Source organism: Alternaria triticimaculans (genome assembly GCF_023758025.1).
Source record: "Alternaria triticimaculans strain BMP 0046 chromosome Unknown scaffold_15, whole genome shotgun sequence".
Classification (NCBI taxonomy): Eukaryota; Fungi; Ascomycota; class Dothideomycetes; order Pleosporales; family Pleosporaceae; genus Alternaria; species Alternaria triticimaculans.
In genome coordinates this window covers 534,911-603,051 of record NW_026055972.1, presented here as the reverse complement: position 1 = coordinate 603,051, position 68,141 = coordinate 534,911, and the positions used below count along the sequence as shown (strand labels likewise).

General features: G+C 49.9%; 20 protein-coding genes across 20 annotated transcripts; 9 read left to right on the top strand and 11 right to left on the bottom strand.

Annotated features, from left to right (window-relative positions):
• Positions 1-6,387: 6,387 nt before the first annotated feature.
• J4E78_008601 (uncharacterized protein) lies at positions 6,388-7,224 on the bottom strand (the record flags this gene model as incomplete). The annotated part of the gene is made up of 1 exon (XM_049369201.1): positions 6,388-7,224. The coding sequence occupies one exon, from the start codon at positions 7,222-7,224 to the stop codon at positions 6,388-6,390; it is 837 nt and encodes a 278-aa protein (XP_049219268.1).
• A 1,668-nt stretch (positions 7,225-8,892) lies between these two features.
• J4E78_008600 (uncharacterized protein) lies at positions 8,893-10,658 on the bottom strand (the record flags this gene model as incomplete). Its single annotated transcript, XM_049369200.1, has 4 exons — positions 8,893-9,102; positions 9,167-9,523; positions 9,573-10,211; positions 10,263-10,658. 4 exons carry the CDS (start codon positions 10,656-10,658, stop codon positions 8,893-8,895), a joined length of 1,602 nt encoding a protein of 533 aa, XP_049219267.1.
• A 1,427-nt stretch (positions 10,659-12,085) lies between these two features.
• On the top strand, positions 12,086-12,970 carry J4E78_008599 (uncharacterized protein; the record flags this gene model as incomplete). Its single annotated transcript, XM_049369199.1, has 1 exon — positions 12,086-12,970. The coding sequence occupies one exon, from the start codon at positions 12,086-12,088 to the stop codon at positions 12,968-12,970; it is 885 nt and encodes a 294-aa protein (XP_049219266.1).
• A 202-nt stretch (positions 12,971-13,172) lies between these two features.
• On the bottom strand, positions 13,173-14,759 carry J4E78_008598 (uncharacterized protein; the record flags this gene model as incomplete). The annotated part of the gene is made up of 2 exons (XM_049369198.1): positions 13,173-13,888; positions 13,937-14,759. 2 exons carry the CDS (start codon positions 14,757-14,759, stop codon positions 13,173-13,175), a joined length of 1,539 nt encoding a protein of 512 aa, XP_049219265.1.
• Positions 14,760-15,694: 935 nt separating this feature from the next.
• J4E78_008597 (uncharacterized protein) lies at positions 15,695-18,049 on the top strand (the record flags this gene model as incomplete). The annotated part of the gene is made up of 2 exons (XM_049369197.1): positions 15,695-15,700; positions 15,854-18,049. The coding sequence occupies 2 exons, from the start codon at positions 15,695-15,697 to the stop codon at positions 18,047-18,049; spliced, it is 2,202 nt and encodes a 733-aa protein (XP_049219264.1).
• A 2,980-nt stretch (positions 18,050-21,029) lies between these two features.
• J4E78_008596 (uncharacterized protein) lies at positions 21,030-21,810 on the bottom strand (the record flags this gene model as incomplete). Its single annotated transcript, XM_049369196.1, has 2 exons — positions 21,030-21,465; positions 21,524-21,810. 2 exons carry the CDS (start codon positions 21,808-21,810, stop codon positions 21,030-21,032), a joined length of 723 nt encoding a protein of 240 aa, XP_049219263.1.
• Positions 21,811-23,560: 1,750 nt separating this feature from the next.
• J4E78_008595 (uncharacterized protein) lies at positions 23,561-25,539 on the top strand (the record flags this gene model as incomplete). Its single annotated transcript, XM_049369195.1, has 3 exons — positions 23,561-23,614; positions 23,670-25,058; positions 25,114-25,539. 3 exons carry the CDS (start codon positions 23,561-23,563, stop codon positions 25,537-25,539), a joined length of 1,869 nt encoding a protein of 622 aa, XP_049219262.1.
• A 2,456-nt stretch (positions 25,540-27,995) lies between these two features.
• Positions 27,996-28,604, bottom strand: J4E78_008594 (uncharacterized protein; the record flags this gene model as incomplete). Its single annotated transcript, XM_049369194.1, has 2 exons — positions 27,996-28,425; positions 28,480-28,604. The coding sequence occupies 2 exons, from the start codon at positions 28,602-28,604 to the stop codon at positions 27,996-27,998; spliced, it is 555 nt and encodes a 184-aa protein (XP_049219261.1).
• A 3,762-nt stretch (positions 28,605-32,366) lies between these two features.
• Positions 32,367-33,715, bottom strand: J4E78_008593 (uncharacterized protein; the record flags this gene model as incomplete). Its single annotated transcript, XM_049369193.1, has 2 exons — positions 32,367-33,132; positions 33,183-33,715. 2 exons carry the CDS (start codon positions 33,713-33,715, stop codon positions 32,367-32,369), a joined length of 1,299 nt encoding a protein of 432 aa, XP_049219260.1.
• A 296-nt stretch (positions 33,716-34,011) lies between these two features.
• On the bottom strand, positions 34,012-34,396 carry J4E78_008592 (uncharacterized protein; the record flags this gene model as incomplete). The annotated part of the gene is made up of 2 exons (XM_049369192.1): positions 34,012-34,089; positions 34,142-34,396. 2 exons carry the CDS (start codon positions 34,394-34,396, stop codon positions 34,012-34,014), a joined length of 333 nt encoding a protein of 110 aa, XP_049219259.1.
• Positions 34,397-35,539: 1,143 nt separating this feature from the next.
• J4E78_008591 (uncharacterized protein) lies at positions 35,540-35,929 on the top strand (the record flags this gene model as incomplete). The annotated part of the gene is made up of 1 exon (XM_049369191.1): positions 35,540-35,929. The coding sequence occupies one exon, from the start codon at positions 35,540-35,542 to the stop codon at positions 35,927-35,929; it is 390 nt and encodes a 129-aa protein (XP_049219258.1).
• A 310-nt stretch (positions 35,930-36,239) lies between these two features.
• Positions 36,240-37,921, bottom strand: J4E78_008590 (uncharacterized protein; the record flags this gene model as incomplete). The annotated part of the gene is made up of 5 exons (XM_049369190.1): positions 36,240-36,302; positions 36,368-36,587; positions 36,638-37,245; positions 37,294-37,818; positions 37,868-37,921. 5 exons carry the CDS (start codon positions 37,919-37,921, stop codon positions 36,240-36,242), a joined length of 1,470 nt encoding a protein of 489 aa, XP_049219257.1.
• A 3,061-nt stretch (positions 37,922-40,982) lies between these two features.
• On the bottom strand, positions 40,983-42,460 carry J4E78_008589 (uncharacterized protein; the record flags this gene model as incomplete). Its single annotated transcript, XM_049369189.1, has 2 exons — positions 40,983-42,297; positions 42,345-42,460. 2 exons carry the CDS (start codon positions 42,458-42,460, stop codon positions 40,983-40,985), a joined length of 1,431 nt encoding a protein of 476 aa, XP_049219256.1.
• A 721-nt stretch (positions 42,461-43,181) lies between these two features.
• Positions 43,182-44,857, top strand: J4E78_008588 (uncharacterized protein; the record flags this gene model as incomplete). The annotated part of the gene is made up of 3 exons (XM_049369188.1): positions 43,182-43,462; positions 43,510-44,621; positions 44,667-44,857. 3 exons carry the CDS (start codon positions 43,182-43,184, stop codon positions 44,855-44,857), a joined length of 1,584 nt encoding a protein of 527 aa, XP_049219255.1.
• Positions 44,858-45,222: 365 nt separating this feature from the next.
• Positions 45,223-47,082, top strand: J4E78_008587 (uncharacterized protein; the record flags this gene model as incomplete). The annotated part of the gene is made up of 1 exon (XM_049369187.1): positions 45,223-47,082. One exon carries the CDS (start codon positions 45,223-45,225, stop codon positions 47,080-47,082), a length of 1,860 nt encoding a protein of 619 aa, XP_049219254.1.
• A 515-nt stretch (positions 47,083-47,597) lies between these two features.
• J4E78_008586 (uncharacterized protein) lies at positions 47,598-53,355 on the top strand (the record flags this gene model as incomplete). The annotated part of the gene is made up of 4 exons (XM_049369186.1): positions 47,598-47,602; positions 47,951-48,342; positions 48,392-49,393; positions 49,772-53,355. The coding sequence occupies 4 exons, from the start codon at positions 47,598-47,600 to the stop codon at positions 53,353-53,355; spliced, it is 4,983 nt and encodes a 1,660-aa protein (XP_049219253.1).
• Positions 53,356-54,323: 968 nt separating this feature from the next.
• On the top strand, positions 54,324-55,537 carry J4E78_008585 (uncharacterized protein; the record flags this gene model as incomplete). The annotated part of the gene is made up of 2 exons (XM_049369185.1): positions 54,324-54,327; positions 54,534-55,537. 2 exons carry the CDS (start codon positions 54,324-54,326, stop codon positions 55,535-55,537), a joined length of 1,008 nt encoding a protein of 335 aa, XP_049219252.1.
• Positions 55,538-56,502: 965 nt separating this feature from the next.
• On the top strand, positions 56,503-57,771 carry J4E78_008584 (uncharacterized protein; the record flags this gene model as incomplete). The annotated part of the gene is made up of 1 exon (XM_049369184.1): positions 56,503-57,771. The coding sequence occupies one exon, from the start codon at positions 56,503-56,505 to the stop codon at positions 57,769-57,771; it is 1,269 nt and encodes a 422-aa protein (XP_049219251.1).
• Positions 57,772-62,255: 4,484 nt separating this feature from the next.
• J4E78_008583 (uncharacterized protein) lies at positions 62,256-64,092 on the bottom strand (the record flags this gene model as incomplete). The annotated part of the gene is given in 3 exon segments (XM_049369183.1): positions 62,256-63,905; positions 63,968-64,066; positions 64,084-64,092. 3 exon segments carry the CDS (start codon positions 64,090-64,092, stop codon positions 62,256-62,258), a joined length of 1,758 nt encoding a protein of 585 aa, XP_049219250.1.
• A 1,753-nt stretch (positions 64,093-65,845) lies between these two features.
• J4E78_008582 (uncharacterized protein) lies at positions 65,846-67,120 on the bottom strand (the record flags this gene model as incomplete). The annotated part of the gene is made up of 2 exons (XM_049369182.1): positions 65,846-66,226; positions 66,683-67,120. 2 exons carry the CDS (start codon positions 67,118-67,120, stop codon positions 65,846-65,848), a joined length of 819 nt encoding a protein of 272 aa, XP_049219249.1.
• Positions 67,121-68,141: the final 1,021 nt, after the last annotated feature.

Here is a 68,141-nt window from a genome sequence, read left to right as displayed (position 1 = left end):
CTTTAATATACTCTTTACTTAGATTTATAAGAAAGTGTAAAAGCTTTAAGATAGTATATACTATATTAGACTATAGTATAATAGCTATGTAGAGTAGTAATCTAATATACTCTTAGTAGTCTTTAACTACTTTCTTATCTACTTTACCTATTAACTTTATAAGCTCTTAGCTTAGAAGTAGTATAGTAGAGCTTAAAGAAGTACTTTCTAAGTTAAACTTTTTAGTAAGCTTATCTAAATACTTATTATATATAAGTATTATAGTATAAGTAGCGTAATTATATAATACTCTTACTTCTAGAAACTATTTAACTAGGCTTTTTTCTTCTAGATTATATACTACTTTTATTATATTAGTAACTTATAAAGCTTCTTAATAAGTAGTATAGTAATATATAAGTAGTATATTATTAATATAAAAGAGTAGAAAAATTTTTTTTTATTTATTAAAGAAGAGATAAAGCTCTTCTTTAGAAGTAATAAGATCTACTTTCTTTACTATATATAAAAGCTTTTTATACTAGAGTAGTAGAAAGTTCTTTAGTCTATAGAGAGTACGCTTAAGCTTTATACACTTACTAAGCTTCTTAAAGCTATCTAGTATATTATATACTATAACTAGCTAGTGCTCTTAGTGTATATAAAGAAATACTTCTATAATATTAAACTAGAGAATCTCTAGATTAAACTTAGCTACTATTACTATTACTATTCTAAAAGAGTATAAGATAAGTGTTACTATATATATAGAGTATATAAAATTAATTACTTATAGATCTTCTCTTACTACTATATAAGCTTTATACTTAATAAAGTAGCTATTCTAATTAACCTTATATATAAATATCTACTTTAGTAGAAGTAGGCGCTGTTATACTAAGAAGCGCTTAATCTTTTTCTAGGTATCTACTTTATAAAGTGTATTAATTTCTTTCTTATAGACTTTATAAAAGAGCTTACTATATAAATAATTACTAAGATTCTTATACTTTTTTAAAAGCTATAGTAGTTAATTATAGTATATATATTTAGATAGCTTATACTTTTATAAAAGTATATTATCTAAGATTATAGCTACTATAATTAAGTAGACTATTATAAGCTCTTTTTAGTTTTCTTTTACTTTATATAAGTATTAGAGAAGACTATTTAGAAAGTTATTATTTTATATACTATTCTATAGATTATATAGCGTATAAACTCTTAGTTCTTCTACTTCTAGGCCTTTACATTACTTTCTAATTCTAGAGCTTAATTATATTAGTTCTCTATAATTACGCTTCTAGCGTATTAGTCTAGAAGTAGATAGTAGTTCTATTTTACTTTATTCTAGAGAAGTTCTAAATATAAAGCGTGCGTAGAAATATAGTATACTTAGAGATACTCTATTCTAATAAGCACTATATATCTTATTCTAATAAAAGCTTCTTATATTAGAAAGCTATTTATTACTTAGTACTAGTAAGCGCTCTTCTCTAGTTTAGTGCACTTTCTAGACGTTACTATTATACTTCTAACTAAACCTTATAGTCTAGTATACTCTAGACTCTAGTATTTACTCTAGAGTAAATAGGCTAGTATACTTTTAAAAGTCTATATAGATTTCTAGTAGTTAGCTAGCTAAGCTTTCTATCTATATAAAAGATATATTATATACTACTTATTAATTAGGCTAGCTAGTCTATTTAATAGTAAGCTATAATATACTACCTTTTAGCTTCTAGATAGAGTTTTTAAAAGCATGCTAGTTTTATATTTTATCTACTATAGCGTAGAGCTAGTTAAAGATATCTTTATACGCTTCTTCTACGTTATATAGCTTATTCTTATATAGAAAATTAATAATATATATAAGCTTTTCTACTAAGTACTTCTAGCTATCTTTAGCGCTACTTTTATAGAAAAGCTTCTTATTAAAGCTTATATTTCTTATTATAATTATTTAATTAAGCTTTAGAACTTATATTCTATAAATATTAGACGCCTTATATTCTACTAGGTATCTAATATAGCTTCTTAGTATAACTTTAAAGTTATACTTATCTTATCTAGCTACTTACTTTCTATTAAGTAGATAAGCTCTATAGCTATAGGCGTAGATAGTACTTTAATTTAGGTAAAAGTTAGCTATAATAGTATAGACTTTCTTACTATACTTTATACACTATATATTAAGTATAGTATTAGGTACTAAGAGATTATAAGTATATAATAGGCTTATATTATATAGCTAGATTACTACTTTTATAATATCTAGCTAGAGCTTTTTAGAGAAATTTACACTAACTCTTATCTTAATAGACTTAGTAATTATCTTCTAACCTACTCTCTTTACTTCTTTATTTAGTTTATAGATATAGATAGAAGTACGCTCTATAATAATACTCTACTCTTTAGCCTATATCTTAAAGCGTAACTTACCTCTCTAGAGTAGTATTACTATATTATTATCTTAGATAATAATATAGATATTAAGCTTATACTAAGCTATAAGAAAGCTTATAAAGTTATAAAAGACTTTTATAATCTCTATAAGCGTTTTAGCTTAGAGAGTATATTAATAGATCTTACTACTATAATTATCTTTAAGTACTATAATCTAGAGCTCTCTATTATAACTAGTAGAAAAGTTAAAAAGATTCTATAAAATCTTCTAATAAGGTCTTAAAGCTTTCTTATATAGTTATCTAGAGATATACTACTTTATATAAGTAATAGTGTAATACTTATACTTACTTTAGCTTATTCTTTTAATACGTATATTACGCATATTCTTAATAAGAGCTTAGAGCGCTTCTAGACCTAGGTAGCCTACTTTTATATACTAAAGCTTCTTTAAATTAAACTAAGAAAGGCTTCTTTAGAATTATTATAAGCGCTAGTTATTAGTTATACTTATTATAGTTAGGTAAAACTTTAAAGAATTATATTTAATAAATATAAGCTTATACTCTCTCTTAAGCTTTACTAGTATAAAGTTATTAGTAAGTATTTCTATACAAAGTATTAAGTCTAACTCTAGATACTATAGTCTAGCTTTATTAAGAGCTACTTCTAAGATAATATTAATATAGAAACTTTCTATAAGCGCTATACTTATTAGAATAAAGTTCTTTATATATAGTTTTTTTTTTCTAGTTAAAGCGTTTCTAATTCTTTATATACTATATCTAAGTATCTAGAAGAAGAAGCTTTCTACTTCTATAGTATAGAATTTATATACTTTTATAAAAGTCTTTAGCTTAAGTAGAAATATATTATTAATAAAATATACTACTACTCTATTATCTAAGATAGTACTTATAGAAAGTAGATAGACGTTAAAGTCTATAGTAAAGTATATACTACTAATACTTAGCTAACTTATAATAAGAGTAGAGTTAATAAGTATTATCTATATTAACTCTAGATAGATAAAGCTTAGACTTTTAATCTATACTTACTATAAAGTAGTTTATCTCTTTTTATTAAGAGCTCTCTATAAGCTATTATACTTTAAGTCTCTAAGCTTAGTAGTAATCTTAGCCTTAGCTTTATTAGAAAGCTTTAGAGGTTTACTTATAAGCGCTATTTCTAATTACTTATATATAGTAGTAGACTACTTATAGTACTATCTATATAGGTAATTCTTCTTAGACTTCTAAGATAAGTTATTATTATTAGAAGCTTATTATAGTACTTCTATAATAGTAAATATACTACCTCTACTAGTAGAGTAAGTAGTATACTCTTAGATTAGCGTAGTAAAAATCTTTAATACTTATTTAAAAGTAATTTAAGTTCTACTAATAGTAAGAGCTTTAATAAGGTTCTACTATATAAAGCGCTTCTATTCTAGAGTAAGCTTAACGCTAATTACTTCTAAATAGTTCTAAATAGTAAGTATATTATTAAATTTAGTAAGTTTATACGCTTTAGCTTAGACTAGAATATAGAGGTATTTCTATTACTAGCGCTTAGCATTAATACGTTCTTATTACACTTTCTAGAGGTATACTCTATACTATAAGCGTATAAAATTCTTAGTATAGTTCTTTTCTAAAGAAAGTATAGACTTAAGGTATTTAATAAGTACTTATAATATAGCCTCTTTTTCTATAAAGATAGAAAGTATAGTAGAAGCTAAAAGCTTTAGACTAATAGTCTAATTAATCTAGTTCTAAAGATACCTAATATAAGTACTCTTTAACTACTATTCTATTACTTATATCTTATACTTTATAATAGATAGATTATACTTATTAGCGTAGAGCTTATTAACTAAAGTATTCTATATAATTACTACTAGCTCTAAAGTAGTTAGAACGCTTATCTAGATAGAAGTAGCTATTTTAGTATTAGAGTTAACGTTAGTCTAAATTTCTCTACTTAGAGTATAAAATTTAAACTAGGTAAACTACTTAGGCTAATATACTAAGTTAGTAAGCGTAAAAGCTTCTATAGAGATTATTATAAAGTTACTTATTATAAGTAATAGAGTAGTGCTTCTATAGAAGCGTAAAGATTAGTAATAGAATTAGTATTACTATACTCTATTAAACGCCTTATATCTTAAGTATATAAATATAGAACTATATTATCTTCTTAAAGCGCTAGGCTTATAACTATTACGTTTAGAAGTATAGAAATAAATAAAAGATAAATTATTATATTATAAGCTTACTTAGAAAGCTCTCTTAAGTAGTAAAGCTCTTAAGAGCTTATCTTAATCTATACTAGTATAATTATATACTATACTCTTAAAAAGTATCTAAAGGTATATTCTATAATATAACTTAGTAATAAGCACTACTATAAACTTATCTCTATTTCTTACTATAAAGAGCTAGTAGCTAAAATCTAGACTAGAGTTTATATACTAACTCTACTCTCTTAGTAATATATCTACTATTATCTAATAATAGCGTAACACTAACGCGCTTACTAAATATATTAATACTATCTATAACTTTTTATAATAGTAAATACTATAGATATAAGATAAGATAAAAGTATTTATAAATACTAACTAATTACTAGTATCTAGGTTTACACTAGATAAGTAGATAATACTTAATATAAAGTATATTAAGATAGAGTATCTAGTTAAGTTTTTAGACTATAAGAATATAAAGCTATATTAGATTACTTATATTATTAATAATATAGCTTATAAATTAAATCTTTTACTATAACTTAAGACTATATTTTTTATATTCTATTCTTAGTTACTATAACTATATAAGAATAATACTTTCTTTAGCTAGATTTACTCTAGTAATACTACTTCTTCTAAAGTCTACCTAGCTAATAATAAAGTTACTAAGTTTATTATCTTCTAGATTAAAAACTTCTATATTTAATATAATATAGTTAATCTATATACTAGTAAATAAAAACTATTATAGTATAAGATAGTTTAGATTAGTAATAATTAGTTAGACTCTTAGTAGACTTATAGTAATCTAAAAGAATATAAGAAGTTTATATAGAACTTTTATAATTATAATTCTAGCTATCTAGAACTATATATTATATTCTATAACTATAATAATAATAAAAAGCTTACTATTACTCTACTCTAGCTATTAGACTTTAAGTACTTAGAAAGAACTAGCTAGTTATTTAAAAACTTCTCTAGCTATATTACTATTAAAGCCTACTAGGTTAATTATAATATATATCTCTATCTAACTTTAGCTTCTATAGCTATTAGTAGCTATAAAGTAGTTTACTACTCTACTTACTATCTATTAGCTTTAGCTAGAATAGTGTTTTCTATAGTACTCTAGTAGCTTAAAAGATAATAATACTTTATATATAAATTATATAATATACTTCTAGCCTATAGAGTAGTAATAGTCTTACTATCTATAATTATTTAGGTATTCTTATTAAGAGATACTTTTATTTTTTAAGTTTATACTTAGATAGAACTTTAAGCACTTTAGAGAGAGAATATATAATAGTTCTAGATCTAGAGCTCTATTAGTCTAATATTAGGCTAACGTTTCTACTATATATATTTACCTCTAATAGCTTCTTCTAAAGCTCTCTACTATAATAACTTTATTATCTTTATATACTTTAATTATCTAATCTCTATAAAACTCTTATATTAATAGCTTTATTAAATTACCTTTTTTATATAGAACTAGTTTTGTTAATTTACTATTAAAGTTACTATTACTACTTAGTTAGAACTTTAAGCGCTTTAGAGAGAGAATATATAATAGTTTTAAATTTAGGTTTTCTATATAACGTAAAGCCTATAGTCTACGTAGTCTCTACTTATATATATTTTCTGCTAAGCCTCTGCAAAGGCTCTCTACTATAATAACATTGTTATTCTACCTATATCTATTATCTAATATATCGTAAGACTCTAACACTTAGAGGTAGAATTATCTACAAGAAGGCGCAATCACAAAAGAGCCTCTGCGCGTTGCGAAAGAAGATGCCTGCTCGCTCGGAATCGTCCACGAAGCGCGACGTCTTAATACCTACCAGCGAAGGCGCATACGTGAAGATCGGCGCGTACGGGTAATCTGTGCCAAACAAGAGCTGCGATGCCGGTATGTTGTATGCGAGAAGACCACCGACCTGATGGAAGTACGTGGGGCCCGCGGAGTCCCAGTAGAAGCGCGTCTGCAAAGCGGCCAGGGTGCGGTCGTAGATCGCGGGGAACGACTTCAATAGGCGGTCCGCGACAGACGGGAATGCGCCGCCGACGTGCGGGATGATGTAGTTGATGTTGGTGAAGTTGAGGATAGTTTGCGTGACGGCGAGGTCTTGGAGAACGCGCGCGGTTTCGAAGTAGAACTCAATGTTGCCTGTTGGGTACGTCGTTGGGTTTGCTTCGATGAGTGAGCCGTTGACGCGCAGGTACGGTGTTGTGGGGTGGATGTAGATGATTTGGTCCGGTCCTCGCGCATTCATGGCTTGGAAGAAGGGCGTGAAGGCGGAGTGGCCAAGGTATCGACCTTCGAAGTTGGAGTAGAGCGCGATACCGGCGGCTCCAAGTGCGTCGAGAGCGTACATGGCTTCAGCGATAGCATCCGGGGTGTATGGGAGCGGCACGACGGCGTAGAACGAGAAGTGCTTGGGGTCGACTCGCGCGTACGCCGCGGACTGCTCGTTGATCAGCCGAGCAAGCGCGATGGTCGCTTCTCGATTATCAGGATACACATTTGCACCAGGCGAGGAGAATGCCAAGACTGCATGCGAGATGCCTTGGCTCGCCATGAAGTTGAGATGCCCGCTGACGTTCCAAAATGGTGTCGGGTTCCCGCCGGCCGTTGGAGCGATTGCGCGATACCAGTCGGGAACGCAATGCGCTATGAAGCTTCATCAGGTTTAGTACCGCATGATGGAAAAGGAAACGCGTACCATGAACATCGAGGATGGTGGTGGCATTCGAGCCATTGCGCTGTGGTAGCTCTTGCGCCTGGTCATCAAGATATGTCGACGCGATGCTGTCAAGAGCGAAACTGAGGTTGAAGCCAGGTATTGCGTCGAGGTTGATGGCGTCTGGACGCAAAGGGTCAGTTACGTCGCGACGTCGTATGCAGGTGCGTTGTGAATACCAGCGGTGGCGCGTTCCTGGATGGACTGGACTATCTCGTCATGCGATGGCCACCCGTGGACACATGCGGAGAAGGCAGTCGTCCACGTTAAGACGACGAGAAATCCCACGTACGTCTTCATATTCGCGCAGTGGGAGACGAGAGTGTCGTTGCGAAAGCAGGCATGCGTGGCACGCCTACTAATGTAATGCGCATCGCTACGACAGGCTATACGAGCAATACATCGAAAGAGGAAAGTCTTCAAAAGCCTCATAGTCCTTGACCCATTGGTGACACCGCGCAAGCGATGCGTAAGCAACGCCACTGCACGTCAGCACGGCAGCGGGTAAAGAGGCGGCTGAGGCCAGACCCAGATCCCAAGGTTGGGCCATGAGATCTATCAATCGGGATCCTGCTATGTGACTGAGATGCATACCTGGTCCATGGTTGAGTTGCGCATCCGAGCCTGTCGACATATGTATTTGTTACGATCAAATGGTGGCTGAGGCTCCCTCCAGCGAGATGCGCCTGCATAGTACGTAACGACGAGTCCAAAGTATAGCCTTCTGCTTTCCGTTCATCCCAACCGCTACTAGAAACCATGCGATATGCAGTTAAACTCAAGGCGGAGGTCGACGCCCACAGGATAATCGCGCCAAGTCTATGGGTTCATCCGCGGTGAAGACAACGCGACAAAGCCTCATGCGGTGTAGAGTTTCCCTATGCTGCCTTGCGCTTTGTAACCGCCTCCGTACAGCTCTTGCGCTCCGCGCTGATCCATTCCATCCCCCATTGTAATTCAGTGAGTCACGCATGTCCGTGTCGTGGAGAATCGTGTCCGCGCCACGACCTGCGAGGCTGCCGGATGCGAAGAGCTACGATGGGAACCATGTATCGATGGCTGACCCAAATGCGCGATGCTTCGCTGTGGCAAAGTCGCGTTGAGATCTGGGCTCGCGTTTGGCACTCGTTGGCTGTGTGGGTGGTTGAGGGATGCTGGCCAGGTGCCGCCCTCGCTCCCAGGGAGGCGAGCCTGCAGGGTTCTAGCGTTCTGCCCCCACATCCCGAACGCGACATAGTTTCCCACCTTACATGCGCAACGTCAGCTCGAGGCCATTGCGACATCTCCTGGAATGATCTTTGACGGAGAGCATATCGCGGACCTTCTTGCGATGACTACTGGGAAAAGAGTATTCGACGGCTGTCTGAAATCATATCTCGAATGCAAAGAACGGTTTATCGGAACGGAGTTCACATTGGCATCATCCATTCAGAACCCAGGCTTATCAGTGTAGTGTGAAAAAGTGTCCCATGGCAATTATGTATAGCGCGCAATACCATTGCACCGTCAAGTCCTCGCTGGGTTGTTTACAGCGTCCTCCATCGTCACTCTAGTCTCTCCATCGTAGGGTCTCAACGCCTCGCGCGCCTCTGCGGCCTCTTCCAAGAGTAGCTTTTTGATGGCGCCCGAGCGTGGAATGAATCTCACACGGAAAGGTTCTGGTCGCATGTTCTCGCTATCGGTATATGCAAAGATATCCAAATCGACCTCATTGTGCTGTCGCAATGTGTTAGCGGTCGTGACATCAACGGTCCAGGTGGACGTTTCAAAGGAGACTCACATTCTCGTGAAGGCCTGGCAAGATATCAAAAGCCCAGATCATCCGCGCAAGAGAGTAAAGCAGTCCTTGCTCGGCAAGCGGCTGGCCACTACATTGTCTGCGTCCCCATCCGAAAGGATTCATGCCATACTTGTTTGGATATGGCTGTTTCGCACTGCCTTCGCCTTCAAGAAACCGCTCAGGCATGAATCGATCGGGATCGGGAAAGTCGCGCGGATGTCTGTGGATGGCCCACATATTGCTGGTGAAGTTGGTGCCGGCCGGGAAGCGGTAGCCTTTGTAATCGAAGTCGATGGTGTTGGCGTGGGGGATACCTGCGAGAATAGTTACGGTCCTCCAGCGGAGGGTTTCTTTGACCTGTGGCATGTTAGATGTTGGAGCGCTATTCAGAATGTTCGCAATTTACCACTGCAGTCAAGTATGGAAGCGCATTCGAGTCGATGTCATCCCAGTTCGGAGAGCGACCATAACCGACGGCTGCATCAAACTCAGCATGTGCTTTCGCTTGTACTTCCGGGAAGCGCGCCATGGCCAGGATGCACGAAAGCATAGTGCTGCTGGTCGTGTCTACCCCACCACCAATCAAATTGCCCATAAGGCTCGCAACTTCGAGATCTGTCATATGGCTAGCTTGCTGCGACGCCATAACATGTTTCCCAAAGTTGTCCTTCTCCGCTTCGGCGCCTTCCTGTGTGAGCAGGTAGAAGTAGCGCGACAGTATACCAGCACCCAGTCGCATCTGGCTCGGTAACGCGTAGAGCCAAGCAGGCAAGTGCATCAGGAACGGAATCGCTTCCATCAGATAGATGCCAGGGACGATATAGTTAACAGCCTCCATCAGTTTGAGAGCTTGTTGGGCAACGTAGTCGTTCTTCCGGTCGATTCGTCGGCCCCAGCCGACAATCGAGGTGATGGATACGGAGTAGCGCTCGATAGAGAGCTCGAAGTCATGCGGTTCAAGGAGGAAGTCGCGGATCAAGATTGCGGATTCGTGTGCTTGGAATGTACGATACTTGCGCACGGCTTGAGAGCCGACGGCCATGTGCTACGCTATTAGCTCGTTGTGCAGCAAGCGAAGCAACTCAATGTAACATACCATCAGCTTTCGATGTTTCCTCCATCGGTCGCCATACGGCAACGTAGTTTGATTCGCGGTTGTCGCGTTGATCGCATCGCCCATTGCGATGATTCTTGGTCTGCTCGAGAAGATGTCTGATCTCTTCTCCAGCAAGTCGCTCGCGACCCACGCATCGCTCAATATGATGCGCGGTTGCCGTCCGATCCAGAGAGTCATCATGGGTGAATCGTAACGTTGAGCCCATTTCTCCCATGTAATCCATGGCTTGTGCGCAGGCGTTTGGAAGTGGTTGCCAACGATGGGGAATGGGAAGGGGCCTGGGGGAAGGTATCGGCGGCGCCATAGCATGTGGATGTAGTCAGCGATCAAGCCGATGGAGGCGAAGAAGAGAAGGATTAAAACAAGCTGAAGCATTGTGCCAGAGGCAAGTTCTGTATCGCACCTGAGCGTGATGTAACTGTAAGGGTATCGTTGTTACCACTATTTATACGCTACAAAGGCAGAAAGGCCAATTAGTCGAATCGACGACTCATCGCTCTGGGGAGCTCGAGAGTATCCCAATGATGCCAGGAACTCTGTGACATGTGTGCCAATCCCCCAGTACAACCTTGGATGCCGTCGTGTGCATGCGCGGGGGCAGCGAAAGGACGTGCGGGGAAGCGAGCATGTGGGGTCAGACCGATACCTGCATAGCCTGGAGACGGGCGCGTGGGATAGGCGCTGCTCCCCCAACACTCTCAACGCTCTCTATTTCACCTTATCCCCAACTTCGTTCGCCACTCTTCACGCCGGAGCTCTTGCGTCCGCTCCTTGCGCGCCTCATCGCGACGATGGACGGCTTCTTCTTCGGGATCCAAATAGCTGGCTGAGCGGAGGCGGTCGTAATTGGCACAATCTTTTTGACGTTGACATGCAAAGTCGCGAAGGCGCTCTACCCGGGATGTCCCTTTTCATGAACTTCCGCGGCTCACAGAAGCCCACATGCCGCTTCTGTATCTTCACTCCCCTGATTTTTCCGGCAGCGTCTGCTCTCGATGTCGGTGTATCTCGAACGAACTCAGGCAGCTCCGTTTCTCCCATTCGGCGAACGTCATAGCGCCGCAGTCCGGGCAGAGCGGTAGTGCGTTCGTTTGTCTCTTCCACGGTCTGCGCATTTGGTCTGGAAAGCTGGAACTCTTGCGTGTGGGCTTGGTGTCGCTGCGTGACAAGACTTTGGAGAGACAATTGTAGGTGGATATGAGTGACATGTGCAGGCTGCGCGTTAGGCGTGGGATGTGGTATCGCGACTGGGGAGTTAGTGCTGGGGTGGGGGGAAGGTGCAGTCGCGAGAACTCCTACATTTTGGGGCTTGGGCGGTTGCGGCCCAGCTTGGTCGGACTTTGAGTCGGGTAATGACGATGCAAAGCTTGTGGTCGACATGGTGGTATTGCGGGATCGGTTGTGCGTTGATGAGGCGGTTGGGAGGTAAGGATGCAAGTGCGGTGATGTAGGAGGAAGGAGCGCATCAGCATGGGGACCAAGCATCAGCACTACTTCAGACACCAGCATTACTTCATGACCCAGGAACGCGTCGATGAGCGTGTAATCGGGATACTGAAGTAGGGTAGTCGTCCTGTGGTTCATCTTGGCTGCTAGGCTGGGTGGACCACTCACAACTTAACACCAAACCTGAATGCGGAAATACCTAAGATGTGTTGGGTATGTCGCAAACTTCAAGAAGAAGCACACATCAAACCGCAGCTCGTGATCGGAGGAGCAAGCGATAGAGACACAAGCGACGCTTAAAGGCACGAAGTCGTCGGTAATGGTCGAACTACCAAAGTCAAAGCCGCGCATCAGCCATGACGACGGTGAACCCCGAGATCATCGATACGCCCCAAGCCATCGTTAAGCTCGTAGACCAGCTAATCTCTATCCACGAAGCCCGAAATGAGTCGCTTGACCCGCCCATCATGCACATCTCCCTCGAAGGCGTGAATCTTTGTCGCAACGGCTCTGTCTCCATCCTCACCCTCTTGCTCCACGAAAGTCCTTCGTCGCAGCAAATCTACATCATCGACGTCCACACGCTCGGCGCACAGACTTTCAGTACTGCAGGCGCAGACGGAAAGACGCTGAAGCATATACTCCAGGATGAAAAGACCCCCAAGGTATTCTTCGACGTGCGCATTGCCTCCGCCGCGCTGTTCGCGCATTACGGCATCGCCCTAGAAGGAGTGCAGGATGTACAACTCATGGATAGTGCGGCGATAGAGACGACAGAATCGAGGGAATATCTTAGCTGGCTGGCTGCGTGCGTGAAATACAACAGCATAATCTCGTACTACCATTATACGACATGGTCGAGGGACAGAGAGGCGGGCGAGCAGCTGTTCAGATCTGAACTCGGCGGATCGCCCGACGTCTTCAACAAGCGGCCCCTTCCCGACGACATCATCAAGTACTGTGTCGGTAATGTCGCATGCCTTCCGGCGTTACGCAACAACCTTTGGGGTGGGCGGAGGCAGGATTGGCGTGATCTGGTGCAAGATGAAACGGATAGGCGTGTTGCGTATTCTCATGCGGCCGATTATCAACCTGGTGGGACAGATTGGGTGTTGGCGCCGTGGACCGACGATCAGAACATGGTGCTTGACATGTTCAACCTCCCAAGTGATTTTGAAGATGATTTCTTCGACTGTCTCGAGAACGATGAGGTTGAGGATGACGTAGAGAGGACGACGTAGAGAGAGGACGACGTAGAGAGAGGACGACGTAGAGTGAGGATGAAGGCCCTCCTGCACAGGCGTACCGAAGTGGTGAGCACACAAGCTATGTCAGCAGAAACCATCATAGTCTAAACCCGTGGATATGAAGCAATCATCCGCAAGCGCAACAGAAGTGCGATATACAATACTGTACATATCTACATACCCCCTCCCCTTCCAATCACGCCGTCCTCTCACTATGCACCTCCTCCTCATCCTCCTTCTTCGTAGTCTCATACCTCTTGCCCCGGAAAGAGTACACACCCCAGTTACTGCACGTAACATCATGCGGGTCCAGGTCGTTGAGGTCCCATCTTAGACTCCTGAACAGGTTCTCGCCCGGCTCAAGCAACATATCCATCTCATTCCCGAACCTATTCTTGAGGAAGTCGACATCCTGCTGCATATCCCACGGGCTGTATCCAGTCGCGATGATAGGCACCTTCGTCTCGAGGAGGAGGGGTAGCGTCTCCTCCCACTCGTGCGCCGAGGCCGGATTGCCGAAACCGGGATGGAAAACGACGAAGCAGTCGAAGTAGGGGTCGTAAGGGTAGAAGTAACCCGTCTTGTGGATGTTATGGTAGTACTCGACGAAGGTACTAATCTTGAGAGAGTTGCTAATGCGGTCCTCAACAACGGCGCCGAATGGGTTCAGAGGCGTGCGCTCCGGGAGGGGCAGCTCTTTCTCGCGGTTCGCCATGCTCTCGGGCCCGATGAAGTTGAGCGAGAATTGTACGCGGTGGAAGAGGTAGGAGAGTTGCATCCAGGTTTCGCGGGGTAGCGAGGATTCTGCGCGTGCGCCGAGGATGAAGAGGCGGACGGATGGGGGTGCGAGGCGCGCGTTCTTCCAGGTGTCGCCGCCGCCGGTTCGGGGTGGGTGGAGGGTGTGTCGGAGGGCTGGGGGCGTGTTAGTATTATCTCATTTCCCAGATGGTTTGTACGTACCGCTGAAGCTCTTCAGTCCCTCCGGCGTCATGCGCCCGTTCTTCCGGATGTTGTAGGGACTCAGCTCGTTCAATACACTCGCAATGGTGATAGGGTATGTCAGCAGCTTTGTCGCCTGACGCATCTCGCGGTCCTCGTTCAGGGCGTCGAAATCTCGCGTGTACATGTACGTGTCCCAGCTCGTCATGTTGACCAGAATCTCCTCCATCTGGGGCTCCGCGAACTGGAACTCCTTGAAGAAGCGCCCACTTCGCAGATCGTGATCGTCCTCGTTAATCTGCTTCAGAACGTCGCAGACCTCCAAATGTGCCTCGTAATCATCCGCCCAATGCTCCTCGCAGCAGTACACCGGTATGCCACAGTCTGGGCACTCGAAGTCGACATGGGCGGGCGGGGCGCCCGTCTCAGAGGACTTGCGAGCTTCCAGATCCATGGGGTTGTTCGCCGGACGCGTCGGCTGATGCGAGGGATGTGGACAGTAAGCATGTTGGCGCATGAAAGCAGCACGCTTCCGTATTTCAGGTATTGGCGAGCCGGAAAAGGAATTGAAGAGGTTGTCCTCGGTCAGGACCAGCTTCCGCCGATGGCCCTCGGGATCGATGTATTCATAAGGCTCGAACGGCTTCTCGAAAGCCCGGGCCGGCGTCGTCGAGAGGCTGCGCTTGGGCAGGGCAAGCTTTGGCGGTGCTGCGCTTTTGGTCGAGTGACTGCGCTGCGACGACACCTTGGGCGCGAGCGGGCGGAGGCTTTGCGACGGCCGTAATTGGGAGCGCGGCGTCTTCAGGGCCGAGAGACACTGTCGGCAGGTGTACGGCGTCCTCATTTTGGGCTGTCAACTCGCAATTGGTGTTGGCGGGCTGCTGCCATATCGTGACATGAGGGTCCGCGAATGTTAGCGCGGTCCCGGCCAATCCCAACGCCGATTGGCCACCTGCCCTGACGAAGACATCATCACCCGCAACCGCCTGGTCGTACTCAACACCAATGTCACTTCATCGCAACACGACGGCGCTTTCATTTCGCTTGTCACGCGGATTCGACTACATCGAGAAGTCGCAGCGATACATGTCACACTCACTGCTGCCGTCAGCGACGCGTCATCCATTCGGCTTCGGGTCCATTTGTAACAGCATCCACGATAGTTGACGTCCTTTTATCACAAGAATGCTCGGCGAAGAAGACAAAAGACTGGACGTGTTGACCTTTCCTGCTTCTACGAGCCTCTAGCATATAGATGTCAAAGGTGCAGAATGTATCGACATTTTGTTGATTCCACCCTAGGCTCGTCTATCGTGTCTCTCGGTTGTGCCTGAGGCGGACTTAGATCCCGAAGTAGTCAACCTATCAGCGATGGGCGATCCTTGAAAGCTCGGCCTACTTCGCGCGAGAGTTGCTAGTTCTGAATATCCCAGATATGCCACCGGAAGAACAACTCCAAGAAAGTCGTTCACGGAGGATCTTTATAGCGATCGCCATCTGCATACTCCTCTTCCCCGCAACTAACCCCGGAAAAGAGTCAAGCCCGCTGCACAACGTCACATGGATCGCCGACGTACAACAAAACCACGGCGGAGCCCATATTGCAATCATGGTCATCTCAACTCACGGCCAGTTTGTCAATACCGGCAATGCGGTTGTCACGGTTCGAAACGCTTTTAGCGATCTGTGGTCTGATTGACTCCTCGGATGCGAAATCACTATGGTCGACAGTTCCTGCGAATGGTAGCGACATCATCCGTACCACCTATCCTCTTGGAAATGGACGTCTTGGTGCCATGCCTATCGGCCCACCCGGTGCTGAGACACTCACCCTGAACTTGGATACATTGTGGTCCGGAGGTCCCTTCAATGCATCTGTAAGCTCCGCTGACTCTGTGCTGGCAATTGACCATAAACCGACACTAACACATCCAAAAGAACTACACAGGCGGTAATCCGACCTCTTCCAAAGCAGCAGCATTACCGGGTATCCGGGACTGGATCTTCACTAATGGAACGGGAAACGTGACGGAACTGCTGGGCTTGGACGCTTCGTATGGCTCGTACCAAGTGCTAGGAAACTTGAGTGTGACCATGCCGTCACTGTCAGGCGCTGATGTGACCGACTATATGCGAACATTGAACCTGAGCAATAGCGTCCACACTACGGCATTCAGTGTAAACGGTAGCCTTATCGAGACTGAAGCGTTCTGCTCGTTCCCAGATCAAGTCTGCGTCTATTCGGTTCGCTCGTCAGGTCAGCTGCCAGCGCTGGAAGTGAGACTGGACAATACACTCATTGAGCCGGAGTTGCGCAACATTACATGCGTCGGTGGTGATGCGACGAGTTCATCGCATCTGAGAATGAGCGCCCTGACGCAGCTTGGCCCACCTGAAGGTATGCGATACGACGCGATGACACGAGTTGCATACAACACCGGCATCGAAGTTGTATGTGATGGTGAAGCCAAGTCTTTGATGGTCTCCTCGCGCAACGGTACGAACAGTGTCACGATAGTAGTCGGCGCTGAAACGAACTACGACGCAAAGAAGGGAACAGCGGAGTACGATTACTCCTTCCGTGGCGAAGATCCAGGCCCGGTCGTTGAGGCTACAACTGGCGCTGCCGCCGCGAGACTCTTGTCGGGTCTACAAGGGCGTCACATGGAGGACTTCACTTCTCTTACCGACCGCTTCACGCTATCTCTTCCCGATCCTTTCAACTCATCTCAAGTACCCACATCCGAGCTTGTCGCACGTTACAACGCCAACATCACAGCCGGCGACCCATACCTCGAGAGCCTGCTCTTCGACTATTCACGATATCTCTTCATCGCCAGCTCGCGACCGGGCTCCCTCCCCCCGAACCTTCAAGGGCGATGGGCCGAAAGCCTCGAACCCGCTTGGTCGGCAGATTACCATTCCAACATCAACATCCAGATGAACCACTGGACCGCCGACCAGACGGGTTTGACTGATCTCCAATCACCGCTATGGGATTACATGTCTGACAACTGGGTTCCGCGCGGCAGCGAGACCGCCGAGCTATTATATGGCGCACCCGGATGGGTGGTTCACAACGAGATGAACATCTTCGGCCACACGGGCATGAAGAGCGGAGCTGAGTGGGCGAACTATCCGCTCTCTGCAGCTTGGATGATGCAGCATGTCTTCGACCATTGGGATTACTCGCGCGACGAAGCCTGGTTGCGTGATCAGGGATACCCGCTGATGAAGGGTGTTGCGGAGTTCTGGCTCAGCCAGCTGCAACAAGATCTGTTCAACAACGACGGCTCGCTGGTCGTAAACCCATGCAACAGCCCTGAGCACGGTCCTACAACATTCGGATGCGCGCACTACCAGCAACTCATCCACCAGGTCTTCGATGCCGTGCTTTCCACTGCCCCCGCCGTCAACGAGACCGACACCGCGTTCGTCACCAACATCACCAATTCGCTCCAACGGCTCGACAAAGGTTTCGCAATCGGTACCTGGGGCCAAATCAAAGAGTGGAAGCTACCCGAGGAACCCTACGGCCTAGAATTCATCAACGACACCCACCGCCATCTTTCCGAACTCGTAGGCTGGTACCCCGGCTACTCGATCTCTTCCTTCCTCGACGGCTATACCGAAGCCGCAGTCCAAGATGCCGTGCGCCAGAAACTGTACAGCCGTGGTAATGGCAACGGCGAGGCCCTCAACCAGGCGAATGCTGGCTGGGCGAAGGTTTGGCGCGCCGCTTGCTGGGCTCGCCTCAACGAAACGGACGAAGCGTATTACGAGCTCAGATATGCGATTGAGCAGAACTTCGCAGGGAATGGATTGAGCATGTATGATGGAGATAGGGTGCCGTTTCAGATTGATGCAAACTTTGGCTTCGGGGGCGCGGTGTTGAGTATGCTTGTTGCGGATATGCCGTTGGCTGCAGGTGATGCACGTAAGAGGACTGTGGTCTTGGGACCTGCGATACCGAAGAGCTGGGGTGGCGGGAGTGTAAAGGGGTTGCGATTGAGAGGTGGTGGGGTTGTGGACTTTGGGTGGGATGAGGAAGGTGTGGTTGAGGAGGTGAAGGCCGAGGAGCAGCCTGAGGGCTTAATCCTTGTAAACAAGAACGGAAAGGTGCTCATAGGGTAGTCTGAGGGGTAATAGAATGGAATGAGTGTATAACGACCGCGGGCTTTTCGAAGCTGTCGTCCAAGCAGACGTGATATAACGATGCGCATAACGAGATCATATTGACAACCGGGCCTGGCGTAGGCAGCAAGCTCACAGACACGCTGGAGAGTCAAGGTGTCAGGCTAGCGCGCCCCCGCTTCGAGCCCACGTCCCGATGTTCACGCGAAGGCGCTGGGCGGACGCGCCCGACTTGCGGCCCGTTCTCAGCGCTGGGTATCGGACAATCGCGCATGGCGCGGCCTGGGGACGATGCGACAGACGATGAGGCCCTACGACGGAGACACTAGAGTGACGACTGAGGATGCTGTAAGTAATCCAGTAAAAGCTTGAGTGCATCCAGGTGTTTCGGACGACTACGTACGGCGCTGTTTAATTACTATGGACTACGCTTACAATACTACACTTTGCATCCGTGGCATCACAGAAAGCGATCATCTAATCTTTTTGCTCCTTCACGTCCAATCGTCCTCAGACAAGCGTGATGATCTTCTCTTCTGCTAAGCAATGTGCTTTCATAATCTTTCTAACCACACGAGGGCTATAGAGACTGAATAGACCGATTCGCTCGAATCGATTCGCAGCGCCATCGACCGCTCTTATGGCCAAAGCTTCGGCACCGTCTGATTCCCAAAGGTCCTTCTGTGTTTGTGGGTACTGCATAGTGAGGGCGTCTTCACTTATTGAGTATCTGCCTTTCTCCTCGCTAGCGAAGAGTTCAATGCCGTCAGATGTTTCGAAATGATCCCGGTGGAGACATCGCTGTAGGATCACTACGTATGTGTTTCCTGGTGCCGGTGAAAGCACCTCACCTCCACCGTCTTGATAGTACTGGATGACGGCATGTAGCCCCCGACGACTCAATATACAGATCATCGGCTCTTCCTGTGAATCGAAAACCTCGATCATGCGGGATGTAAATTTTGCGAGCAAGGGTCGACACCTTATTCGCAACAGCGCGCTTTCAGATTGCTCCGACATTTGTAGCTGAACGTGTGGGTCCACAACAGCCGCCTCCGTACGCCTATTCGCATTCTTATAGTGAAACTTGTACAGCATACTGCATTGGACTTCAGCGTCGCTGCAGGCCCAACTCCACGTAGGTGCTCTCCATGTTTTTGGAGTAGATGGCTGATGCGGTCCAGTCCTGCCGTATCGTTCGGTCCAGCATAACTCTTCGACGATATGGCTGAGCCAAAGGCCTGCTATGAACTGGCTATCTCTGACTCTTCTTATCCAATTAACGATTCCTTGTATAGCTACAAGCTTGTCTGTACTATACGTGAGCGCAGCTTTCGAATACTGATTTCGAAACGTGAGCCAAGCCCAGTATGTTTTGTGGTCTAGGCCTTGGGCGGTATAAGCCAGCGCCGAGGACCCAGGCGATGCTTTTTCACCGCGCATTAGATCCCGAACGCACCTTTTTAAGGCTGTGGCGTCAGAGCTCCAGAACGATCGTGCCCAAGGTGGGAGGCCCTTAGGATACGTTTCGCATGCTTGACACTCATTACACTCCCAGAAGAGCTGCGTACCGGTAAAGTGTAACAGTCGTTGTGAGAGCTGTCTCTCCTGGCTAACCCAAGCTCTTTGGTTAAGCGGCGCGCGTTCGATGCTTTTCTCGGCCAAGTAATGAATATCATACAGGTATGGTCCTTTCAAACGTAATTTGGTGTCTATGTCTTCGAGCCAAGAGCCCTCCATGTCGAAATCGACATGTCTCGGTTGCAGTAGCTTTGCGGATCTTTCATGAAAGAGGCCACTTCTGCTATCCTTCGCAGCCGTAGCAGCGATTGTGCAAGCTGCATTTGCATATATATCTCCCATGCGACGTGATTCTGCTGCCCAGTCGCGTTCGTCGTCTTGTAGAATGCACCTGCAGAGCTAAGCTTGGATCGCAATCAGTAGTGTGGTACCTGCTTACATTGAATCAATCCAAATGTATTCAATGCGAAGGCGTCGAGTAACATGTATTGCATCCTGATACGTTCTTGGCAGCATGGTAGAATCTAGTCCGTCCGCTAACGTAGAGCGTGTCTCAGAATTGAGCATGAACAGTCTGGCGTCTCCCCAGCAGTGCGAGAGACAGACGTATTCTTTGTCATGAAACGATGATGCGTCGCATAGCCTTACAGGGCTATCTGGTCCCGTGCCGACATGCAAAAGTCGCGCGGGATAAACAGTTGCTAGGTCGCGCTTTGGAAGTTTGCAACTCACATGATTGTTGCGGCAGTCCTTGAGCTTATCTCTGACGAAATTCATAGTCGTTTCGGATGCACTGGTAGACGTGAGATCTTGCAAGATAGAGTAGTCTTCAATGCCTGAAGTCGCAATCAGTGATTACGCAGTGCCATTCAACGTTATACCCACCTGACCACGGGATGAATGCTAGCCTCGTGCTATTGTAGTCACTATGCTTGTGCACGTCCCCGTCTTTGAACTCCAAGGTCACAACTTTGGCTTGCTTGAAGTACATCAAACATCCATTGATTCTTGTCTGTGGTGCCAAGTCGACCCAGGACAGCGATTTGTAAACATGGGAATTGGCACGACTGCAGATCTCACACGGTAAACGTAATGCGTTGGCGAGCGACTCGCGGTCGTTGTGATGTTCGAAATAGATTCCGGATTGGTACTTGTCGATTATAGACAAGTCTCCGCGGAGGAGCCGACGGCATGGTCCACAATACAAGCTGTCGGGCATGATTCCAGACGCAAACGAGATTCGTTCCGCAAGGGATGAGACACGGAATTGGTGTCTGAAAGTCGGTGCAAACAGCACAATGTTGTTGCCTAGACGAGTGTGACGGATGACGTCATACGCTTACGTGAGGCGATCAACCCACCCACACCCGGGATCTACTGCAGCTGTGGTGTAATCCGTGATTGACCCAAGCTAGGGTTACATAAGCCGGAGCCCATGGTCTTATGCGCGACATCGAGACTAATCTCTTCGCACCTCCCACCTCCTCTCAACCGTGATAGCATGCTTCGAATCAGCCACCCTCTGCTCTCTATCGTGTTTATACACCGACGAAACACGCACAACCTGACAAGTCTTAACCGGCTGCATTTCAATCTGCGAAGAAGCATCATTGTCATCCACCAACTCCGAGAACGTCGCCGTCGGATCTTTATGTCTCCTGTTCCCTTTCTTCGAGAAGAGACTAGTCTTCTTGCTACTGTCGTAGTCGAAACTGGATCGCGTGGCGTTGTTTGACTTGCTGAACAAAGGTCGCATGAGGGGGATGCATGCCAGGACGATTGCGACGGCGGGCTCGAGGCCGGAGAGAATCGTCGCAAGCACACCGGTGTATGTCATGTCCATGAAGTCGAGACCGGGGAGAAGCGTTTGACGGTATATGGTGATGGCCCAGGTTCTGCGCGACGTATCAGCATGAGTTCAGTACGACTCTGGGGGCGAGAGCATGTACTCACCCTACTCCAATGCTGAGGAGAGCCATTGCGGCCAACTTCCTGCGCCATGCCAGTCGCAGCTTGTACAAGTATGGCATTGGTAATAAGATCATCACGGCGTCTGTGATGAGATTAATGACACCCATTGCGAAGTAGAAGTTTGGTTGACTACCGCAAGTTCCGGGCAAGTTGAAGTTCCAGTTCTTCGCCAGCGGCCGGCATATCGCGAGAGCTGCGATCACATCGGCGATGTTCCAGGTTATGATGACAGCGCCGAGAATACGGGCCCATTGCACCATGGAATCCATTGGTATCAGTGTTGTGTACATTGAGAGGACCGACAGTTTGCTGAAGCACACGGTTGCATTCCACAGTATCGCAAAGGACATGATTCCCTATGGCGTGGCATGTTAGAGCTGGCAAATGCGAGAGGAAGGTCTGAGGTCTTACCTTGAAGAAGAATGTTGCTGTGTCAGACCCAAAGCGCTGATAGATATCAAGGGTATGGAAGCCAAAGCCGCCATAGGTAACTAGCGAAATACAACAAGCGTGGAGTGCAGTGTTGCATACCTGGCAGATTTGTTAGTATAGAAATGTTTTGCTTCCCAGTCTTGACCTACTAAGGCGGCAAGAATGCAATAATCGCTGTAATCAATCCGGTTCGCGATCCTTTTGGCTGCCAGGCGCAGACCGACAGCGACAATGACCATTAAGATAGAGATGGAGGAAGTCGCGAGGATGCCGACTTGTTGCCCATTCTCGATGGGAATCGTATTGGTCATTGCAATGGGTTCGCGTAGTGAGGTTGAGGCGTGGAAATGCCCGAGCGGCGTATGGACTCGTTCGAAACAGACGCAGCTGGACCCGACAACGGGAAACGTATGATGAAAAGGAAGTCATGTACAGCGTTCTCTACGTCTGTATGCACAGACCTGATCTCAGAGTGTTCCGAAGGAAGTGCTTCCTAGCCGTTATCTGAGATTAGCATCGTCAGAACGGACGTTCACACATTGACCCAATGACTAGGGCCTGACGATCAACATCCAACAGCGGCATGCGATATCCTAACGACTAATGCGGGTGATATCGCATAGTCTGCCCCTGCATGTTACGTATACACAGGAGGACCGTTGCCGCTTAGTGGTGATCCCGTGGGGGCCTATGTAGTTCCCACGATTAGAGGCGCGACATTCAAAAAGAACGGTGCTCAATTCTTCACACACTCCTTACAACAATCTTCTGGTCGCCCATGCATTTCAGCTGCGACGCATATCCGATATCTCGAACTTGCTTGCCCAATATTGGATGATATGTGTTTGGCGAATAGCGCAATAAGAGCTTGCGAATAGCGCAGGAAATTGCCCCTCCATGAGCGTTGTTACGGGAAAAGCATTGGCGGCGCGATCCTCTTGTGTGCGAAGGATCGCATCCCCTGTACATAGCTATGTGAAGTCACATCGGAATCGCTCTAGGCCCCACACTTAGCGTGCCCCCACTTCCTGTTCGGTAGCTGGTTGGGAACCGCGCCGCATTGCCAAGCCAGCGCGGATGCGGACGACACGCATTATCGGCTGTTTGTAGCCTGCGGCACGGTTTCGCGAAGGTCGAATAGGTAGTATTCAGCGAGCTTGGAGTAAAGTAGGCGTCGTGAAACGAATGGAGTGTCGTCTTTGCAGGATGAAAAAAACATCGCTCACCTGGACCCAGAGGGAGGAGTTGTACTCAGGTATGGAGCCCGTGAATGTCGACTCCCGCAAATGTCTAGGTCGAACGGCAATGGAAGCGTTAGTCGCGCCAACTCCTGCAGCTACCGAATCCTCCGTGCAACGGCTCGGAGAGATGATAGGAACAAGCAAGTGCTCCTTTTTGGGGCATGACGAGTAGCTACTATGGGTGCAAAGTGGAGAGCGTCGTGCCCTGGTACTGAACCCAGATGGAAAGTATCGCGTATGCATACAGGCAAAACTGTGCCCAGACGTGCCGCTCCCTGTTAGATATAATGCATCATCGATCCCAAATCCACCACGGACTGTTCATCTAATACCAAGAGCTGACACCATGGGTTCCGTTTCGCAGGATGAGCGCAAAGTCGCCATCATCACCGGTGGCACGGTTTGTCAAGTCGCATAACCGCAGTTGATCTGAGCTTGCTGACAGATTCCAACAGAGCGGAATCGGTTCCTGGCTAGCAGCCCGGTTGCAGGCGAGAGGCTACCGTGTCGCGATCTGCGGTCGACGTGAAAGCGAAGGCAAAGAAGTCGCTTTATCAATTGATGCGACAGGAGATTCGGTCATCTTTGTCCAATGCGACGTCAGCTCCTACGCCTCGCAAACCAACCTCTTCCAAACCACCTGGAACAAATGGGGTCGCCTGGACGTTCTGATTGCGAACGCGGGCTTTCCTGATCGTGGCTCCGTGTTCAACCTCAACCGCCGCGATGCGCCCATCGGCGACTTGCCTCCCGAACCAGATACCAGCTGTACAGACGTCGTGGTGAAAGGACGAATGTATGGCACGACGTTGGCAACACACTACATGCGCCACAACCCAGGGGGCAAAGGTGGCAAGATCATCATCACAGGAAGCATGCTGGGCATATATCCATGCCACAGCTTTCCAGAGTATTGCTCTGCCGAAGCAGCGACAGCAATGTGGACGAAGACAACCGGACCTGTTCTGCTGGCCAAAGACAACATCTCCATCAACTGTTTGATGCTCGGTCCAATCGAAACTCCAGTCATGCCTGGCTTTAGCAAAGCCTTTCACCCCGAACACATGATGCTCCAATCGACCCTCTTCGACGGTTACGATCTGTTCCTGGATGACGAGAAGAACCAGAGGACAGGGCAAGTTGTCGAGATAGCACACGACAGATTGACAGAATGGGGACATCCGGGCTACAAGAACGGAGCTTTCTCGAAGCGTAGCGAGGCTGTCTTCGAGCCATGGTTTGCCATGGTGCACGGAGAGAAGAGCGGGTTGCCAGGTACAATCCACGACTGGCCGAACCGCGGCAACAAAATCATCGCTGTGACAGGCGCGACAGGAAGCCAGGGTGGCGGAGTAGTCAACATCATGAAGAAAACGCCAGGCTGGTCAGTCAGGGCGATCACCCGAAATCCGAACGGCGATGCGGCAAAGAAACTCGCCGCAGAGGGTATTGAGGTTGTAGAAGCCGATTTCGAAGACGAGACATCGTTGCGAGCCGCTTTCGATGGCGCAAATGCCGTCTTTGCAGTCACAAATTGGTGGGAAGCGCTGTTCCGGGGCAAAAGCCAGCACGAATGTGGCGAGATCGAAGAGCGACACGGCATGAACCTCGCTCGGGCTGCCGCGGCCACACGGTCAGTCGAACACTACATTTGGTCGACTTGCCCAAGCGCGAAGCGTCGGTTCTGGGGTAAGATGGAAGCGCCGCACATGGACTACAAGGCGAACGTGGACGCGCGTATCAAGGCCGAGTTGCCGCAACTTGCCGCCATCACGACTTACCTGTACTTCGGGTACTATCCGCAGAACATGGCTTTCTTCCCACTCTGCAAGCCCTTCAAATACGTGAGTCTGGTCGAATCCTTTTTGTGTGAGTGCCATTGACTGACGTCTGACATAGCCCGGTACCAGTAAATACATCCAAGCGATGCCCACGAAGCCCGACGCCAAAGTTCTTGTAGCCGGCGATATGACAGTCAACCCCGGCATCTGGGTCCGCCAAGTCCTTGCCACTGGCGGCAAGGCTTATGGTAGATACGCGAATGTCGCGCTCGAGAAGATGACATACCAGGAAATGGTCGATGTATGGTCGGAAATCACTGGCAAGAGCTGTGTCTTTGCTGAGCTCAGTGTGGAGACCGCCACGAAGCTGTACGGCAATATGGGCAATGAACTGGCGCTTCAGTTCAAGTATGGCGAGGCTTGTGATCCTTGGGAGGTCACGGAGGAGTTTGTGAGCCCAGAGGAGCTGGGCATAGACGCTGGGGAGGTCGTTGGGTTCAGAGGCACGATCGAAGGCCTCCGCGCACGCGGATTCTGGGCTTGATGCGGACGTGTATTCAATATGATGCTCGTATGACGTCGGTAGCGTAATGTATGCGGGTTGCGACTACCTAGGTAATGGCAGGACTCTGGAACATAGACCGGCGCATGCGACGATGGTTTTCGTGTGTAGACGGCCTTCTATAGTAATGGGTCAGCTTGATGGGTTCCAGAGATGATGGTACGACATAAAGTAGTGGACCTAGTACTGGCCACAGCCCGGCGGCCATTAGATGTCGCATTCATCGTGGGAGCTGAGGAAATGGGGTTGTCGCGTCTCGGGCAGCGGCACCCATGTGGAGGGGATGACCGAGTAACTCGGCCATTCGTCGGACTGTAGCTCAAGCTAATTAAACAGGGTTGGAAGTCGTTCTGTATCTCTAGCAGTTTCTCCTGCGATCTAATTCTTGTGTCTAATCGTCCTAGCTATAATAATTTTTTTAGATTTCTAAGGTATTTATATAGTTAAAATATTATTTTAAAATAGTAAATAAGTAGCTACTTTTTACTTATTAGTTATAAAAGTTAAAAAAAAAGAAGTTATTAATATAATTTAAATAGTAGTAAGTTTACTTACTAAGTAATTTACTTAGAGTTTTAGCTTTAGCTACTAAGTAAAACTTAAGTTTCTAAAAATTTACTATAAGTACTTAAAAAATAATACTAATTAAAGTAAGTTTAAGAAGTATTACTAGTTTTTTAGCTAGTAATATATTATAGTTAAAAAAAAAAAATATAGTATATTACTATAGCTAGAGCTTAAAAAGTATATATTTTTTCTTAGCTTTTTACTACTTCTTACTTTTAATATAGACTTTTATATACTTACTATACTATATATAAATAAATTATATATAATATAATAGTTAGCTTATTTAATAATAAAAGAAATAGATTAGATTAGATATAGCTTAAGTGTTCTAGCTATAATAGTAAGAATATAATATTATACTAGTCTATAAGTAGTCTTAATAATTAATAAATCTCTAATATATATTCTAAGAAGCTCTATAAAGCTTCTATACTATCTCTATATTATTAATTTATAAGTAAAGAGTATAAGTAACGTATAGAGTTATATTACTATATAGTAATATAGTAGTATAGTATTTAGCTTTAGATAAATCTTACTAAGGTATCTATTTCTATAATCTACTAATACTACTATATCTCTATCTATAAAATACGTAATATATAAATATATATAATAATTATATTACTACTAGCTAGACTATTAAATATATCTCTAGCTAATATCTTATCTATAACTATCTTCTTTAGGTTTTAAGTAAGTAACTTAATAATCTTTTTTCTATTAGAAGCTAGTATATAAGATTTAAATATATTTTATAGTATAAATAGTTATATAATTTTATTATAAGTAGTATATTATACTTATAATTTTTTTTATTTATTAAAGTATTTTTTTAATAAGATTATTAATATTATAAAAATTATAAGTAGCTTATTTTACTTTATATTATTATAGTACTATAAAGTAAAGTAAATAGTAACTATAAAATAAAATTACTATATATAAATATAAGTTAAAAAGAAAAAAATATAAAAAATAACTATAGTAAGTATTACTTCTTAAAGATATAATATATATATAACTATAGCTACTAATATAATTACTATTTTTTATATAAATACTTAGCTTATTTTTAATAGTAAATTACTACTACTTAGTATTTTTTAATAACTTTTAGCTTTTTTAAAGTTTACTATTATAATAAAGAAAGTAGTAAAATTATAAACTATTTATTACTAATAAGTTATTATTTTTAAAAGTAGTACTTTTTTTAGAGCTTAGCTATATACTAAATAGTTATATAATATTTTAAAGTATAGTTTTATTTTTAATAAGTATTAAAGTATATAAATATATATACTAAAAATACTAATATAAATATAAATATAGCTAATATTTATAAGTATAAACTAAGTAGCTAAAAACTTTTTAATTACTAAAAAAGTAGTAGTATTAAATTTTATTTAGTAACTTTAACTACTTAGTATTTAGTTTACTTAAGTAAAGTAAAATATTTTAAATAGTTAGTTTATAAATATAAACTAAAAAGTATAAATATTAGCTATTTTAGTAAGTTATAAAATTATTATAAAAAATAAAAATAAAAATATATAAAAGAAGTATTATAGTAATAGCTAAGTAGCTATTATAAGTAATAAGTTATTTAGTTAATTATTTAGATTATCTAAGTTATCTAGTGCTAGTATATTAAATGTAAAGTCTTTATTACAAGTAACACTACTACTTATAAAACTCTTTAAGGTAACGCGTTTTAATTTAGTAAGAACAACAGTAAAGATAGTGTTGGTTGAATCTGGAGAGTAATCCTCCCGGTCGCATCAAAGCGCATCTGCATGCACAATGGGCGGCTCGTGCGGACCCTGCTTACGGCATTCCTCAGGTGCATGCTAGCATACTGGCGCTGCCTATGTCTTCCTATCCACAACAGTATCTTTCGGGGCGCCTGGGGCGCGTGAGATGTCAGAGGAACTAGAAGACTCCGCATCCGTCACCTGCCCATCCTCCTTTGCTTGTAGCTCGACCTGCGCATCGACGTCGTCCTCATTGTCGAACCAGGACGGCGGATCGAGCAATCGAGGAAGCTTAGCTGGCGCCTTCTTGTTCCCTTTCTCTAGATGCGCCCCTTCGTTGAGCTTGTCGCCTTGGTTCGGACCGCTGCGAGCCTTGCTTCTCGAAAACAGAGGGCGCATGAGCGGTATGCAAGCCACAACGATCATGACTGCACACTCGAGGCCACCTAGGAACATGGCGATGGCCATGTCCGAGTATCGGTTGACTTTTCGCCAATTTAGACCCCACAAGCACTTCTGGCGATAGATGGTAATGGCCCAGGTCCTAGGGTTCGTGTTAGCATATTGCAGGCGGTGGAAGTCTTTCTGGTATACGTACACTATACCCATCCCTAGCAAGACAATAGCAACGATCTTCTTGCGCCATGACGTCCGGAGGCGGATCAGATACGGCATCGGAAGTGCGATGATGATTGTATCGATGATCAGATTGAACAAGCCCATGATGAAATAGAACAGAGTTTGGTTAGGGCATTTGTCTGCGTTGATCCATGCCATGTTGAACGGTCTGCAAATCGACAATACTGCAATCAGATCTGCCACTGTCCATACGACGATCGTCGCGCCGAAATAGCGACATATAACGCGCATGGATGCGTTAGGTATGATCGAAGTGTACATGAGCAGGACCGAGAGCTTGGACAGGCAGGCAGTGACATGCCAAGTACACACCGCGACTAATGTGCCTTTGGAGAGGATGCGCATATTGAGGATACCAAAACGCTGTAGGAGGGTTGTGAGTTCGAGGCCATAGCCTGCGTGGAAGACGAGGTATAAGTGGTTGCAGTTTGTTGCTAGGTTGAACACCTGTCAAGGGAAGTCAGTAACTTTGCTCTGCAAGATACTCCCGGTATCTACGTGGCGGATATGATGCATCTGAATGCAGTATGAAGATGAAGGATGAGGATGGTTTACCAAAGCTGCTATAATGCAGTAGTCGCTGGCGTCGATTCGTTTGCGAATGTACTTGGCCACAAGACGTAGGATGACCGCGATGGTAGATAAAGCGATCGAGCTGATTGATAAAGCGATTGTCCAGACCTGCAGTTCAGTTTCGATTGTGAAAGCCATACTGAGCGAAAAACGCGCCTTGCGAATCTGGGTAGTTCAACAGTAGATAGAGGATGCGAACATACTGCCTCGTTGAGTCATGACGGGGGCTTTAGATACAGACGCTGCAACCTCGAAGACATTACAATGTCGATTGTCTGCCTCTACTCTATTCTAACGGACGCAAGCCACTCGCATCTTCTGAACGGTGAGAACTCGAGCCTTCCGAACGGTGAACTCTCGACCCTTTCGAAGGGAGGACATCCGAAGAGCTCACTCGATCTCGGTATTGAATTTCTCTAAAGGGATCTCTGTATACTGTAAACTCTATGCTAGTGCATCATGCACAGAGGTCCCAATTGAGAACAGATGCATAACGTAGATGCAGTCAGACACATGAATGGTCTGTGGGAAGGTCTTACTCGATCTCGGCGTTGGATTTTTACAAAGGGATCTCTGTATACTGTAAAGCTCATGTTGCTGTATCATTCAACCATAGCCCAATCGAAATTGGGTGCATGATATAAGTGCAATCAGACACAGAGTGGTCCGTGGGAAGATCGAGGCATCGCATGGCGGGCCGCGGGAGTGGTTCGTGATCGGAACGGATCTGGCCACCGGGAAGATCGGATCAGAGGCCACCTACAAGGAGTGCGTTTCCAAAAAACGGGGAGTAGTCGCATGACTTATATGACGAACGCGCAACACGATAAACACAGGGGGCGCGACGGTCATTCTGCTGGAAACTGAGAGCGGCGTATGCTGAATGTCCAGAATGGTAGTTGTGGTGAAGGGAGCGCAGGCAGGAAGGCTGCGGGCGAGACGAGTTCTTTTAGAATCAACGCTTTACCAGACCAGGACTAGCGCGAGATGAACGGTCAGCTCTCGCGCCTCCTACACGTCGCGTGCCTCAGCCCACAACAGCAACCAATATCTTCAAGGCGCGTATCAGCTTATTGTTCTCATCTCATGCATTGAATGCCGCCCCCGAATAGCGGTGTCATTTCACCGTTGATGATCATCTCCCTCATCGGAAACAAGAGGTTAAACTGCCCCAACACCAGCCATGCCAGCGCACGATCTGCTCGGGCTGCCATTGGTGTTATTTCGCATGATTATAGAGATAGTAAGCACCCTTATGGTTTGGCCGAGCATGCAACCGACTAAAGCCGGCATAGCTTCACGACGACGATGCGAAATCGCTGTATTCACTGCGATGTGTGTCCAGAGTATGCCGCAACGAATCCGACATATTACTCTTTCGTAGCATCCGTCTAAAAGACCATTTAGATCTCGTCGAGCTTGAATCTGGCATAACTCTCGACCTGTACATGGATGAGGCTATTGTTGTCCAGGAAGAGTTTTGGTTGCAGAAAGTAACTCAGAACCTGCTGCAATGCATACTGGATAAAAATAGATCTATCGCGAGACATGTCAGACATCTGGAGATCGGCGCCTTCTATCAGGGCTTCTTCGATGAGGCGCTCGCGCCTGTTCTGGAGGATGTATTGACGATGACGACTGGCCTGCAGTCTTTCAGGTAGGGCTGAACCCTTGGTAATATACTCGTATACTAACTTGGCACAGCTGGGGCACGAGCATACCTATACCAGAGGGTGCCCTCCACCTGTTTCACACGATGCATCCCACGGCTCGCCTGCACGTGACGAATCTCGAGCGGGAACGGAAGCCTCTGGATCGACGTCTACTCTCGTCAACGCAGCTTCACTCCCTCCGGTTGTGCGTTTACTACGATGAACCAGACCAAAACCTTTACCTAGATGGTTATCGCAGCGAGCTCCAAATTCTGAAAGGTTGCCTGATGCTCGGCAACAGCATTAAGAAACGCGATCTGAGCTTCGAAGACGCTAAGCATACGATATATGATAAAGCGCTCGTTGGTCTCAAAGACTGCGCGCTTGGCCCTTTGAACTTCCATTGGCAAGAAGGAGATCGATTTCCCACGCTTGAGGAGTGGACTGTGAGCGAGAGTTTCGCAGACTATGCCTACACCGCGCAACACATAGACATGTGGCATCGATGCATGGATTGGTCCCTGCTCTGCGCTCTTGATCTTGGGCGTTTCAACATGTATCCTTCATCTATGCTGCCGATAATATCGTTGACTGGCCATGTCCCGTGGCTTGAGTCTTTGAGTCTCGCCGTCTTCAACTGCAACGAACACGATAAGAAAGATACAAAACGTTTACTGTCAATATTGGAAGAGTTTCTGCGAAATTCTTTGGCACTCAGAAGATTGCGCCTATTGTGGGACGGCATTCCGGACTGTCTACCAGTGATATTACAACATCAAGGCTCGACGCTGCGTGAATTGAGCTCGGAAGACCTTGGCGATACAGCTCCCTGGAGCCACCAGCTCTTTCTCGACATACTGAGCAAGGCGCCGCAACTGTGCTGTCTAGACGTAGAGACATCGAATCAACACTCTGAGTTCGAACTTGAAGGGAGGTGGTCTGGTAAAGCCGTCAACTCATCGCCATCTGAGAAGTATAAGAGCATGGAGCATATGCTCATGAGGTGGCAGGTCGACAAAGCAAAAGTAGAAGCCGCTATTCTGAAACGCTTGGATATATGATACGTACTGAGGCGAGCTGGAAGATACGAATTGGACGCCACAGGAGTCACTTGGATACCAGAATCACCGTAGACGTATTTGATTTCATCGAGTTCGTGTTGCAAGCAACGGTATATAGGTATATAAGGATAAGTATGAGGTGCAGGGCCCCCGCGACCTGCTCGCGATTGGACGGAATCACCGTAGACAAGGTCGTGTTCGTGTTATGTCTTCGCTTCCCGGTTCATTTCGTCTGATTCAAAGAAGACCTTTCGCATACCTAGTAAGAGGTCAGACCACGCCTTTTGATCAACAGCATGTTGCACACTTTCCTCGGTGGATGACAGGGTTATAAAATTTACCAATTGGCATGTTCTTCGTTCTCAAGGATATCTTGATGCTTGAACCCAAGCACAGTCGCTATTACACAACACGATGTATTATCGTAATGCAGTTGTATCTTGTGAAAATCTTGTGCTCGCCGCAGGTACCCATATATGCCCTTGATACATCTCCGACATCAGCAAAAATCTTGAAGCCATTCACTCTCCAGAAAAGTCACAACGAATCTCCATGTCAAATCAGAGGTTGGGGAACGAGACAAGACCTTTGTCCAGTGACTCAAAGATCCGCAAATCCAAGGATCTCGCGATTTCCTCTATCATGTCGATGGCGTCTAACACATGATGACCTTGAAGAGACAGCTGTTCGATCAGCGGACACCATGTGTCCTTGAGCTTTAACATACCACGAAGGCAATCTTCGCTTAATTCGGTGTCGAAATAGCAGTCCTGCAACTTCAGATATCTCAACGACTCTGGTAGGTGACAGAGGTTCGTAAGTTTCTCAAACTGGATCGTTATGTGCGATAGCATCTCAAAATCGCGGAATGAGGGGTACACGTAGTGTAACGAGTCTTCGCCGTGCAGTTCGATGTCTTCTTGAAACCACGCATCGCGCATATCGTAGTGGCTGTTGAAGTGCAATTCCAGAGTCTTTAGAGTTGCTTTATGCTTTTCCAGTAACGCGATCACCAGATCTTGTGGAGTGACGAGGGGTTGGCTCCCAATATCGTCTGGCAACATACCCCCAAAACGCCTGTCGTCTGGGATGACAAATCTGAACGTTTTCAAGCGAGAACATGCTTCTAGAGCTTGTCGCATTGTAGCGAGTGGCCCAAGACTCCACCACAATTCAATCGCGGATGGTGTCAGTACGTTCGTGGCAGGATGAGCATCATTACCGGCCGATGCTTCGTTCTCGGTAGAGAATGAAGAGAACGATGGGTATCGCAGGAGCGGGATGTAGTCGACTATGTTGATTGGCTGGTTATCGAAATGCTTGTGCCTGCAGGTTAATGAGCGAGAGCGACATGAGCGGGAGTCGGCGATGCTTACAGATGGAACGTCTCCAACTTGGCGAGGAAGGCATCACTCGAAGCTCTCATCGCATGCATCCCTTGCAGTAGTCCGCGAGGGGGCAGATTGTGTGTATCCATACGAAGATGCCGTAGATTGGGCAGACAAAGAAGTGTGCATAACACAAGCGTCTGATACAACATGCTCCGTTCGCTATCGAGATTCTGAGTTTCGAATAATGCCAATAATTTGTCGAAAGTGGGACGGCGCATAAGGTCAGGTCCTTCGTACGGGGCTGGTCGATGGTAATGTAAAGTGAGCGATCGCGTCTTCTTTGCGAGCTTGGGGCGTTCGACACAGGTCCGCAAGAAGAGCTCAAGAGATCTCATGGTCTCGGGTATCGACTGTCCCAGTACCACGCAAGTGTAGAGCGCGGGTTGCGCAACAGCTGCCAGCGCGCGGGATGTATTGCATAATCGCCATAGTGCTCTGACGTCCGACCAGCGGCCTGTTTCGAGATGCGCGACGATGGAATAGAGCAGTTCGTTGGAAAGATCAGTGAGCTTTGCCATGGTTTGATGCGGAGTGACCGCCGGAGGTGTCGCAAGCCAGGTGCACAATAGCAGGCAGCAACATTAGTAAGCGACGCTCGCTTCGCGGGGCCATCTTTTTGGCGAATTGGCATCCTGGCCGGTGGCCACGACCTTCACCTTCACCAACCATCAAGCTCACGGCATCAGTCATGCAGAAGAAGCTTCTCAGTGGTACAACAGATATGAATTCAGGAATGACAAAAGAAATCTAACAAATCACGGGCCCTCCCTCCATTATCCCTCCCAACCAGTCCAAGCTCGCCAATGCAGACAGCCTACATCATGGCGCAAGGAGGGCACCGCTTCTTGCCGCACCTCTTCTTGTTCTCCTTGTGCTGGGTCCGCTTCATCGACTAGATAAGCGTTAGCAGATACCACATCAAGCCCATTCAAAGTATAACTCACAGCGACCTTCATGTCCTCGAGGAGATTAGCCTCCCAAGCCTCGTCTGTCTCCACAATGACTGTGGTAGCGTCAGTGCTGTCCTCGGCGACAGCGGTGGTAGCGGCGGTAGCGGTGGGGGTTGCCTCGGAAGGCGTGTCGGCCACGGTGACCATGAGGATGGGCATCCCGCTGGGAGGCAGAATGACGGAGGTGGACCAGGCAGTGACCTCGGGCCAGGTAGGCTCGTCGGCCACGGTGACCTGGGGGATGGGCATCCCGCTGGGAGGCAGGATGACGGAGGTATATGTAAAACCTGCCGGGGTGGTCTGAGAAGGAACCAAGCATGTTAGTCCATACTCCATAAAACAGTTCTGAGATGTAATGCTTACGTCGGTGGTGAGAGCAGGCATTTTGCTTCGATTTTTGACTTTGAGATACTTTGTTGTAGAAGTCTTGGGATGAAGATGGAATATTGTAAGTAGTTGGGAGGGATGAGGAGGTTTATATAGAGATATTTTCATGTTCTGCTGTGGTAGCGCACGGAATCATGTTGGTGGTTTGTGTGGGCACGAATTGCAAAACCCTCTTCGCTACCCTTGAAGTGTGGTCTCACCCAACCACTTAGATCTATTGCACCCACAATGCATATCAAAGCTTTGAAAATTGGAAGCGTGTAAAGAGAGGTACACCCTAGCTGTCCAATAGCGTATCTGATATCTCATGCCAGGCTGGAGGCGACAATGGTTCACCTACCCTCCATGTGAACCCACATCTCTACCTCTGGAGAATACAACCCGCGCGACCATCGCAACCACGCCGCCCATTAATACCCGTGAAGCATACCGTGGTTGCGTAAAGCGACTGGAAGTTTTCCGATGATATCGTTTGCCAGCTACCCAGTGATGTGCGCGATATATGAAGCCAGCTTGGTAGCGACCGTAGTTCCCAACACCTCGCAAAGAGCGCGCATCTCCACAACCCAAGACCTCGATCGATCCAACTATGGAAATCACATCCCCGATAATTACCAGCGAAGCATACCCCATGATTACGCATCACGCACAAAGCGCTCACCACACCCGTCCGCAACACCCTCACTCTGACTGGCTCCTATAGCCACCGCACAACCCTGCCCCATACGGTACCATCCTATCATCGCCCCTTCCCTCCCCACCCACTCATCCCCACGCTCCCCAAAATCCTCCAAACCGCGCACCCTCGCCGCTTCCAAACTGGAGAAAGTAGCTTAGCGCCACCCACACAACTTCCCATCTATATCATCTCACCTTCCATTTCCCTCCTCCATCTCTCCTTCACCTCACTTCACACAACGCAAGCCCAGACACGAACTGCAAGCTACCTTCCCCAAATCAACTAAACGCGACTACCCAACCCAAACACACAAAACAACCACAAAAATGCACACCCCAACCGTCCTCCTCATCGCGGCCGCAGCCAGCGCCGCCGTCGCCGCACCCGTCACCAGCATCAAGCCTACCGACTCAACCAACACCGCCAACACCGTCACCGTCGCACCTGCCTCAGCCGGCATGGTCGACACAGAAGGCCACTGCATGCACCCACCGCGTGCCGCCTTCGCCGCTCTTGATGCCGCCATGGCCGCTGGAGATGCAGCTACTGCTGCCGCCGCCGCTGCTGAAATCGCCTCTGTTGTCGCTGCCGCCCAAACTGCCACTGCCCAGGCCGCTGCCCAGGCGGACGAAGAAGAGACCCAAGAGCAGTACAACAAGAAGCTTGTCAAGATGGACAAGGCTCGTGAGCACGGTGTTGTCTGCACTGTTTTGTAGAGTATATCTTACATGTAAGTACTTCACATGCACGCTCCCGGGATAATCCAAGCTAACACGATGGCAGTCTAGCGCATCTACATTCCTTCATGGTGACTTACAAGCAGGACGGTGATTTACATTCGAGGCTGGGACAATAGTGAGGGATACATGGCATGGCATGGCGTTAGGCGCACCGTAGTGACGTTAATCGCGATCACGGATACGAACAACGAACACCGCGCTCTTAGAGGCCTTTTCATGATGTCAATCTGATTCAACATTACAAACAGTCTACACTATCATGCCGTTGTGAAACCTTATGTCTCTACTAACGCCCCTGCTTATACGTGATCTCACAACGATGCGCTTTCGGCGCAATGAGGAAGAAGTTCTGTGGAACACCAGATATTAGCACACATGTCACACACACATTCCACAAACGCATGAATAACTCACCTCAAACTCCATACTCTCAGGCGTCGTGCTGGGCGCCAAACGAATGCCACGGCACTCGCGGAAGAAAAACGCAGTCGCATATCTTAGTTCCATGCGGGCAAGATGAATACCGATACACGAGCGCGCGCCAGCGCCGAAGGGATGGAAAGCGAGTTTCGCCTCAGGCGATTGCGCTTCAGGCACCATTTCCTTGTCGGCGATCCAGCGTTGTGGGTTAAAACTAGTCGGGGTAAGCTTGAATTGCGACAGAAGTGCAAAGGCACGACTTACGTCAGAGGGTCACTCCAGATCTTGGGGTCGCGATGCAAAGTATACGCTTGCGTGTCGACCGTGACGCCTTGTGGGATGTAATGACCAGCGAACTTGGTACCGCCTTGAGGTACCACTCTCGGCAGACTACTTGGCGCCGCACCGTAGAGTCGGAGCGTCTCTTCGATAACCGCGTTGAGCAGCGGAAGTTTGATGAGATCGTTTTCGGTAAAGTCATGCGCCAGCGCCGCGGTTTCTGCCTCGAGCGCCGCTTGCAGCTCCGGTCGTTGGAGCACCGCCCATGTGAGGTACGTCAGGGTCACGCCTGTCGTATCGGTACCTGCAATGATGACGTTCATGGCTTCGATTCTGACGTCCATGTCGTCGATGTGGCCCTCGCCTTCCTTCTCGCAGTCCTCGATGACCTTTGCGAAGATGTTGTTTTCGCCGGTGCGCGATCGTGCTGTTTCGACGGCTTTGCCTGCGCCGGCGAGGATGAACTCGTTTGCGTTGAACATCTCTTGGATCGCGGGGACTGGGACGAAGCGCAGGAGGCGGAGGAATGGCATCTCGACCATGATGCCGGCTCCCATTGTCAGCTTCTTCAGCACGCGCATGAATTGGTTTTGCTGCGATATGTCAGCTCTGATGTGGTATTCGTAGTCGCATCTTCATACCTCTCCCGATTCCAGCATGTTGAATGAGTCGCCGAATGCGAGGTGAGCGCTAACGTCCGAGGCAAGAAGCATCCACCAGTTGTACACGTCGGCTGTCGCTTGCGTGGCATCCGCCTTGATCTTTGTAACAGCCATGAGCGCCTTGTCCCTGACGACAGACTCCCAATGCTCAACAAGGTATGTCCTGCTGAAAGATCTAGACAACAGCTTCCTCCGCGGCCCATGCTCACGTGGGTCAAGCATGGTGAACACACCGGCCTTGGGGAAGTTCGCAAGGCGGAGGTACCATTCGCTCTTCATGTACTTGGTGCCAATCTTGTGAATCTCTTTAAAGGCATCCAAGTCGGCAACGGCAACCTCATTAGGCGATAGTCGTACAATGGGTCCATATTGCTCGTGGAGGGAGTCGATGTAGAAGATGCGCTGCCCTGTTACGACTGCGCGCTTCAAGCGATAATGCGTGAATCGAGTATACCAAGGGCCTGGCAAGTGCTTTGTCCGACAGGTAAGACCAACGTAGAGGAACTGTGGTCGTTAGTGCTAGGTTGCGGAAGTGACATCCTCGCTGCACTACCTTTGCTACCAGCAGGCCGATTGCCAACAAGAATGCGTAGGCGAACGAAGCCATGTTGCGATGTAGTTGCTCGAACCAGAGACGATAAAGCTGATGTAGTTGCAGTACGAGCAGTTGAAGCTCAGGAGTGCTATCAGTCGATTGAGGACTCGGTGCAGATATGCTGTCGGCACGGTACTTAAACCAGTGGTACGGATCTACTCAGATGAAAATGACCTGCGTGCGCAAGAGACGTACTCTTATCCATCTTCATTTCTTCTTTCGCTAGACCAAACAGGATCAGCGAGCATCGTGTACCGGCATTGCTTTTGCGTACACCGGTCTACGGTCAACTGGGGACCCGACAAAGATAGCTAACGGTCCCTGTAGGCCTCCGACCATCTTCGCGCAACTCTGTTGTGGCATTGCATGGGGGCACGCGAGCGGCTGTCAGAGCGAAGCAGGCGAATGACAGACGCAGGGCGCTCTTCCGCATCAAGATCTCCAGATGAAACCTTGCCGAATCGAGTATAACGTAGATTGACCGCGCCGAAACATGCATGGTGCTCGCTGGTAAAGGGAGGGTATACCGGCTCGGGCCCAGGGCGCTCTTCTGAGGCGGAGGACATTCTGGCGATGGCTCCGTTAGACAGCCGCACTGCCTTCACGCGAACGTCCGTTGCTGTCTCGATTCGTTCAAGGTCGGGTTCGGTTGTTATTGATGTGCTTGATGTGGGCAAAGTCGCTCCCCGCGGAAGCCGAAGCCAGCAAAGGTAGTACCAATCCGATAGTTCATAGGATTCGCAGAATGCGTCTGGCCTGCTACCCAATCTTCGCAATGCGGGGATACTGTAGATAATCAATGTGGAGGCTAGATAGAGGTTAGCAGAAGCGCTAGAGGCACATCACCGCCATGATCGCCGTTGGCTTACCGCAACCTTCGAGTCAACGTCAACCCCACCTCATACCGAACTTCACAAAAAGCCATACCCTTGTACCCCGCCAGCTCGTATCCAGGATAGCGTTGTTGAAGCGAGTATCTCCGGGCGCTGCGTAGTCCGAACAAGAGGCGCGTGCCGATGAGATCCACGCGAACGCAGCCGGGAATCAAGGGAACCGTGGCCGGGTTGGGTGTTGCGGTGCGGCTTGCTTCTGTGGCTTCGTTGGGATGATCGGGTACTGAAGACGCGGAAGGTGGTCGGAACTTCGAAGGCGCGAACGCAAAGCTGTTGACTCAATCGCGACGAGAGCCCTGGACAACAGCATGATGTTCGCATCTTGCCAATACAAAGCACCGCAAAGACGTTCATGGTACCTCTTACTGAATGCCCCTCCAGGAGCGGGCGACTTCGTGCTGGGAAGATGCCTCGTATCCGGCTGAGCTTCTGCACACTTCACTAGGCGTACCGGCTTCTCAGCAGACAGGCAAACACCAGGTACGATGGCGTCGCTGAAAGGTCTGGCCGCGAACAAAGTCAGCTCAGGCCGTCATTGTGACAGGTCGTTGATTACATATGGCGGCGCATGCTGGCTGTCGCGATGCGTTGCGTTGACACCGCGCAGTCGGCCAGCCATGCGCGCAATCCCGATTGCTGTGGCTGAACGCATGAGTCCTGCGACCGAGGACTTCCGGACCGCAACTGTTGCTGCAAATGGGTTACCGGGTATCGACATGCGGATGTGACAGCGGACGGGCCGATGGAAAATGCTGAATGTGAGATGGACGAAGGTGGTTGAATTCGGGGAGCACATGTATCACCACGGAAGGAGGTCGTGACGTCAACCGTTACCTGTCGCCGGAGCGGGTGTTGCCCGTCGCTGTGCAGCTGGGTATAGCTTGAATGATGCTAAGCATTACTTGGGGTATATCATACTACCGTTGACATATCATCTTGCTGCAGGTGTGTGTCACGTATCGTGGTGCGCGACTGCCCAGGTGGCTCCTGCAGGTGCTTGCTACGGTAGCCGTGAAGGCTGTCTCTACAGCGCTGCACGCGGCCGGATCGTCAATACATGTTCCGCTCCCAGTCAATGGAAATGCCACAAATTGCCATAAAACGGTGTCGATCCCTGTTCATCGCCTCAAACCCGCATCTGCGGATGGCACTCCAAGTTATATGCAGTTACGTGCTCACCCAAACGAGAAGGGTATTAGAAATTAGTGTTGATGTAACGAAGCCGGAATTTGGCTCACATGCGCCGGGAGAACGAGCAGTCTATCAGTCCCTCGCGCTTTTCAACTATTTCTTTACTCGTTACCACGACCCCACCAAAGAATACAGCAATGCAGCATCCATCTTCCCGCCAAATTTCAGATCCCATCATTACCCTACCCTTCCATCACCATCCCCTCGCGGAGAAGATGCCCATGCCACCTCCAGCAACTCTTACACGTCAACTGCAGACACGGCTGCTCATACGTAATCTTATTCTGCCATGCTCCCTTCCTTTGTCTTTTCGGTCCGCCGTAATGGAAGCGGAATAGCTTTATTTTGCAAGATGTAGGCCTATTTTCTACGTCTTTGGGTTTACGTGGCTTCGCTTCGCGGATCTTGTTGGACGGAGAAGGAGGTAGTGATAGGCATCGTAACTTGAGGGTCAGCTTTCGTGGTATGTTCTTTGTTTTGTGTAGCGGGGTTGAAGGATGGTAGGCGTTCCATATATGTGCCGGTATTCTAATCCTCAGTCGCGCTTTGTCTGGAAGGCTGTAATCTTCGACGAGTCTGTTGGGCTGGTACTCATTCCATATGCGCTTTGGTATCCTAATCTTTAGGCCCATCATGTCTGTGATCAGGTCGATCATTGCGATCCTTTCGCTAGGACGTCGGTTGGCTAGGCGCATTCGCACTGTTGTCGAACTTGCTGTTTCCTCCATTTTCGTGATGCGACAGCAAATGAGTTGCCAGCTACGAAGTTTGTTAGTGTACTTGTTGGTGTCTGATAGCTCGGACGTGTGCGGCAAGCGAGACGTTGATAAAAGCATGGCTGCCGGAACAAAGGTGTTTCGGATTGTTGAGATGAATGCCATTGTCTTGACCATGATCAGATGTCTTTCTCTAATGATAAACCACGTAAATGCTCATGATGCGATGCTGAATGCTAGATGATAGTATGAAAGTCGCGTGAGAACAATCGTCTACTCGTAACACTGGTCCCAAAGGCCACCAGCCCTCGCAAAGCTCTGGCTCTCTACGAATTTACTCAACGTACACCTTCCAAACTTGTCGCCGCCGCAAAACTCTAATGGGTGCACGCGGTCGTTCACAATGACACGGACCGACTCTTCCTTCGCATGTCTGCACTGCAGCTTCTCAACGTAGAGACGGGCGGCGAAAGGTACACTCCACGCTGCTGAATAGCCATGCGTCTTCTTTGTGTCCTCAATGGTGGTGTTGGAGAGCGGCTTCGTCTTGTTGTAAAGCCCGAGCGCAGCCAAAACACCGCTGATGTCGTTGTCGTGGCTGAAGTCGGCGTACACCTTGCGGTCGAGCGGAAACGTCTTGGGGTCGGAGTCGAGCGTGCGGTTCGTGTTGGTGCTGTCCTCGACAGGCTTGTTAGTCAGACGCGCCAACAGCTCGTTGACGTAGCCGACGCCCTGCGTGGGACCGAGAGGGTTGCCGACGCTGTATCCGTAGTACTTGCCCAGCGTCTGGAAGTAGTCATACTCGCGCCATTCCTTCACTTTGAAGATCTTGCAGAAGTCGGACAGCTTTGCAGACGGGTGTGCTAGTGTGTCGAATGGACACATATCCATCAGATAGACGATGGACGTTGCGCTGAGGTTCGTTCCAAGAGCTGAGTTGATGCGTTCTTGGATGGGTGGGACGAACTTGTCGGCCCAGACCTGCTGCGCCCTGAGCCCGAGACCGTGATGTGGACCGCCTTCGAAGGCGGGACAGACGTCGTGGGAGAGGGTGTTGTTCCACGTCGGCCCTTCCGGGATCACCACGTCGATGTTTCGCGGCTCCTCTTTCAGGGACTGCGCAACGCCCATGAGCCACTTCTCCGCAGATTCTACCACGCGATGCTGGCCCCCTGACCTCACGAAAGGTACGTTCCCGTCGATCAGCTTCTGGTATCGCTGGTAGAAGTGCGCCCCCGAGTTGACCATCTCCTGCCTTCCAGCATCTGTCAACTCATCCGCACCCAGGGTATAGTCATAATCTTTAAGAAACTCGAACTCCTTCGAGTAGGATGTAGTCGTGTTCTGTATTTCGGCTAGGAGGATGTGGTAGGCGATGGATTTTCCCAGAGTTGGGTCGCGACCGCCGTGGCGGGAGAGGACGTTCGCAAAGGTGACTTCACAGCCCTTGGGAGGAGCTACGTCGATGTCTGAGGGGACCGAATACCAAAGCGAGTACTGCCCCCAGAAGTGCGATTTCTTGGGACTACATCGGTAGCCTTCGTCGATGGTGTCGCACGACTTCTTGGGACGAGAGAAAGTGAAGAGACTGGCGGTTGTCAGCTTTGCGTGCTCCAGCATATTGGTGCTTCGTACCCATGGACACAATACAGGACTACGCATGCGCCAACCACAAGAAGGACCCGACGTCCAAAGCCCTTCGGTCGCTGTTCGCGTCGAGATCTGTTTGAAAGCGGCTCCTTCTCGCTCATTGGGAGCGGAGCGTAGTCTTGCGAGCGATTGTTGCGCATCCTGTTCCACGCCTGCGTCATCTAATGAATGGGTTGGGGACGATATACAATGCGAGTGGCATTGACGCGCTGCGTACTTCGGCACTAGGTGTTGTTGATGGGAATCGAGTCGTCCAAGTGACGTATGCGTGTATGACCATCATGGTGTTCGGCAGAAGCCGTGACCGCCAAGCCGACGCCCGGGCCCCATCCTCAAACTCCGCCAGCACTCTTCGATGCCTTTCACACGCTGTCATCTGACCTCGTCACATATCTCCAAGCCCATCTCCAAGAACACGCTCTTGACGCGCAATCTCCGGCTAGATACGGTCGCGTCCGCTTGCCGACACCAGTTAGGCCTGTGTGCAATTGCGCGATGTAACGCCGTTCCGTCAGCGCGAGATAGTCGTCGCTATGGCGCCTGATTGGCTTCTACCCCATGTTTTGGCCCCTGTGGACACCACCACCGGGCCTCTTATCTGTGGATGAACCACAAGTAAGCATTGACAAGCTTCCACCGACTTGGTCGCCATGCCTGTTCGGTGCAGCCGACGTCAATGGCCGCATGGCTAAGAGCACGGCTTCGCGCATCCTTCCGGATCGCATCTTCACGTCCATGTGTTTATAGAGACTGTCTGCTCCATCATCTTCTTCGGTCATTGGGATCACGTCGCGCGGACCTGTAGTGCCTGCATACGCCATCATGAAACCCGTTGAACGGCACACGCTGGACGATGAAGCCCAGTTGCAGGCACTTGGACACAAGGGCGAGTTGAAGCGCAACTTCAGTCTATTGTCTATGCTTGGACTCGCTTTCGCCATCTTGAACTCATGGACCGCGCTTTCGTCGTCAATCGGACTGGCTTTGCCATCTGGTGGCTCCACGAGTGTCATCTGGGGACTTGTGACTGCTGGCATCTGTAACCTGTGTCTGGCCGCATCGCTAGCCGAGTTCCTGTCAGCATATCCTACTGCTGGCGGACAGTAAGTATCTTCAGTCAGCTTTCGCATCGTCAACTCACGCATCGCAGATACCATTGGGTCGCCGTCATTACCCCGCGGAAATGGGTTCCCCTCGCCTCTTTCATCACCGGCTGGATCAACGTATCCGGATGGCTCGCCTTGACTACCTCCGGAGGCCTCCTCGCGTCCCAACTCATATCTGGTCTCATCGCATTGTTCCATCCGGAGTTCACGCTGCACGCATGGCAGGTCTGGCTGATTTACGTCGCTTGGACTCTCATCGCCTTCGTCATCAATGCGTTCATGAACAACCTCCTCCCCTACGTCAATCGTGGCGCTTTCATCTGGTCCATTGGCGGTTTCGCGATCGTCTGCATCACAGCCCTGGCATGCTCATCTCCTAACTACGCTTCCGCCGAGTTCGTCTTCACCGAGTTTATCAATGAGACGGGCTGGCCCGACGGCGTCGCCTGGCTCTTGGGCTTGCTCCAGGGCGGTTTCGGACTCACCGGCTACGATGCTGTCGCGCATATGATTGAAGAGATTCCAAATGCGTCAGTCGAGGGCCCAAAGATCATGATCTACTGCGTCTGTATCGGGACTGTCACCGGCTTCATCTTCCTCATGGTCCTGTTATTCGTGTCCGGCGGCGACGCGGAAGCCATCATCTCTGCAGCTCCTGGCCCACTGCTACAAATCTTGTACAATGCTACAAGCAGCAAGGCTGGAGCCGCATGCCTCTTGATGTTCCCATTGATCTGCATCCTCTTCGCGGAGATTGCCATCATGACTACCTCTAGCCGCATGACATATGCATTCGCTCGAGATGGCGGCCTTCCATTCTCCAGGGTCTTCGCCAAGGTACACCCGCGACTCGGTCAGCCCCTCAATGCTCTGATCCTGGCTGCGACCCTAACCATCCTGTTTGGATTGATCTTGATCGGGTCCAGTAGCGCTTTCAACGCTCTCATCTCGTCCTCAGTCGTCGCCTTGGGCGTCAGCTACGCCATTCCCGTCGCAATCAACGTCTGCCGCGGCAGAAAGATGCTTGGACCTAGGGCCTTCGTTCTGCCTGGACCCTTGGGCTGGATCGCCAACTTGATCGGTATCGCATACACCATCATCACCACCGTTCTGTTCCTCTTCCCGCCTGAGCTTCCTGTCTCAGCGTCCAGCATGAGTAAGTTTCAGTATGAGTGTGCTTGGGTATCACTAACAGCGCTAGACTACTGCGTCGTTGCTTTCGGCATTATACTGTTCATCAGTACCTTTCAATGGTTCATCGACGGGCGCAAGAACTTTACTGGACCGCGGGCGGATGTCGATCTCGAGATCCTGGAAGCTATGCAGAGCAACGAGCCAAACGGTGCTTCGCTCCAGCATTCTAAAGTCCCTGGTGACGATATCACCAAATAGCCCAAGTCGTCGCATATAGCAATGTTGCATGTCTCTATACCCTTACGCAATGTCTTTCTCTCGCGCATGACAAACCTCGACAGGCTCGTCGTCCTTGGCACGCAATCAGTGAAAGTATGGACTGACCCCCCTACAATAGTATGAACACAACGTTATGTGCAAGTGCTGAAACGCCACATTCACTACCTAGGTAATCTTGGCATTGTGATTGATGACGCTAAAGCTCCCGCGCCCAATGCACCATATCTCGACCTCTTGTTCACAACACTGTTCCACTCTCACCACCTTTTCCGACACGCTACCCACGACGGTCAACTTTCGTTCCACACACAGCTCCACGAGAAGGTTACTTGTCGAGAGCAAACATGTTTAATCCCATCCGCAAGCTCTTGCGTTTCTGGAGCGCCGCCGACACGAGCGCCACCACATCGTCCAACGACGCATCAACCAAGGATGTAGCGACTGAGAGCACAGCGTACCGCGCCGCCTGCAATCATGCCGCACCTCCTGCACGATACGGGAGCGGCGAGTTCAACACCACACCGTCTCCGCCGCCCAATGCTGCGCTATCAGCATACCTCTTTTCACAGGTGAAGAACACCAACACGTCTACATCACGAATGAGCAACATCCCACCACCGCCATTTCCCATGTTTAGCGCGCCGACTGGCAACTCGACCGACAACGCTTCTACCACGTCGGACGACATCGATATGCCAGATGCAAGGCCGATGTCACCTCTGACACCTCCGACAACACCTTCCCGTGATAGTGATGATGTACGACCTTCGGTTGAAACACCAGCCCAAGAAGACGTTCACGGCGCAACCGCCCAAGACAATGACACTAGCGAGCCGCGCAACGACACTGCACCACCTCCATCTCCGGAACGTGACAATCCTCATTCCCAGCCACCGCGCCAACAAGACCGCCAACAGACGACACCCCCATCAGAGCCCTTGCCAAACTGGCTAGACGAAATCATCATCGAAGAAGACATCCCCGAGAACGCCCTCCCAGTCGGCTACATGGGCACCTTCCGCGGAAGCCGGCACTTCATCCCCGAGTACCCCGGCATGAAACGCTGCAGCAACCAAGTCACGCACCTCCTCCTCTGCGGCCACTGGATCGCCAGCACCGAACCCTGCGGCGCCAACTGCAAAAAACAAGACCATACCCACAAACAGTTCAAATGCCCAACCTGCAACGACATCGTCCGCAACATCCTCACAGGATCTTTCCAGCCCGCGGATTCGATGAGGCTGAGGGAGTTCAGGAAGCAGAAAGATGTCAAGTTTCTGGCTTGCTGTGTCGAGCAGGTTGTGAGGGCTGCACCGGAACTCAAGAATGGGGTTACGGAGGCTGTGGCTGGGTTTCTCTGCAAGGATTCTGGAAGGGAGTGTGAGGGGGCTGAGAATCCTGATCCGGGGGGTCATGATACTATTGAGGAGATTGTAAGAGATATGCAGGAGCGGTATGAGCGTAGGCAGCGTGAGAGGAGGATGAGGGAGAGAGAGGAGGAGGGGAATATGCATGAGAAGAGTGCTAGGGACGAGGATGCGGCGGATGAGAATGGCGATGCGGAAACGAGTACGAAGGGGGATACACCGGGGGATAATAAGCATGGGCGAAATGACGCATCCCCGGGTAACGACGAGAACCACGATACCGCACCCCGTACCAACAAGAAGCGCAAGACGCACCTAGAAACTCACCGCGAACCCATCACGCCCTCTACCCGCGGCACAAAGCGTCGCTCGCCATTCTCTCCTTCTCCCTCCCCCTCTACCCCCACTTCATCTTCAACTTCCTCCTCCTCCTCCCCCACCGCCTCACCCTTCGCCTACCTCCCCAACTCTAAACCCCCCTCCTCACCATATCCATCACCGCCCCCGAAGAAGAGGGTCTTCGAGAAGCCCGATCCCGCGTTCGGCGAGGCCAGCTTCGTTATCGCGCCGCCTCATGTTGTGGGGCCGCTTATGCGGAAAAGACATGCTGATGTTTATGTTGAGGGGGATATTGAGAGGGAGAGTAAGCGGAGGAGAAGTCAGGAGAATGAAGGGGAGGGTGAGAGGGGGAGGGAGGGGATTAGGGGAGATAGGAGTGGGAGGGGGAAGGGGAGTGGGAGCGGGAGTGGTGGTATTACTTGGAAGGAGTTCGAGGCTTTTAGGAGGGCGTGGGATGGGAGGGAGGAGGAGGATGAGGAGGGGGAGTGTGAGTTGTAGGGGATTGGGTCAGATATGTGGAGGTACTGGACTTTGAGAGGTGTCGATGATGGTTATCATTGATGATTCTGCGAGGGTTCAGCTGGTTGAAGACAGAAATTTTCCTTACATGCGAGCTATAACCTTCCTAGGATTCATTTTCTTTGACATGTGAACAGATTGCTATTTCTTTGGCGAATGTCAGAAAACATTTAGCAGTGAGATGATGTTTTCCTATAGAAGTTCACCGAGTTGACGATATGTCAGGCTGGGGATAACACCGTCTCACGGACAGGTCGCATCTACGTCTTCTTCGCAGGCAAACGTCGATATCAGAGAAAATCTAGGTTCAGAACCCTGGCACCTAGACAGCCACGATGCGAATGGCCTGACAAAGTTTGAACACAGGGAAGAAAGGTAAATTCCAGATAGCGTAACGAAAGAAACCAGGTTGAGGGCAGAGACAGTCGTTCAGAGTAGAGGCGCAAGTCGAGGTATCCTTTCTCCTATCTCCGGCGGGGCATGCGGTCATACTCATGCCGTGTGCAGCATGTCGGAACCTTCGGAATGGTTCCGCAACGACGTAGAATAAGTTGACTGCAATGCGATTACCATCGTCCAAAATACAGTCCAAAAGATGAAAGCATATGACTACCAGTACTTACACAATTCTCACAATCCAACTACCGTGTATCGCACTTCGCCGCATACCCCACCTTTGCCGTCTTGTTCTTAGTAAAGATCCGCCAAGAATCCTTGCAGATCCCTGTCACATTCTCGGACAGCCCACCTAAAGCGATCCAAAGCATGTCACATATCAGTCATCTCCGCCCTACCCTCTTGCGGCGTATATAGCTCCCCATGTGCGCCCCTCCCAATGTTTGCCCAGGACCTTCGAATCGACACTCCCCATAATGGCGCAAATGGCTAGGATACGGGCGGGTCCGGCCGCGCTGCGACGAGCGGCTGGTGGCAATCAGATGTCACGCCCGCTTTCACGACCGCTTGCACACCCGGCTACGCGACTGTCGATCGGCGCATTACGGACAAGATGCATTGCGACGAATGCTGCGATCCAGGAACCTGATGTGGATTTCCCTGCGGGTGTGCCTCCAGTTTCGGTGCCGGCGTCGTCGAAGGTGGATGAGCGGAGGAAGGCGATTAAGAACGCGAAACCTTTCTCTGATTTCTTGACGGATACGTTCAATCGGCAGCATGACTATCTCCGCATCAGCATCACAGAGCGCTGCAACCTGCGGTGTCTGTACTGCATGCCAGAGGGTGCGCTTCCAATATCCGTACAGCAAACCAATCTGCTAACAAAAAACAGAGGGAATACCGCTATCACCCCCCGCCAACATGCTCACCACGCCCGAGATCTTCTACCTCTCCTCCCTCTTCGTCTCGCAAGGCGTAACCAAGATCCGGCTCACAGGCGGCGAGCCCACGGTCCGCCGCGACATCGTCCCGCTCATGCAGCAAATCGGCAGTCTGCGCCCGCGCGGCCTCCGCGAACTCGCCCTCACAACCAACGGCATCTCGCTGCACCGCAAACTAGACGCCATGGTGGAAGCAGGCCTGACCGGCGTCAACCTCAGCCTCGACACTCTAGACCCGTTCCAGTTCCAGATCATGACGCGCCGGAAAGGCTTCGACGCCGTCATGCGGTCAATTGACCGTATACTCGAGATGAATAAGCTGGGCGCGAATGTGAAGCTGAAGGTTAACTGCGTCGTCATGCGCGGCCTAAACGAGCGCGAAATCCTGCCTTTCGTCGAAATGGGCCGCGAGAAAGATATCGAAGTGCGTTTCATCGAGTACATGCCCTTTGGCGGGAACAAGTGGAGCGAGAACAAGATGATCAGCTTCCAGGAGATGCTAGACATCATCCGCACGAAGTACCCCGGCCTAAGACCCGTTCCTGGACACAAAAACGACACGAGCAAGACGTACGAAGTACCTGGTTTTGTGGGCAAAGTCGGCTTTATAACGAGTATGACGAACGATTTCTGCGGGTCTTGCAATAGGCTCCGCATTACGAGTGACGGGAATCTTAAAGTCTGTTTGCATGGTAATGCGGAGGTGAGCTTGAGAGATGTGCTCAGACAGGGCAATGGCGGCGAGCCGATTGACCAGGAAGCCTTTGAGCGCATTAAGCAGGTCGAGATGGACCGACACGAGGGCCGGTTGAGCGACGAAACGGTGCTGGGCTGGGGCCAACGCGAGCGCGAACTTTTGGACGTGGTCGGCGCTGCCGTGAAGCGCAAAGCTGAAAAGCACGCCGACCTCGACGACCTTGCCAACATGGAGAATAGGCCCATGATCTTAATCGGTGGGTGAACTTGGTCTTCTTCTTCTTTTTCTCTTCACGAACAGACACGACGGTCATGACAGTCATGGTTGGATGTCGAATGATACCACGGTTGTCACTGCATGGATGGCGTTTTGAGCGATCTCGTTTACTGTCGCTTAGACTTTGGATATTTGGCTATATACACCAATCATATACCCGACTTTATCCTCATCTGAGACCGTCCAGTCTGTGATGTACCTTGCTGACTTCATTTAGGTGATAAACCCTTGTCCAGTCTGAATTCCCAATGGCCTACATCGCGAACACCTTCCTACAGCCATTCCAACCCCTTCCTACCGCGCTCTACTACATCCACCTCGCCATTACATTTCCTACCCAACCCATCCCACCCCACAGCGACCTCCGTTCGCGCCTTCTCAACATCCCCCACCCCCTTCGCAAAGAAAACCTACCAACTAAAACGCCTCGCCAAAGCAAAGAAACTCCTCAAAAGCATCGACACGTCAAGATCCACAGACGCATTCGGCGTCCAACAGTTTTTAGAAGACGTCGAAGCACCGAATGAATCCGAAAACCTCCTGAGGGATATCGAGAAGAAAATTGCGAACTTGCATCGTCGTATTGTGGAGGTTGAGAAGGAGACGCCACTGGCTTCTGCTTCTACTTCTGCATCTCAGGTGCCGGCCCCGCCAGTATTGATTAAAGAAAGTGTGGGTGATGCGTTTGATGCCGTTGGGACGGCGGTCAGTAACGATGCGACGGGGCCAAGTAAGAGGAAAGGCAGAAACGAGCGCGAACGAGCCCGAAGACGGGAACAAGAACGATACCGGAATGAAAAGATGAAAGAACTTGGAATGCTATTAGCGGAGTACAAACAACAAGCCGCAGTCGTCAAAGCGGAAGCAGAAAAAACAGCCGAGATGCGAAAGCGACGCGAAGCCGTCCTAGCGAAGAAACGCGCACTACTTCGCCAACTACACCAACACGAAGAGGAGGATCGCAGGGCCAATCTCGTGCGCAGAACGAGCCAGGAAGATGGATCGGGTGGTTTGGGTGGTTTGCCGGAGGGATTCGAGCTTGATGATGTACTGGATGATGCTATGAAGAAGGTTAAGAAGATGCCGATGCATCCGCCGAGGGAAGAGAGGGAGTATAAAGAGAGGGAGGTGAAGGATGTGGATGTCCCGAAGGCGAAGAGGGTGGTGTGGCCGGTGGGGAAGGGGGCTGTGAGTGTGTTGAAGAGGGGTGGGGATGGGGATGGGGATGAGGTGGTGGGGGATCCGATTATGGAGAGGGAACGAGATGATGCTGGGGATATTCTCATGACTGAATCGACTGAGGAACAGGCGCGGACGACTACCAGCGAATCCACCGACGAGCCCACCATAGGAGAGCCAGTCGAAGATGTCGCCAGCTCCGTTGCAAACGCAGAAGACCCCTTCCCTCCGGCCTCTGGGTGGGTGGGGGAGGCGGAGGGGAGGAGGTGGGGAGGAGGAGGGGTGGAAGAGGAAATCATCAGCGGCGACGTCGTCTCATCCAAATCGCTTCGAGGAAAGATTCCGATGACTACTAGCATATCGAGCGACAGGTCCACACCACGCCCACTCTCATCCCCACCAACCTCGAAAGATGACCTACGTCTCCACATCCCTCCCTCAGGCATCATCCCCATCGACTCTACCCTAATCCTCTCCCTCGACGCCCCCGTCCCGCACCTCCAAGCCCAAATCCTCGCCCTCCGCAACCGCCTAAAATCCTCCTACCCGCGCATCGACAACCTGCCCTACGACGTCTGGACCTCGTCCAACAAACGCACTTTGCAAACCTGGCTTAAAATCTTAATCAGTCGCTGGAACGCGCGGTTTGATCATGTTGATGGTAATGGCCAGGTGGATAAGCGCATTGTGGATGAGAGGGTCAAGGAGGTACTGGATAGTATGGTTAGGGAACATGATTTGGGGAACGAGGCGGCGGAACGTATGGCGGTGAGGTGGCATGAGGCGTTTGAGCTGAGGTGGGATATGAGGGGGGATGCGGAGGGGGTGTTGGATTGGGAGGAGATGGAGGCGGGGGGGTTGGGGTTTTTGGGTGTCGAAGAAGACGCCATGGGTGAGGCGCCCTCTGGGGTTGGTGAAGAGATGAAGCAGAAGAAAGTTGAGCCTGCGCCTGTGAGGATGGCGGGGAGTGGCGTAACGACGCCCGGGGCCATGGGGCGGAGGATGTATTCGACGTCCACGAGGCGGGGTTTTTGGTCTTGGTCCAGGATTTTGGGGACGGAGGGGAAAGACGAGAAGAACGAGAAGAAAGAGGAGGTGAAGCAGGGACCCACGGTAGACGCCAAACCAGACAGCACGACCCAGCCAAAACCCGCTGCTCCACCGCCCGCCAAACCAGTCGCGAAGATCGAAACGAAAACGCACGAAAAGACCAACGTCCAACCCATCGCCAAACCAGACCTCAAGCCCGACCCAAAGCCCCAATCAAAGCGCTCCGCAGAGTCCGTCCCACCAAAGCCCGACGCCAAATCCGACGCCAAAGCAGACACAAAAGATGACGCCAAACCCGACCCTCGCAAAATTAGAGAAGACTCACCTCGGATGCATCGGCCTCCCGGTCAGGGCGTAAGTAAGACCGTCTTGCGGAATAAGAGGAGGCAAGCTAAGAAGATGGAGGATGAGAGACGAATGACTGAGGTACTGGAGCGAGGACGAGAGGGTGGGGATGAACAGATGGACGTCCAAGAGCAAGGGATAGAAGATGAGAAGAGAGAGTTGGGCGCACATGAACATGCAGGAGAATTCGAAACCAAACAACCGCCCCAACAGCCGCCCCAACAGCCGCCAATGGTCGAACGCGCAATCGACAAATTACCCCAATACCGAGCGGACAGTATCAAAAAGGCCGACGAAGGCTTACCTAAACCCGTACCACGGACCCACCAAATCGTACCCAACCAAGACACCGAAACCGACACCGACAAACCAGCCTTCGTACGCGCAAAGAGACCCCTCCAGTCCCTACCTGAACTCAGACGCTCGAGGCATGTTGAATGGAGGAAATTGGAGCGGACAGAATTGCCCGGGCCGCCTAGACATATTGTGAAGCCTCCGACAGACAGCAAGGGCAAGGCTTCAGGAACGAAGTCGCTGCAGGACTTTTTGGATAGCATGAATGAGGTTGCTGCGCATTCGCCTTTTGAGGCGGAACCGAGACAGCAGACTCGTCCTTTGTCGATGCTGGAGGGGGGGATGGAGGGACTAGTGCAACAATCCTCCTCCACTCTACAACCCCCTCCACAGACCAAACCCACCTCATCACAATCCCAACTACAACAATCTCAACTACAGCAATCCCAACCACAACACCCACAACAATCCCAGCCTCAACCGTCCCTCCCCCACCTCACCCCCTCCGGCTCCGCACACATGGTCTCCGTCTCCACCAAAGAACACACGACCCGCACCGCCATCGCCGTCGGAACCGTGTATTTCACGAACGCCGTTCCCCTCCGCCTCATCCGCTCAAACGCCAACAAAAAGGGAGATGTGCTGGGTACATCGCGCATCGCGGGTATCATGGCCGCAAAAAAATGCCCAGACCTAATCCCCTTGTGCCACCCCATCGCTCTAACCCACGTCAGCGTTGAACTACGACTTTTTGGTGATAAGTCGGATCCGCGGATGATGGGGAAGGCAGAGGAGATGGAAGGGATCATGGGGGTATTGGACGGGAAGGGGAAGGGGAAGGGGAAGATGGGTTTTGGGGGTGTGAACATCGAAGCCAAAGTCCAATGTACAGGCCCCACGGGTGTGGAGATGGAGGCCCTGACGGCGGTTATGGGCGCGGCGCTTAGTGTGGTGGATATGTGTAAGGCGGTGGATAGGGCGCAGAGGGTGAGTGGGGTTAGGGTTGTGATGAAGGAGGGGGGGAGGAGTGGGGGGTGGAGGGAGGGGGGGTGGAGGAGTTGGCAGGAAACGTAGGGTATAAAGAAAGGGAAGTGTACGGTGACGAGGATGTATTCTATGGAGTGTTAATAGTGCCTGTCTACTTAGGACCGATACAAAAGCTTCTATGCGGTTAGCCATGACTTGAGGAGAGGAATTTGAACACTGCAGCGATTGATCTGACAACCCCAAAACCTCATCTACTCTCCAAAAGGAAGACAACGGGAAATGTCGTTTCCTCCTATGCGAAGATGTATTGCTACCCCGTTCTTCTCAGCCGAGATAGCATGGTACGCTCGTATTTCACCACACGCCCCTCCTATCCCCAGACCAAGGTATCTAAGAGATTCGCTTACGATCGTTCTGCAATTCCGGTGATGTTTAGTTGTCTCACTCGTCCCGAATTGATGACGAAGATAGGACGGGAGACTTATGGAGAGCAGTGTACATGCACGCCCTTCAACGCAAAATTTGACCTCACCACAGCAGTGCATGAGTCACGATAGCCACATTAGTGCGAAAAAAGCTCACTCAGTTCTAATTGTAGTATACAACCTGCTGGTGTTTTGTCAAGATTTTTTGAAGGGCGTGCATGTATAACCTGATCAGTAATCCAAAGGCGGAGTGGTAGGCATGACTCCGTCGGCGCCTTTGCGACTCCTGTCAGCCTTGCGTACGCACACATGGCCATGCAGTCTGCCATTGATGGAGGGAACGCGCAATACCGGAAACTCTATCATGCTCTGCTATGGCGAATAGCTCGCGCTGACATGTGAAACAGACGCAGGTAAGGCACCAGACGATCTCAGGGCAGCGATAGTGGCAGCCCGATGTGTAGCGCGCCACGTGATTGGTCGTCGGACCCCATATGCCGTGTAGTCCGTGCGGTCCGGGCAAGGGTTCAAGCTAGTGACATCACTTTCTCAACATCAGTGGGGGATGGCCTCGAGACGTCACTCGCCCGCGCTCCTCGACTGCGCGCGATCTCCAGCTGTTCTGCCGCTATGAGTATAGAGCCAGTCTTAGGACCCTGAGGGCTTGAAACTGCGGGTCCCAAAACAACGTGTTGCATGCTACCGTAGAGTTTGTCGGTGTGCCCTCTTAATAGGGCGCATCGCGCCTTCCCAAAGCAGGGTTTGCCTGAATTGCGCCAATTCAAGACGACGACTGCCACGCAATTTCCCTCATCACTGCCACCAAGCGCGCCATTATAGTCCTCTCTTCCCACATCAACCGCACCTTCACCACCACACCAACCTCACCACATGCGCAACTAAACAGCAACCTCATCCCCGCCATGACCAGCGTGCTAAAAGGCGGCTTCGGCTCGCCCAACGGTGCGCCATTAATCGCGACCAACTCCGGCACCGAGTTCGTCAACACCGTGTGCCCACTCAAGAGCGCCCTCGATGGCTACGACAATACGCTTCCCTGCAGCAAGCAGAAGATCCACGTGCCGCAGAACTTCTGCGACGCCATGGCCATCCGCGAGGAAGTCTACGGCGAGCAGGGCGTGCCTCTCGAAGCCGAGTTCGACGAAGACGATGCCCGCAGCTGGCACTGGGTCGCTTATGCTTCCGTCGCCACACACTCAACCCACCCTCCCAAGACACTGCGCCGCTCCGACTCTGGCAACACTCCAGCTGATGACGCCCGCCGCGCTTCAGCCACCGCCACCCGCGTTCCCGTCGCGACGATTCGCCTGATACCCCCGCCCCACGGCCCAAACAAGTACGTCGAGGACGACAAGACGGACAAGCATGCCGATGCAGACCCACCGGGTGAGGAGCAGGAGAGCAAGCACCCTCCCGAGCCATACATCAAGCTCGGCAGGCTCGCGGTCCTAGCACCCTACCGCAGTCTCGGCCTCGCGAAGCTGCTCATCAACGCCGCCCTCGACTACGCGGGGTCAAATCCTGATCTCATCTACCGGCCTCCATCTCCCACCGCGCTGGAGATGGCGCAGATACTCGGCAACAACAAGGAGCGCGAGATTACCTGGCAAGGCTTGGTCATGATCCACGCCCAAGCCAATCTGCAGAGTATGTGGGAGAAGCACGGCTTCCACGAGGAGTTGAAGATTGATGATGGCGAGGTTGAGATACCAGCAGAACCCCACTGGATCGAAGAAGGCATTGAGCATGTTGGCATGTGGAAGAGGTTGCCGATTGAGAAGAGGAAGAGGTTGTCGCTTTCTTCCCTGGAGTCGGGGTCTTGAAAAGTTTTGGTTTTGTTTCTGGTTTACTTACACTTGTTTGATAGGTTCTGGCTTGGAGACGTTCCAGTTCCAAGGATCTACGTCAGGCCATGATGTTCACGCTCATTTCACGTACGGAGGATTCAACATTGCTTATACCCCACACTGCACGATTACGACGATACGGCCGGATTTCAACATTATCTGTTTTTTGCGAATAGAAGAGGATGAAGAGGAAAGACATAGAGGCGTCATGGTACATGGCTATAGACTAGTGACGATCCTTCCACTTCTTACACTTCACCCACGTATCCATTTCCAAGAGTCCCGCGTCGTCTCTCTTATTCTTCCAACCCAGTTCTGTCTTCTAGCCAGCTTTCACGTCTTGGTATTCCTTCGCTAGTGCACATCCGGAGAAGCGAACTCGGGTCCTACGCAGTGCCTGTTGGTATGCGAAACACAATACACATCGGCAACTTTTTGCCGTGCGGGTACTACTCGGCTGGTGACCAAAAGAAAGATGCAGAGGAAGGCGCATCCCACCAGTACGACCACACACCGACCACACATCGGCCTCGTCACATTCACGGAACGTGGGCACAGTAATACAAACGGCACACTAAAGTTCTTCCCGTTGTCAGAAACCTTTCACTCAATGCTTCAATTTGCAGAAGTAGCAATCCGGTACCTCGCATACCTCCAGGTCTCTTCCTTTTACTTCCGTGCGTATATGTATCTGTCTGCCTGGCCTACACTGCCGGCCTTATCACATTTATGAAACGTGAGCACAGTTATACAAACGACACACTAAAGTTCCTCCCGCTTTTGAAACCATTCACTCAAATGTTCCACTAGATCACATCGCAAACAGAGCAATCCGGTACCCTGCATCCTTCCCGTCTCCTCCCTTTCCTACCCACGTCACAACGGAAACCCGCTGCTGCTCCACCGCTTCACCAATATCACTTCGCACCACACTCGCTTCAATGTCCTCAGACACCCCCACCAAACCCGCCTTCAAAGCCCGTCTCCTCAAGCTCCTCCGCCTATGCACTCGACCTGCCGTCATGCTTCCCTCTCTGGGCATCATCGGCCTCATACTCGTCATCACACTCACCGTACTCCTCCCGCAAAATGTCCACTCCATCGAAATCCCCGGCGCGGACAACAACCACAACTACCAAGTCGCCGTCTCCCACTTCCCCTTGACAGATTCCACAAAGAAGGATGCTTACCACCCTGATGGAGACCGTAGGATCATGGTTAGCTTGTACATGCCTGTACCCAGGAAACAGTGTTCTGCAATGGGCACGCAGGAGTATATGCCGCCGCAAACCGCGAAGATAGCAAACGAGCAGTTTGTTGAAGGCAACGAGCGTGACGCCGGTGTCTTTGAAACAATGACATACTCGTCTTGCGTTAGTAGTAATGGTGGGGGCGGCGGCGACGTCAGCAAAGTCCCCGTCGTAGTCCTGGAACCACACGTCGACACGAGCAGGTTGATGTACTCGACAATGGCGCGCTACATCGCGGCTAATGGCGCTGCGGTCGTAGTCATCGACCACCCTGGCGACGCGTCAATTGTCCAATTCACGTCTTCGCGTACCCGCGATTTGGAAATAGTTTATAACAGCGGGACAGTGCCTTTGTCAAATTTATCTCCTATTGCGGAGTATAACCAAACCGTCGAAACCGCAGTCGAAACACGCATATCCGACATCGCATTTACTCTCTCGCAAATCAACAGCACTTCCCTACTAACCCGCCAATTCCCTTCCCTCCACTTCACGGGCTCGCTCAACACAGAGTCTTACGGTATCATTGGCCACGGTCTCGGCGGCACAGTCGCAACCTCCCTCGCCCTCTTCCCCAGCCTCCTCTCCCCAACCCTCCCCAACACTACAAACTCCCCCACAGCGCGCTTCTCCATCTCCCTCTCCGGCACACCGCCCCCTCTCAACACTTCCACAAACAACACCCCCCTCTTCTTCTTCGGCCGCGCAGACTTCCGCCGCGAACACGACATCAACTGGCCGACCACATGGTCGCACCTCACGGGTCCAGCGACTGAATTCGATCTCGACGACTCTGCTATTTTCGATGCGAGCGATCTCCCTCTCGTTGTTGAGCTAGCGCGCGTGGAAGGAGGGAAAACGGGGGCGGTGGGGAGGGGGCTTAGTGGGAATAGGCCGGCGGAAGGGGCGAGGGCGGTGATTTGCTTTTTGGAGAATATTGTCAAGGAGATGGTGGGGTAAGTTTTTTGGGATGAGATGGCGCTGGATGTGGAGACGAATGCTGACTTATTGTTAGGCTTGATGGACAGGGGAGGAATGTTGGGGATTGTATTAGGATGTTTCAGGGGGTTAGGCCGTATCCGGGTTATGGGAAGTAACGGGGGGATAATCCCGTAGTACGCTGATTTCGCTAATAAGGGTACGAGCATGCGTATTCACGTTTTAGACACATGGTTATTGCACATACGAAGGTGAGACTCTGCTGTTGTGTGAAGATAGTCTGCTCGAAATTGACATCGCGCATAGTACTCATGTGTCGCCGGATCTGTCTAAGCATCGCTACATCCTACTCCTGCACTACCCTTCTTGAACGCTTCTTGAATGTTGTTCCATACAATGCGAGAAACTCATCGAACATGTCGGTGAAGGTATCTATCACGAGAGCCTCTATCATATCGCGATCGGTCATTATCCAATCGGCAATGCATTCATACGTTTCCAGTACGCCATTCAATATGATGAATTCGCTCAGAACCAGCCATACTTTGAACGAACAGCTTAAAAGTAAGCTGAGTATAGGTCTGAGCGCCTCTTTCGTACCATTTTCGACGTCGAATTGACCGAAAAGTGCCCTGAGCACCAGGGACAAAGTCCAGGCCCAAAACTTGGGTACACAACTTGGAAGTGATGTATTTTGTTTGAGAAAGTATTTCTGATACAGTTCACCGACCTTGTTCAGCATCACTGCGTCCATCCCAAGAATTACCGCCATCCTAGCAGGGACATGTGGCTTCGGTGAGGGAAAGCGCTTGACTTGCTGATGAGACTCCAGGGAGGGTTCGTGATCAGTCATTGTTGTCGTCGCTTGTCCTGGTGTAGAATGGCTCTCATGACGTTCCATGAGTTTCTCTCCAAGGAATCCAAGCCGACAAGATCGAAAGTCATCAGGCAATAGCCTGGATGTTTGCGAGAATGAGCTAAACATGTTCACCTGTATACCCATGTCATCCGATCGCCTTGCTTCGTTAGACCTGCGGGTCTTGCCGAAAATATTGCGGTATATATGGAATATGTGATGCTTGAAAAGGTCCAACAGTTCCTTCTTCGCACGGATGTCTACCATGGGATCATCTTCCATATTGGAGATTCCTTCGTACCAAATGTTGAGACACATCATCATATTGTCGTATCGTTTCGTAATGAAGAGACCTTCGAGATCCTGTAGCACAAGTTGATGCCAATGGCGGTGAAGAATATCATGGAAGTCTAGTGCGTCCTTCAGGTATGGCCTGAAGAAGCATATTGCATTTTTCAACTTAACCATGCTAAAAGAGTAACTCCAGATTGTTCCATGGTTGCAAGGATCCGGGTCAAATTGTCTGACGTTTAATGGCTCGAACATGTCTACAAGATCGCGAACATGTAGACCGAGTCTTCGCATGAAGTCTGAAACGAATTGACTGGTGACGCGATCAATTATCACAGGATGCAAGCCGTCGTTCCATTCGAATTTCCGAGAGCGAGGAAGGCTAGATGTTAAGCTAGCTAGCGTCTCTGAGCTTGATAGCCCTCCTGGTGGTATATCGGTGTAGATCGCAATCTCAGAAAATTTGTTCCGAATAGTGCATGTAAACTTGGGAAGCCTTGTGCGATCAGAGTACATCCTCAAGATTCTCTGACACCGAAGGCAAACACCATCAGCTAGAAGTTCGCACTATCGAGTGAGTCAGCGACAGATGCAAGCCTATGCTACTAAAGAAGACACACACCTTTCGTTTGCTGAGGCGACATCCAAAGCAAGACCAGTCGCCCTTGTTTGGACGCTTACTGTAAGTTCTTGGCTGGGTCCTTTGACGATGACGATCGGCTTCTGGGCTCGTGTGGAATTGGATGTTGTCCACTGCGCGGCCAGGTCCTGTAGCTGTAGCGTATGGGCTAGTCGAGATGCCTTGTCTCCATTTGCCACGCCCCGCTTGACTTCTGATAGCCCCAGTAAAAGCTTGGGGGCCGATAGTGCCAGTCATTTCGACATCGCTCGTGGCCGAATGGTTGATCATCGGAAAGGATGGTAGCTCACTTGCTACCGCGGCGGATGATAGATCAGCGGATACATCGACGTCTCCATTCCATAAGGGTTTCGGAGATTGATCCGTCGTATTGTGAACATTGTCGTTGGCCGCATTCATCCGCAGCTGGCTTGCAGTAGTAGCTACCGCTCCGAAGTCGCGCAGTGGGAGACTCTGTTGACTGGAATGAAGTTGTGTAGTAGCAATGAAGGAGGGAGGATGGCATCCTTGATCGTATGGGCTCAACACAGAGGATATCGTGTTGTAATACGATGACGTTGGTACCATGTGATCAAGAGATGGCTGCTGGCCATATGCCGAGTGTTCCAAGGCATTGTAGTCGAGGTCTCGGACGTTCAGAAAGGTATTGTACTGCTGGCCATACCCTCCAACATAATCGCGTGTGGAGTTCGGATAGACGGCGGTCTGCGATAATTGTTGTGCTGGCCACAAGCTGGCGTCGGCCCCATGTGCACTGCTATTTTTGTGCAGATTAAAGCCGTGATTAGGTATCTGGGGTAGGCTCACGGGCATGTTAGAAGTATCATATAGCCCAGCATATCCTGTCGCGGCCTCATCGCTCGCAACGTATGGATAGCTTGTCGCTGCCTCTTGTAAGTGTAAGATCGCTGGAATCGCCTGCGCCTTCTCAAGAATCTGGTAGCGCGCTACTTCGTGCTGCCATTCTACTTCAGCAAGCTGTCGCTGGACGTCTTCAGATAGGTTTGCCTCAATCGCTTGGGTGTGTCCTGCGGGTTCCGCAAGAAGCTGATCAGGTTGGCATGGTATCGACGACGGTGACGGAGGTATGTACTGTAGGTCGGTGCTCGTCGATGGATCACCAAGCATCTGGAGATCGGCCATATGCGGAAGAGGGTATGCAACATCTTTGTTGGCCACCGTAGGAAGCGATAGATTGGGTGGTCGATGGTTTTGTCTGATCGTGACTTCCTCGCGTTGTTCGGCTGCAAGTTCGCCATAATCCATGACGTTGACTTGGATGCCTACTTTATGAGATGCGGATAGACGCTGGGCTCTTTCGAAAGAAGCTTCGGAGATCCCAAGGGCAGAGGTGCGAAATGCTGATGAGGTATCGTGCTGATAGAGAGGTGCGCAACTGTGTGCAAGCACTCAAATAATTGAGGTGGTGGGCTGGAATGCGACATGCTGATAGAATGCCGAAGCGTCGTTTTATAAACTGACAAGGTGAGAACCAGGTCTGTTGAGAGACAGGCAGACATCAAGGGCCAAGCCTGAGTGACAGAGGCTGAGGGACGTCGGTAACAGCTTCCGCATCCCAAAGCAGACTAGACTACGCCATCCTTCACGCTCAGGCCATGCTTCCGCAGCCAGAACAGTCTTAGCGCTGTTTCGGGCACTCACTAGCGCGATATCATTACCAGCACTCTGCAGTTCCGCAGCACGAAAGAGACTAGCACCATCAACATGCGAGGATGCTCATCGTTCCGCAACCGCATACGGATGCGCAAAGGAATTGAGCCCCTAAACCTCGCGATGTCGCCGCGCACAGCCTTCGTGCCTTCTTCCCGGGCAAACATGTTCATACCCAGGTAGATAAGAACACAAAAGCCCGCAATGTAGTAAAGGACAGAACGACCCCCGAAGGATCACAACCTATCATTTCCGCCCCCACACCCCTTACCACGCCGCACGGGAACAGCAGCCAACATCCTAGCTATGTGGACGAGATCAGACGTCTTGGCACTCCTTCAGCTTCTTGCTATGATCATCTTTGCGAGTGTGCATGCTGTATGGTGTTTGACCATCCATCGAGGTACGCCCTTGGACATCCTGCATTCGCGCGGACTGATGTACTGACATCGATCGAGTTACTGTTCGACGTAGCGCGCCCGTCCCAGCATCAGGTGCTAGGAACAGGAGTAGAGGCGGGATACAACCACAGCCACAGCCACGAACCCTGTCGCAGCTACAGCCACTCCCACAGCCACGCCGATGACCTCTATCCTGAGTGTCGCGCATACATGCACTTCCACCAGCGACATCAAACAAGAGGCGATTACACTATGTGCTACACAGCTCCATGATATCAGCTGCATGTGTTGTGAAGACGGATGAAGGAGCTGATGATGGGTACCTCAAGATCTCGTGTATGGTGACAGCGCCCAACCACAATTTAGCAGTCAAATTTGTCGCATCGAGATGTAGAAAAACTATGATAGTATTAACCTGTATCTCTACTGTCTACATCTCTTACCCCGACTATAAGCCATGCGATATCTTCGTTCGTTGTGCCCATATACTTGCATACTCATTTTAACGACCGTTCAGCCTTGAAATTTCCTTCTCCAGATCACATCGTCGACCCATGGCTGATCATGCAGTGGAGTTCGGAACGGGGCATTCCATGTTTCGAGGGGGATGATTACTGGTGTTAATATTGGATGCTTTCTTGCTCTCTTAGCCACAGACCATCCCATCCCTCGGCTCCTCAACAACCTCCTCCTTCCCTCCTTTCCCTCCCTCTTCCGCATCCTCCCCACCCAAAACCCTCTCCTCAACCCGCCCCCCAGGCACCAACCCCACACTCCTCTCCAACCTCTCCTCCACCCTCTTCCTCTCAGCCTCCTCCTCCACCCTCTTCCTCTCCTTCTTACCAACAGTCATACTCCCCTTCTCCAACGCCTCTTTAGGCAGCGGTCTAACATACGGCTGACACACCCAATACGGCCTTTTGACCCTCGCAACAGTCGCCAGAGAACTCTCATACGGATCCAATTCCTGCTCTTCTTTTGCGTCCTTCCCATCCACCTTCCCCTCTTTCTTCACACTTTGGGCTTCAGTGACAGCGTCGTTGGCGTGCTCCTCCTCATACCCCATAATCCCCTCCTTAACCGCCCCCTCAACAAGCCTCAACACATTCTCAAACGCCTCAATATCGCCCGTCCGTGATCGGGCAAGCGCGTCGCGTACGTTGTGGTGTTGAGACACAAGCGGACGCAGTAGGTGAAAGAGATGGGCTTGCATAGCCGTGAGATTGGGGTTGCTGGCTTCCTTCTTCTTCGCAGCTTTAGACAAGGGTTTTTGTTTCTTTTTTGGCGGACTTTCGCCTTGGTCGGCGGGGCGTTTGTTGTTTTCTGCTGCATCCGTGTTCGTGTTGGACTCTGTTGTTTCCTCAGGCTGTGCGGACGGCTCTTCGACGTCGGGATCGCCGGGCATCCAGAGCGGTTTCCGTTGTGGCGGGTCTTGACCGAGGGCGTATTTGTGGATGATGTCCATGTACCGTCTCATCACAGCATCCATCCTATACCCACCCTTACCATCGCGGCCGCGCCAGTACTCTCGTCCTTCCTGGCCGGGTGGCGGTGGAGCGGCGAAGATAGTAGGGTCGTACAGGTTTCCTTCTGCGCTCATGACGCCGTCTGCGCCTGTGGCTTCAAGACACGCAGCGATGTCTTCGTGTTGGAGGATGTTGCCGTTGGCGAATATGACTGTTTCCTTAGGGAGGTTCTCCCGTAGGTGGCGGATCATCTTCCAGTCTGCGAGGCCGGTGTTGTGGCCTTTTTGTTCTCGACGGCGGCCGTGCACTGTGATGATGCTTGCGCCGGCGTCTAGTAGTGTTTTTGCGTATGCCAGTGTCTTCTCCGGTGTCTCGAGAACGCGCATCTTTGCTGTGACTGGGACGTCCAACTCCTCGTGTAGCTTGCGTATCATCCTTGATATCAGATCCCAGTCTTCTTGTAGGAATGCGCCGTATTTCCCTCTCTTTGCGATTCCTTGTGGACATCCCAGATTTAGATCTACCGCATCGCAAAAGGGCGCAACGTGTTTCGCCGCGCGCAGAAAGTCTTCGGGGTCGTTTGAGCAGAATTGTACGGTAAGCGGTCGGTCGAACGCAGGGTTGCCGTCGAGGTGTCTCTCCGATTCGGGTAGTTGTGAGAGGTGGTAATCGTCGCTGGGTGAGGGGATAGTCGATTTGAGGGGCTGGAAGTGGGCGTCGCGGTAGTTGCTCTTTTCGCCGAACATCTTTGAGTGGAACATTGGGGTGTATGCTAGGAGGTCTTTCTGCTGAGATTCGGGGAGGAACGAGCGCGAGAGTAGTCGCCATGCCTATAGACAATAACGTTAACAATCGTCTTTGCGCAGAGTCGTATAGAGACGAAGAGACATACGAACTCTGACTGTTCGACCATGGGCGCAAGTATCAGCTTTGGACTGCCGATACTCTCATAAAATGCGCGCCCATGTAGCTTCCTCCTCTTTCCGTTTGACTGCGCCGCCCCATTACTGCTTCCATTTTCTTGCGCCATCCCATCCCCAGTGTTGTGCAGTGTCCCCGCCACCTCCCCATTCCCCTGCACCGCTGTCTGAGCGATAATCGCCATCTGCGCAAAGTATCGATTCGGAAATCCTCTTGCTAACCTGGGGGCGACGGCGCCCCCAAAAGCTTGAAGAAGAGAAGGACGTATGGCGACGGACGTCGAACGAAGTGAGGTGGACGCAGTGGTGTTGGGCGCAGCGAGATCTTGTCGGTCGACGAGTGTAGCGAGCGGAGCGAGCCCTGGAGTGTAGCAAAGTCGCAAACCCGTAAATCCCGGTAAAGTTGAGTAAGACTAGGTCAAGCGCATAAACCAAGAGATAAACAAAGCAGTCTCGCGTATCTCACCAGATGCCTCGATGACTCGTGCGGTAAACGTCGTCGTGCTCGTCCAGCAAAAAAACGCCATCAGCACTCCACTGCATCTGACCAATCGGAGTGCGGGGTATCTCCGTATGGTGCCTTTGTGCGAACGAAGCACGGGGAGGAGTCATGGACTTTGTTTGTGGTATGGAATTTCGATACTCTCTTTCTTATTCATGTATACTGGTGAATGTCTTACTGTTTTGCTGTTTGTGTCTGGAGTTCTTGATGCTGGGGTAGGTGGGTGGAGATGTTTCTACGACTCCATCCATGCCCGGAACATTGCAAGGGAGATGCTAACATATAACACAGATGCAAACATTGTCTATAGTTCTCAACTACTGGGTTCAGTGCCAAACAGTTCCAATGCTGTGGTACATTACCCACAAGCGGCACCCACATGTCAAACAACCTCCCTTAGCCTTGCCGCGACCAAACCCTGACCGACATCACGCCATCAGGGTACCACATCACAACATGCGAGTCACGCCAACTACATATACATGCACATGCCCACCACCTCGCTGATACACACACACACGCACGGAAGTAGAGGGAAGAACCCTCTTGCCATGTCTTCTCCCATACATCAACACATCCCGCACATCACCAATAGACGTTTGCACTCACAGACTCAGATATACCAATATAATTTCATCTCATCTCAACAAACTACAACCACCACACACCATCTTCCACGTATACCATAACCACATGATAAAACACATACAACCCAGCCTCATCACAATCAGCCATCCATCTGCCCAAAAGACCTCCACATCATCACGGTACGCGGTGATATGAGACGGACGCACGTCTTCCCGAACGGTCTACGTGCGTCCGTCGCACATCACCGCGTACCGCCATGATCTGGAGCTGGATGTTCCATCGAAAAGAAAGACCATCTCCAACAATCATTATATCTGGATATCTTCGTCGGCCGTAAAACACAATGACATCTTTGTCGTCTCCACAAAGGAGGACCCGTCGAGAGAGATCAAGAGAGAGAAAAGAGCACTCTCTATAAGGTTGTCGAAGGAAAACGCTGAATCGCAAGGACAAGAGAGACAAAACACACGCAGACCACCCCCGTGATTGATCAAGACGCCATGTTGGAAAAAGCAAAGAGAAGACGCCGGTATTATGCAGTCTAGTGGATGCAGATGCAGAAAGGCTTCGTGTCGGTCGAAGCAAGTGAAAAGGTGGAATGGGACCAGTGCCGTTGCGACAATACTGGGCCCTCCGGATATCATCAAAAGAGAGTACGCCAGGAGCAGGAAGATCCGTCCGTAAGTCCGTCCGTCCGTCCAGGTGTCATGAAGATATGAAGGAAGTTGATGTAGGCGGCGATACAAGCAAACGCCCATGTTTAGAAAGTGCTCCAGTTCCACGTGCCCTGGAAGCTCTGCGCCAGGCTGCCTACGCGCGTGTTCTCAGGACGCTTAGCAGGCGCAGGAGTCTCGATGGACTTTGCGGGAGCAGGGCTGCTGTTGCTGCTGTCGGAGCTCTCGCTGTTGGTGCGGCTGGAGCGGAGGTGCTCCCACTCGCGGAAGGAGCTGTGGCAGCGGTCGCAGGCACGGTGCCAGTGGCCTTCGGGGTGGAAGCGCGCGAGCTCGTCGAGACGCACGTTGTTGCGCGAGTGCTGCCAGCAGAAGATGCCGCCGCACTTGCGGCAGTGGTGGCGCCGCTGGAAGAAGCCAAAGGGCTCCTGGCAGCTGGATGCCGAGCACACCGATGTGGAACCGTCGGCCTAGGGATGAGTTAGTGTGGATTCTGGACGCAACGGCAACTCTGAATTGTGGACAAGTGGACAGGTGTCGCTAGCCCGAACAGCCCGGACTCCAGCCCTGCATCGGGTAAAAGAGTAGGTATAGGTCTAGCGTGGGGGACGACGTGCAGGTCTGGACAGAAGCAGTGCTTGCCGGCAGACGATGGAAATTATCCGAAGGCCATGGCAAGGCGACATGCACAACATGATCGACCTTGGCCGCCGAGTTTGCCCCCCAGGCGTCTTGTTGAGCTGAATTGGAGGGCTCGGCATGTCGGCTCTGCAGACAGCGGGAGGCCAGACCAACGCGCGCTAGGCAGTGGGACCGGACCATGTACGTAAGACGGTCCCCTCGCAGGCCAGGTGAGCACGCGACAGGGAAGCACGGACAGGCTAGCAGCGGCATAGCGGACAAGTAGGAAAGGCGCGAATACATACCTGCCAGTGGTTGCGTGTGATTGGCCCCGCGACGGGCGACAGTGGTTCGGCGTTGTAGAGGCTCTGCATGTCTTCATTGCCAATCTGCGAGACGGGCGTCGCGCTGCCCTCGTTGGCGACCCACCCGTACGTGCCAGCCGACCAGCCCTGGTTCGGGGACGACACGCCCGAGTCGACCTTGGGCGGCGACTTGCTGCTGGGCTTCTCCGTCTTGCGCAGGGCTGCGGGGATGCCGATGGCGGTGCGCGGCTGGTAGATGCCCTGGTGGCGGGCGAGGGGCAGGTGTGTGGTGCGCGGCGACGTGGGCGAGACGTTGGCGGGCGTGTTGACGCCCGAGTGGGTGGGCGAGTACTGCGAGTGGGTGCTCTTGCGGTAGGCGTGGTGCTGGTAGGGTGCGTGTTGCGGGATCGCAGTCGCCGTCGAGAAGGTCGTGGCCATGGTGACGGGAGGAGTTAAGGTTGGCGATGACGGAATGAGGTTGAGGTTGGCGAGGAGTCGCGAGAGACGTATAATACGTAGTCGTAGGCGGTGAAGTGCTGCGCTGGTATTGGTGCGCTGGAGTGTCTGATACAGCGCTTTGGGAGCGGGAGGCTATCAGTGGCTCTGCAGTGGTGCGACGGGTGCAGACGACGCTGACAGGCCAGCAGGACGCGTGCGGCTCCTTGGGGACGGTTGGGGACGTGTTGGTGGTGAGGGTGCGTGTCAATTGGTAGCTGACGTGCAGGCGATAAGAGACGAGGGCGGTGATACAACAGACGCCGGGGCCAACAGTCGACCGTGGTTTAGCAGGACATGATAGTGAATATAGTCGTGGTCGTGGTAGTGGTCGTATATGTGATATGCGTCGAGTGAGGCGGATATAGGTGTAGATAAGAAACAGCGGTGTCGCGTGAGTGCGGAGGAGACCTGGGGTGAGGCTCTGGGGACAGGATGAATTAAGTTGTCGCCCGCCAGCTGCTCCAGCGACCTCTTCCCAGCAGCGAACTGACGGATGGGCGGCCATGCCCGAAGGGGGATGCCTGCACCCTTGGCGACCGACCGAACGACAGGGTATCATCGGGCTACGACCGGCCATTTGGAAGATTCTAATTGTAACATGGCCGTCGCATCGACCTCGCTGTCTTCACACTGCCCTCCCACGCTGCTTGAAAAGACTCGAAAACCACAAGTTCTAGGCTGATTATAGACTCTATCTCCTACGCGAACGCCCCATTTCCCCCTTCCCCAGCGCAACCCTCATTCCTTCACCACGACCGTTGCGCCTCTTCTCGAGGCGGCCAGCCGTTGGGCCCCACTGTGCCCGTTTGGGCGTCCCTTATCTCTAACCAATCACGCCCTCTGCAAAAGAAAAGCAACGCCTCAACCTTCTCCGAGGACGGAACTGCTGCGTCAAGCGTGAACTCATTTCCTGGGGCGCCCGTACAGTGATGACATAGCACTCACCCCATATCTTGATTGC